The sequence below is a fragment of the Telopea speciosissima genome, chromosome 1 (genome assembly GCF_018873765.1).
Source record: "Telopea speciosissima isolate NSW1024214 ecotype Mountain lineage chromosome 1, Tspe_v1, whole genome shotgun sequence".
Lineage (NCBI taxonomy): Eukaryota > Viridiplantae > Streptophyta > Magnoliopsida > Proteales > Proteaceae > Telopea > Telopea speciosissima.
Window position 1 is genome coordinate 38,943,152 of NC_057916.1, and position 72,089 is coordinate 39,015,240.

Consider the following 72,089-nt stretch of genomic DNA (forward strand, 5'->3'; position numbering starts at 1 on the left):
TTGTTTTTTTTTTTTCCTTAAAATCCACGAATCAATAAAAAACTTTGGGTGTTAAATAAATTCTTGAAAATTACCAAGGGATGCAACGATCATTTTACGCATCCTTGTTGAGGGCGGCTTACGCTAGGTGACCCGGTGCCATTGCCTTTCCCAAAACAAAATTTAAACATGCTACTTGTAATAAATTTTTGGGAAGCAGTTTTTTCTCTAGGAGTGTGGCCTACGCCAGCACTCTCATGTGTCTATCTCTCTCCTCCTTAAAACAAGGGTGCAAAGCTGTCTTTTCATATAAGGATGAGAGATAGACTCATCACTCATGAGAGTGCTGGGTAGGCCACACTCCCGGAAAGAGTTCTTTTTCCCTAAATTCTCTTATCTTATTTAAGGCTACGTTTGGTAAATGTCTGAACGGTGTTCAGAACCGTTTTCCGTTCTTTGAGAACAAAAAAACATGAATTCACGTTTGGCTTGACTGTTCGTTTTTCTGGTCTTTTGGAACGGACCGGAGGAATCTTTCAGGTAAAGAACAAGAACTAAGGCTACGTTTGGTAAATGTCTGAACAAAGAACGCCCGTTCTTAACTAGAAACGTTCTTTGGCGTTTCTGGTCTAGAACGGGGTTCTAAGACCAAAAATGACTGTTTGGTAACGGTCTCAAGAACGCCGTTTAGAATGAAAATGGTGTTTGGTATAATCTGTTCTTCCCTATTTGATATTAATTACAATAATACTATTTCTTTGTAAATTATACCAAAAAATACTTGTAAAATCATTTTCTCTTACCAACCTTAATATCTCATTACCATAACCAAAATAATTATAAAAATGTCAAATTTCAAAGATTCTATTAAAATTGGGTTCTTGTGTGGATTAGTGTCATAACTAACTATGCTATGAACAATTGAATAAAAAGGGCCTTGGTGGATTTGAACCACCATCCCTTAGAAACATGCTCATGTTCCAAGTGCTCTACCAATTTGAGCTAAAGACCTATCAATTTGATAATAATTAATGAAATCTCTCCCCCCACTTTCAATAAAGAACCCTAACCATCCACTTCCACCAAATATTTCAGTAACAAAATATAGAGGATTTTAAGGGCTTGATTTGGTGTTTGATGGTTCAGGTACTAGATAATTAGAACCATGTACTCCAGCATGGGTTGGAAAGGAATTCACCCACTGCCCATTAATTGAGTACATCCACACTAACACACTAAATGAGATACAACTCAAAATTCTTTCATTGGATGAGAAAAAAACCTTTCCTGCATGTCTTTAACACTTGGCCCTCCTGCTAATACATTGACCCATCCCTCGTAAAATTATGACTTAAACTGATTATATCTCATTAGAAATCAAATAAAAACCAAATTTTCTGGTTATCCAGCTTAAACAAATAAAAAAATCAAATTTTCACTCCTCATTTATTGCCCTGCTAATGCAAAGCTCCGATGCCCTACCCTTGGATAGAATTAGGAAATCTGAGTTTAGGACAGAAGTGAGAGTTCAAAATCTGGTACTACACTTTCCAAACTAAATTTTTTAACTGAACTTAAAAAATAAACTGTTGACACAGTATCCTGCTTATAGAAATAGGATTTCATAAGCAAGTCTAGGTCCAAAAATTGTTTCATTAATATTCAAGCAAGTCCACATTCTTACACATTGGACATACTTCATTCGCTTGCTTTGTCAAACATACAATCAAGAAGAAACAGCAAGGATTTCTTGCAAACTTGGACAAGAACTTAGATGTAAATGAACTGATGGGCATGATGCATCTCATTATTTGACCATTTCATGTGTAGGTGAGTATATAAACAAACTGAAGAGAGAGAAAGAAAGACTTAAATCCATGGAACCAGCGGAGTCATTTCTACTGGTTTCTTTGACATTGGAGTATCGAAGTAAATAGTACTGTTTGCAAGAAATAATAACCGCAAGCGTACGGATCAATCGTAGCTACGGGTCGAACTCAAGGAGATGTATGCCATTCTATTTTACTCACTTAAAAGCAATGCAAAGTGAACCAAATTAATTATAATGTTGAATTAAACTACCGATAATTAAACTAACGTATCCTAACTCACAAGCATCTAGCGAATCGAATCCTAACACACATCCATCTAACAAAATTACACATCTAACAAATTGAATTGGCATGAATTGAATTGACGTCCTAACACATATCCATCTAACCTATCAATACTAACACGGATTGAAGGATTGAATAACCACAGCCACACATCACAACCACACAAAAAAAACAAAGGAAAAATTAAGCTAAGAGATTAAAGAGGTAAAACCCGATGGTGCATGAACGCAGTCAGGGACTCCAGAGGAAACTCCACTGTCATCAATACAAAAAGACAAAAAGAGTTATCGTCATTTGAAGAATTACAGGGAAACAAAAAAAAAAAACATGGATCCCCGAAGTGCTCACCCCTCTCCAATTCGTTCATATCCAGGGCATCGATGGCATCCGCTTTAACACGTCTCCTATCAGCCATCATCTTCTCCAAAGTAGATTGGTCCTCAAGGTCAAGAGGAGGAATTTTGTTTCGAGCAGTGGTATCAGGGTAACCCCATACAGTGGGACACCGAGGCCCATCACAGGCAACCCAGAAATACCTCTGCTTCCAACCGTGAATGGCTGACGGGAGAGGACCCACAATGGGAACATCGCGTTGACGAAGGTAATACCACCCGGGGTAGCCACTATTTTGATTCAAGGTGAAACATCTAATGAACAGGGCAGGGGAGGGCACCTTCCCAACCGAGAACATCTGATCACAAAGGCCCCCACACACCTCCAACAGTTGGGAACTAGTTGACTAGGGGTAACCCGGTAGTGCCTGAGCAGAAAAGAAATGAAGATGGGAAGAGGGTAGCGAAGCCCCGCCTCGAAGGCATCTAGAATGAGGCCCACCTCGTTGGATTGTGGTTGGTTCAACCTCTCCTCGGGAGAGGGAACCCTGAGATTAACAGACTTCGGTATGCCATACACATTTTGAATCTCCCACAGATTGTACTCCGTGAGGATGAATGGGATCTCATCCACCCCTTTCCCGATGGTAGGATCCTGCTGGGGTTGGCGAACCCGATACCCCCTTCCAACTGCAGGTCTCTTGGAGCCGCGGCCAGAGCTACTGGCAGAGGCACCAGATGAACTTTGAGGGATTAGTATTGGGACCCTAGAAGCTGCGACATCCATGGAGGACAACCGAGGATGGGCCCCCCGGTTCCCTTCAGGGGCCACCCCATGAAACAGTCTCTCTCCCTCATCCAACAGGGATTCAACTTCCTTGCTAGTTTTTGGGATCAAACTTTTCTTAGATTCCCCCATTCCCCAAAGTGAGCGAGAAAAGCAAAGAGATTAAAAAAAAAAAAAAAAAAAAAGAGAGTAGAAAAACTTACTTGAGGCAAGGAAGATTACGGTCGAAGAAAGGAGGAGACATAGAGCGGAGGGACTGCAGAAGCCTGAAGATTACTTTCTAACAAGAAAACTCAAAAATGATGAAGAATGGAAGATCAAGGAAGTAAGAGCACTTTATACCTATGGGGGCAACGGAATAGGACATCCAGATCTAACCATTTATTCTACTTGGACAGCCCGGATGCCAAAAAGGAGAAGAAGAAAAGGCACCAAGATAGAGGACAGAGAAAGAAAACCACTGTTTACAAAGAAACACCAGGAAAGTAAGGGGGTTTTGAATTCAAAACTTTATGGCATCCCACCAAGCTTCCCTCGAAAGACGCGTAAATCGAAAGATATTTCGCTCCCACGTGCTAGCGTCGGCGAATGGTGGCGGGGTCATAAGAGACCTACGGAGGGTAATGTTGTCCAAGAAGGGACACTGACTCCAAAGAATAGAAGAGGTTGATCTATCCATGGCCGGCTCCATTCACACATAACCCGGGCAGCCCGCGAGCCAATGAAGGGTACCGAGGACATGTACTCCCTGTACCTCATCTCAGGTACAGGGAGTAGGAGGCAAATGATACACCACTTTTCGTGCTACCAATCCCCGAAGGACACCTGGCTTGCTCTGGGCCACAAGCGAACCGATCGCGAAGCATGGCTTCGAAGAACCGGGCCAGAGGCGGTTATGCCAGTTAAGACGGGCCTACTCCCAATGATGATATAACTTCCAATTATGGATATACCAATAACCATATTTCTAGCGCCGCAGAATAACAGAATCCCAAGATACGCGAAAAAGGAAAAGGACTTCGATGGTAGCTTCCCAATAAAACCCGCAAGAGAGGAACCGTGACCAAAGAGGAGACTAGTGAACCCTAAATTTGTATAAATAAGAGCTCTACACTCTGCTGTAGACCATTCTGAATTAAGCAATAAAGAGATCGAGTTATCTTCGCAGGATCATCCTCGTCGTTCCCAATTTTGCTAGTCCCAAACCTAGTCTGAGAGTTGTGCTTGAGTATTCCCTTCCGGGGAAGATTCTTAGTGCAACAGGTGGTATGATCATATAAAATAGAGTGCTTTGGATGCACCAATATAAGAGAACGATTTGATTCAAATTGAATGAACAAAAAGAATTAGGGATAGATCTAAAATGATCTTAAGAGAACTGGTGAGAAAATGCATGCATAGCTTAGGTTTCATATCAAGTATGACTTCGAAAAGAATTGATAGGAAAACAAAGATCCATGTAATCAACCCCATTTAACTCAGGTAAGGTAGACTTCTTGTTGTGGTGGGGTAATCTTTATCTTACAAAAAATTTACATGAATCACATAAAATTTTCCATTAAGGACCATACACAAAATTTTGTTGCTGATAAGTGCAAGTTCAACAAAGCTTTCTTTGCCGCAACATGGAAGTAGAAGCAATTAGAAGTCTTGGCCTTTGACAAATCATCATTCACTTGGACTGTGTGTATTAGACTCCATGGTTTTAGTGCACTATATTGGATCAGGTATCACTCACTTGCAAAACCGGTACAATATTGATACGGTATCGACACAAATCGGCCGTATCAAACAAATATGCCCTTGATTTCCCTTAAAAATGAATTTTTGACTATTTTACCCCTTATCAATACCATTTCACTAATACAGTATTGACATGGTATCGAGATCGGTGACTAGGAAAACTCACCCATATGTTGACAATGTATTAGTCGTGGTTGTCTTTTTCTTTTTTGCTTCTATTTTGTTTATTCGTACCCCTTGCTCCTCTCTAACTAGAAGGCCCATCTTCTTGTTGCTTGAGTCTCTAGGCTGAAGATATCGTGAGTCTAGTGGTTCTAGCCCTCTTTTTGCATATTTTTCATCCTTTTGTTGGGGTTTCCCCTGCATTGGTATTCTTTTTTTAGGCAAGAGATATCTACTTGGTGGCATGGTTTCTACACAAGCATCTGGGCTAATGGGTGAGCACACCTGGGTATCTACCAGGGGGTAGAGATGTCATATCACGATGCCCTGTGAGAGGGAGTAGGAAACACCACCAAATAGAGATCTTTTTCCTTTTTTTTTTTTTTAATAAATATTATTCTTAGACAAATAAAATGGTCATATTATCACACACACAAAAAATTATATTTGTTTTTAAAATTTATATTCATATATACATTATATATATTTCATTTTTTTTAAATTTTAATTATTATTAATCCAATTTACATTTTTGTGAATTGACTGAAAAATATTGACCAATACGGGGTGAACAGGTTTGACCTACCTTGTTGCCATCAGAGATTTCACTCTCAAGTCTCAATTCTCAAATATTGGACCTGATTAGGACATACGTGGCATTCAGATAAGGTTGTTACATAAAACTAGTGCCTAGTGCCTACGACCCTCTCCCGTATTGTGTTTATCCAATTATGTGCGTCTAAATCGAGAGCTGATGTGGGGTCCAAGGAATTTTTATCACCTGCGGTTTCCTGACCGGTACGGTTCCCTAGTGCCTCTAATAAAAAGGGGGGTGGACCCCATCTGGGTTGTGTGTTTGGTCAGGGGGTGGAATGGTCATTTCAGCCCCCCTATGAGAGGAACTGCACAATTGTACCAGTCAGCGAACCTCAGGGGATAAAGATCCGGGGTCCAAGCCATTAGGGTTGGGAACCTAATCGGATTTAGCTCGTCTCCAGGGAGCCCAGCACGCTCAGGATGCTGTCAGCCGTTGGGTTGTGTCGCATACATCCCTAGTCATGCGCTGAGATATGTGTGGCACAGCTCAACCCCTGGATGCCCCCTGGCAGCACCCTGGGCGCACGCCTACCTGGAGACGATCCTGATCCAATCGGTTCCCCTCTTTATATGGGGTGCAAACGTGCAGTGTAGCGCGGCTCATTCTCTCGGTGTGTAGACTTTGATCAAAAGCTTAAGCGTTGGGTTCGTAAGTTCAAGTAATTAGGATACTCACGCTATGTGTTTGTTTTTCCAACAAAGTAAAACCCTAACCCTAATTGTTTATAGTGTGGATCCCCATTCCCCAACCATATAACATAATTAGAGAGTAGAGCGGATTAGAATAAGTAGGATTCAATCAGATTGGTCTAAATGATGGTAATCATATCAAGGAAAAAGGTTAGGTATGCTAGCCCTATAACGTAGCCTAGCCACCTTATGTGTCTATCTTTCTCCTCTACCCTTTGAAGGGTAATGGACATAGGATGTGAGCATAGGGCATACTGCTAGCATACCCATCCCTCTCCCTAATGTTAAGGAAAAAAGATCTCTACTTGGTGGTGTTTCCTATGCCTCCTCACTGGGCATCGTGAGATATCTCTGCCCCCCTGGGTAGATACCCAAGCGTGCATGCTCAGTGCTCATCCAGTGGCCCAAACGATTGTATAGAGACCATGCGACCAAGTGGAGATCTCTTATCCTACTAATTTATATGAAAAATACATCGTTCTTTCTTCATTCAACTATATTAAGAATTATAATAGTTATAAAATCTAAAGTTGTTGATATATTTTCTCATCTTTAATTCCATAACCATTTTTATTTTTTTTGGTCGACCCACCTTTTAAAGACTTATCCATTCAACTACTATAGGGAATGCGTTTAACTTATAGGGAATGCGTTTACTGTCTAAGAGTGTGACTCCTATGCTAGTGCGGGGGCCAATGGGAGCGCAGGCAGAGGTATGAACAGGTGGTCAATATTCCGCCCCTTCTGAGTATTATCGCAGCACGCTTGCTCTAGAGTTCTTTTTCCCATTACTATAACTAGGTTTTGAAATCTCTATTGTCTTCTCATTATTCTTATAAACTAATCTGCATTTTCGGCATTATTTATCAAGGAAATATTTTTTTAAGGGAAAAATGAGTCTGTCCAGGTGTGCGGAAGCCCTCGCGAAATGACCACCCCACCCCCTATGAAAAGTAGAAATTCCACCATTGTTGATGCTTCCGCAAGCGTTTCCATTGACCCTTGTATTGGCACTAACTAAGCTCACAGACAGAAAACTCTCCATCTTTTTCTAAATATGTGAAGGAGGAAGTTTTAATTCCTTCACGGTGGGTGAAGGAAAATCAAGAAAATTTTCTTCTGCCTATAATCGTAGGCATCGAAATGGAATAATCCCTTTTCCTTGTTGATTTGCAAATACCCTTTTTTTTTTTTTTTGATTGTGGAAACTGGAAAGTGTAATGGTAGTAGCATGAATCAAAGCAAAATGGAAGTAATGGAAATTAAATTAAGGGAAATTTACACATACCACCCCTGAGGTTTGACGAAAGGATATTTTCACCCCCCAGTTTTGAAAAATTCTACGTACCCCCATGAGGTTTGCAAACGGTAACAAATAGGCCCATTCCATCAGTTCATAACTAACACTGTTAAAAATTAGACTTGAACTGACGGAATTGCCCTTACAAGAAATTAAAAAAAAAAAAACCTGCAACCCATCTTTCCCAATCGATTTTGGGGAAGATGAGTTGCAGGTTTCAAAACACTTTCAACCCTGAGTTGAATTGTCTCTAGAAGAAATCAGAGAGTTACAGAAAAAAAGAAACCTTACCGTCTGATGTTGTATTCTTTCACATTAGAACAAACTAAATGAGAAAGCAACTATGGCGTCGCTTCCTATCCTCGTTCCACCGTTAAAGTCAGGATTCACAGATTCAAGTCTAATGAGAGGAAGCTCTGCTGTTAGTAGAAAATTGAACAAGAAAAAAATTATGCCAAATTCAAAATCATTCTCAAAACGTATTTATACCTTATCTTGTTGCTGTTTCAGTTGTTGTGATTGGTCTTCTCCTGGTTTGCTAGATTTGTTGTTTTGAGAAGTCGTGGAAGGACGATCAAGATTATAATTGTTGTCTTCATGAGAATTAGCTGCAGTAATAAGATCAAAAACAGTAGCAGAGGCGGAATCACAGGAGACTACTGGATTATATTATCTTCGTTGGTTGTGAGAGGGATGGTTTTTCCAAAGAGCTTAATCGTAGGATCTCTAACTTCCAACCTTTCTGTTCTTTGGCCAAGAAGTAAAAAAGGGAAAAGTGAGGGAGTTGGAGATTTAAAGGAAAACCCTATGATTCAAATAGAAAATCCTAAGTTCAAACTACGCGTCGTCCCAACTTCGTCCCAAAACAACATAAATTTCAAAATCAAAACATAGAATCTGCAACTAGTAAGAACACCGATTTCACCAAATGAACAGGGAACTACAAGGATCAAATAATTACATTCTTCCAAGTCGAACTAATTTACCTAATTCCTATATAGCACCAAAGAATAGGAAAAAAAAAATTAAAATCCATCTCAAACTCCAATTCGGACCTCTTCTCATCTGCGTAAATGTTTTCAGAAACAGAAACTGGCGCCTCAACCTCCCTGCTGGTTCTCCATCAGTTCGTAAAATCCAAATCCCCATCAGTCTTCACTTCGTCATCATTTTTGTGCTCTGATTCAGATCCCTTCAACTGAAGTGTTTCAAGCTCTTTACCAGGCTCAAAGCGTAAACTTTAGCCTCCACCATCGTTTTCCTTGTTTTTAGAAGGAGGAGAACAGGTAGTGAAGGGGAGAAGTGGGTTTCAGATTTAGGGAAGATGAGGGCAATTTGGTCAACCCGACCGGTTCTTGATTGGTATCCAAGAGAGGGAAAGGCAGAATGACCAAGGAGTTAATCCATTTGAAACGTAATTGATCACAGGAAGATGTAAACACAGGGATTGCAGGTAGTACCCTAAATTCCTTAAGGGTTGAAAGGGTTTTGAAACCTGCAACTCATCTTCCCCAAAATCGATTGGGGAAGATGGGTTGTATGTGTTTTTTTTTTTTTTTTTTCTTTTAAGGGTAATTCCGTCAGTTCAAGTCTAATTTTTAACAATGTTAGTCATGAACTGACAGAATAGGCTTATTTGTTACCGTTTGCAAACCTCAAGGGGTGTATGTAGAATTTTTCAAAACTGGGAGGTGAAAATATCCTTTCGTCAAACCTCAAGAGTGGTACGTGTAAATTTCCCTTAAATTAATGGTTACAAGTTGACAACAAAGAGGGAGCAAATGTTAGTTATTGTTATTTTTGTTCGAAGTACACATCGAGCCATAATAGTTGATAAGGGGGGATTAACTCCAAAAACCTAAAGAAAAGTTGATTAATGACTCATTGGCGCTTAAGATTAATTTCCTATTAATAATACTTCTTAATGACTCATCTCTCACCTACTACTACTACTACTACTAATAACTGGTTAGTAAATCTAATCCCAAAATCGGTTTGTTTTTTCCTTTTCTCCGGCCACCTTTGTGCGTGCTCTTCTCTCCGGTCTCTTGCCGTGATTTTTCTTTGCTTTGTTACTGCAATTAACCATGGATGACCTCTCTGCTATGAGGAATTCAAACCCATTTACTGAGACATCTCCTGATCTAGACCCTCACCCTCCATGTCCTCTTGATCACCCATTACAGAATAATCTGAAGCCTTCGCCATCAGTCCCTCCTCCTACAGAACCTGTTCATCTTAACTCATCGGCGTCGTCGTCATCCTGCCAGAATAATACTACTACATCGGATGGTGAAACAGATGATCGAGGATGATGACCCTCTTCTTTTGGATGATACTTTGGATACTAACCTTAGACTAAGCCGTGAGTTTTGTGTTGTTGGCCAACTCATTCCTAGCAAACCCTATCGTCGTCAGGCTGTTTCAGAGGCATTACCAAATGCATGGAACTTACGTTATCTGGTTACAGTTGTTCCTTTGCATGGTAATCGTTTCTTGTTCCATTTCCAACATCCCATTGATGTTTGCAACGTGCTCTCGGAAGGACCTTGGTCTGTTGGGGGAAATTAACCTGATTATCCTTGAGAAGTGGAATCCCATGGAGGATTGGTCTTTGAAACAAGTGGATTTTTGGGTGCAGTTTCATGATGTGCCATTCGAACTTATGACTGGAGGTTGCGACTCAACTTGCTACTAAGGTTGGTGCTCCTAGACAGGTTATGATTTTTCAAGGTTCTCAGTTTGGTAGGAGGACTCAATATCTTAGATGTCGGATTAGTGTTGATATTACCAAACCACTCAGGAGTTCGGTGAAGATTAAGAGGAAGAAAGGAACTCAAGTGAAGGTCTCTCTTAAATATGAGAGGTTGCAGACCTATTGTTATCATTGTGGTTTGGTGGATCATGATGTTAAACACTGTGTGGTTTTGTTTGATGCTGAAATTTTACACTCTAAGATTCATGGTTGCGCCATAGCCTCAAAGTGCCCAGACTTTCCAGTTAGCCGGTATGGCCATGAAATGAGGGGGAGTGTTCCAGATCAACGTCAATTGGAGAGATTACAAGTTGTGCTGGTTCCGTTTAGTGACCATTCTGTTAGGGTTTAGGGTTTAAGCACAAAGTTGCTTAAAGCATTACACCCTGAGTATCTAGTTTGGAATACCCAGACTGCTGCCTCCAGCTAGTATATATAGGAAAACTAGGGTTTAGGTCAGATGGGCTAATTACTAGATTGCCCCTCACAGCCTGGGCATTAATACAAGTAGGATTATATTAGAACATATAAAGGGATATTACATAAATACCCTTACAATCTCCTCCTATGTTCTACATATATCCATTACACATGTATAGGAACCATTGTTCAATCAGTAATTGAATCAATATAAATTGAATATCAATAATCCAATAAATCAAATAAGAAATAAGTAAACTTCAAGAAATAAAACTAGGGTTTTAGATCAAAACTAAACCCAACAATAAATCCGAAGTTCCACATGCAAGTGGCTAAACCAAAAGAAATAATCAAAAGAAAAAGTCCTTGCAATCCATGTGACTTTACTCATCAAGTAAGTCATCCTCATCGAGATCCAGAATCAACCGTTCTCCTCCATCTTCGCCATTCTCTATAATTTGTCAAATATGAATTTCATAAGATATTATGAATTCAATCATTTGCACAATAGTATCTAGTTCAACAATAAGAACTTAGTACATTTCATATATGGCTGAAGGTAAATCAAAAAACAATAAGCATCATCATCAAGTTTCTTTACAAGAACTCGATCCTATATAGTCTCTATCATAAGGACCATACCATGTTTCCATTTGGAATACTGTATTCGTCATATCAGTCATAGATTTATGTTGTATCATCAAATTTGGAATGGTACACCATACTATGAAAGACATGTCATCAAATTTGGAATGACATAAAGACTAGCACAATATCATTGAAACATATCAGACATTTTCCATATTCCTTTGTGGAATAACAAAGTAAGGAGACTTCACATGAAAATTTGCTACCCCATCAAGTTTGGAATGGTTTCACAAACCCCCATACTTAGTAACCTAACTAAGTTATCTGAAACATGTAAACTGTCCCGAATGCTTACCAAGGCTAGATGAGATTCGAATAATTCAAAATAATATCGGGTTAGGTTAAGACCTGACTAAATGGTCTTTAACCCCATCTCCCCTGTAGTTTTGAATGTTCGATCTTTGTTCAATCCCTTTGTAAGGGCATCTGCCGTATTATCCTTCGATCTCACATCAATCAAAGTGATAATCCCTTGTTCTGTTCTATAATTCAGCATAGCCTGTTTCAGCCTGATGTGTCTCCTCTTACCATTAAAGAGTGAGTTATTCACAATCGTCTTGGTTGCTTGATTATCACAGAATATAGATATAGAGTTTAACTTAAAACTCCTCAATGGAATATCCATGATCAGATCCTTTATCCACTCTGCTTCATCTCCCGCAGAAGCTAGAGCATAAAGTTTCGATTCCATAGATGACAGAGCAATACTAGTCTGTCTTTTGGATTTCCATGCTACAGCTGCTCCTCCTAGTGTAAATACATAACCACTGGTGGATCTGCTGTCTCCCAAATCTGAGCACCAAGATGCATCAGAATATCCTTCCAAAGTTGGAGGATGTCCATTATAACATAAAGCATAACCTTGAGTACCCTTAAGGTATCTCATCAGCCTCGATAGGGCATCCCAATGCTCTTTTCCAGGATTACTAGTGAAACGACTCAGCATGCCTACCGTAAAGGCTATGTCTGGCCTAGTGCAACTCATTGCATACATGAGACTACCAATCAGTTTAGAATAATATAACTGATTCATGGTGTCACCTGTGTTAGGTTTCAACCGTTTGTTGTAGTCATAGGGTGTCTCAATCGGTTTACAATCACTGTATCCCCAACTAGAAAGTAGCTTCTCAATGTAATGAGTCTGATTAAGGGTGATCCCTTGCTCACTGAAGCTTACTCTCATTCCAAGAATGGTGTCTACCACACCAAGATCTTTCATGTTGAATTCTTTGGACAAGGTTTCTTTAATGTCACTCACTACAGAGAGATCAGAACCTAGAATCAACATGTCGTCTACATACAAGCAAATAATCGCAACCTTGTTTGACTCAGACAAAAAATAAAGGCACTTATCCGAGTTGCTGGTTTGAAAACCAAAGCTCTTTACTGTCTTGTCAAACTTCTCATGCCACAATTTAGGTGCTTGTTTAAGACCATAGAGAGATTTGTTTAATTTACAAACTCTTTTTTCAGAACCTTCCATGACAAACCCTTCAGGTTGGTTCATGTAGATTTCTTCTGTTAGGTCTCCATTAAGGAAAGCCGTTTTTACATCCATTTGATGCACAACATAGTGCTCAATAGATGCTATGGCAAGAAGAATCCTTATTGTTGCCAAATGGCAGACCGGAGAGTAGATGTCAAAATAATCTATCCCTCTCACCTGTTTATAGCCCTTAGCTACTAATCGTGCTTTATACCTGGCTATAGACCCATCCGGATTAAGTTTCTTCTTCAGTACCCACTTACACCCTATTGTCTTGGCCCCTCTAGGCAGATCAACAAGGTGTCAGGTCTCATTCTGCATTAAAGAGCTCATTTCCTCATCAATGGCTTCTTTCCATAACAGGGAGTCCCTAGATCTCATCGCTTCCTTATAGGTGGATGGATCAGCCTCTAAATGGTAGGTCACAAAATCCTCACCAAAATTCTTGGGTACTCGATCTCTAGTAGATACTCTTCTAGATTCTGATTCAAGGAGCATTGTGGGAGTAGTGTCAGAAACAATTGGTTCAGATTCCAAAGGTGATTCTGTAACCACTTCAGTCAAACCAGGCAAGGTCAGGCCTTTATCTCTAAGGAATTTATCCTCAAAGAATATAGCATCCCTAGATTCTATCACCACATTGGTTGATAGATCCAAAAACCGGTCTGCAGCACTGTCTTCTGCACAACCAAGATATACACAAGTGTTTGTTCTAGTTCCCACCTTAGGTCTCCTAGGGTCTTGTATCCTAACATAAGCTACACAGCCCCAAACCTTAAGAGTGTCATATCTACGAGGATGATTATGCCATAGTTCATAAGGTGTAGAAGTCAGTTTTGAATGTGGTAGTCTATTTAGAATGTGATTTGCAAATCAACACTTGCTTCTCCCCAATAGCAAGAGGGCATACATACGTCAATAACATGGAGTTTAACATCTCTCGTTAACGTCCCTGTTCTTTCTTTCGGCTATGCCATTTGATTGAGGTGAGTAAGGAGCGTAGTTTCAAGGATTATGTCTGCAGAGGCATGAATTCCTTGAACTCACAATTTGTATTCTCCTCCCCTATCACTTCTAAATCTTTTAATTTTCAAGTTCAACTGATTTTCTACCTTATTCTTGAAAATTTTAAATTTTTCAAAAGCTTCATCTTTAGATTTTAACAGGTATAAATGACAATATCTAGAAAAATCATCTATAAATGTTATCAAATACTTCCGACCTCCTCTAGTTGTGTAGCTTTTAAAGTCACAAATGTCAGAATGTATAAGTTCAAGAAGTTGAGTGCTCCTAGAAACCGGTCTGAACGGTTTTCTAGTTATTTTAGTTTGAGCACACACTTCACATCTGTTAAATCTAATTGAAGTGTCTAATGGTAAATTATGAGTTTTAGCTAGTTTGAGCATTTTCCTATAGTTCACATGTCCTAACCTACAATGTAGTATTTTGGGATCAAGTAAATTATGGTTAACCTGGTTTATTGTCTCATTAGCTAAACTCAACCTAAACATACCATTCAAATTATAAGCACATCCAAAATAAATGGAGTTAACAGACAATGTTACTCTACCACTACTAAAAGTAATAGACATGCCAAGATCAAGCAAAATTCCAATGGAAATTAAATTCTTTTCAAAACCAGGAAAGATTTTAACATTTTTCAAAGTTAATATTTTACCTGATGAGAGAACCAGGTTCGTTGTCCCTTGTTGAGCCACTTCCACGACGTCTCCATTTGCAACAGTGACAGTCTCTGCTACTTGAACAACATCAGTGAGCAGGTCCTTGCTATTGCAAACATGACAAGTCGCTCCAGAGTCTAACCACCAATCTGAAGATGTACTGGCCAACCCCTTACCCTTGCCAATCATGGCAACAAAGTTAGTAGGCTCAGTCTTGTCCACCAGCATGTGAACTTCCTTCTGTGGTGTGTCAGTGTTCCCTTTCTTAGGACCCCTACACTCAGATGCATAGTGACCCCACTTTCCACAGTTGCGACACTTGCCCCTCTTTTTAAAATTAGGCTTTTTGGCCTCCAACTGTTGGGGTTCTTTCTTAGGTGGCTTGGACTGCCTAGGATATTTCTTGGGTTGTGAAACCAAATTGGCAGATGCCTGTTGTTGTTTCACCATCTCCAAGTTATTCCTGGCTCTGTTCTCATCTTCGATTCTAATGAACCGTTTGAGATCATCCAGCCCCACTTGTGTTTTCTTTCTGTGCATCTCAGTTTTAAAGGAATGCCAGGTAGAGGGTAACTTAAAGATAATTGCACCCACTAAGAATGCATCAACAACGGGGATGTTTTCTTGGTTCAATTTTGTTCTCAAGTTCTCAAAGTCACATTATGTGGAAGTATCTCCTTATCTTCTTGAAACTTGAAGTCCATAAACTTGTCAACCAAGTGAGTTTTTGATAGGTCCTCCTCCTTTTTGAATTGGGCTTCTAGGTTTTCCCAAATCTCTTTTGCAGACTCATATTTACTATAGGTCTCTGCCAGCCTATCTGACAGGCAGTTCAATAGGTAGTCTTTGCAAAAGTCCTCATCACTTATCCATTGGGCTTCAGTTAGGTCCGTACAATCAGAAAAAGTATTTACTACAAAGTGTAGAAAATATTAAGGTACTTGATCCAAACCGAGTCTTCCTTTTCCAAGAACCGAACTCAGAGCCACTAAAACTTTCCAATTTGATCATCTCAATTGGAACAGCGTGTTTCTCCATATTAAGTGATTTGTTTATATGCCCAAACAAAAGATCAAATAAAAAAATAAAAAAAAAATGCTCAAGGAACAGTCACACCTGAGATGGAGAACCCTGAATTTAGATGATGGAGGAAGAAACGCAAAATTGCAGTGGTGTCGGCTCTGATGCGGTGTTGGCTGCTCACAAGTAGTGGCTGGACCCAAGAAAAAGGAAACTTTTCGCCAAAGTTTTTTTTTCCAAACAACCAAAAGTCCGTGGACGAGAGAAGTCACGCCAAAGAGGTAGGTAATCTTCCAAAAAAGCTTTTGATTTGTTATTTTTTTTCAATAATAATCAAATCGAATAGATTAATTGCTTCTCAAACAAAAAAAAAAGCACTCAATGCTTTGTGAGAATAATCGATGCTTTGAAGATTTTTTTTTTTTATTTTAATCAAAGCAATCAATTATATCAATGCTTTGGCAAAAGGCAAAAGTCTAACAAAACCTGCAGAACCGTTTCTCCCAGTAAGACTTAGAGAGCAAGAAGAGCGATTCCACGATAAAAATGAGAATTTGAAATCCAAATCGATCGCACGCTTTTCAAAGCTTCCTTTCAAATTAGAACCGTAACCCACGATTGCACAAAAATTCAAAAGCCGTGAGTCCGATCTTCACACCAGAATTCTCTAAGTGGGTAATGACCCACGTTTTAGGAGAAAAATTTCTGCGGCGACCACGCACGATCAACAAACTAGAATTGCGAATCCAAAAATCCAAAGTCGATCTTGATTGCGAGAGAAAAGAAAATAATAATGCTTTAAGATTGTTAGGGTTTAGGGTTTAAGCACAAAGTTGCTTAAAGCATTACACCCCGAGTATCTAGTTTGGAATACCCAGACTGCTGCCTCCAGCTAGTATATATAGGAAAACTAGGGTTTAGGTCAGATGGGCTAATTACTAGATTGCTCCTCACAGCCTGGGCATTAATACAAGTAGGATTATATTAGAACATATAAAGGGATATTACATAAATACCCTTACACATTCTACTGGGACCGCATCCAGTAATCAAGCTCAGCCTTCTCTGCCTCTGCAGTTGCCATCGATTTCAGCCGGTGTCGGCGGTGAAGGTGATCTCCGGCAGGGCAATAATTCTGCGATAGCAGTTACACCAACTACGTACTAATTCAGTTAGTACACCTGGCGTTGGGACAACACAAGGCTGTAACCAACACCCTTCCCTTTCAAATTTCCCCACTCATTATCCCCATCAATCAACTTCTCCTGGTAACTACCTCCCCATCTAACTACCCTACACCTTTTGCTGCTGCCACAGTCGTTTCTCCTCAAAATCCAAGTATGACTGACCTGTTACAGAACCCAAGTGTGCAGAACCTGTTAGCCACATTGCTGCCACATCTTTCTGGTATAAATATTTCACCCAATCAATATTCTATCCCTTCCCTACCATATGACCAGAATCAGCAAATGCCCCTGCCTCACCTGTCATTTGTTTCTTCTGCCTTTGTTACTGAACCTATTCCATCACCATCATCTACTTTGCACTTACCACCACCTGTTTCCTCTGAGCGGTCCTGCGAGTGCCATCACCTACAAGAGGACCAAGAAGTCACCAGAGAGAACCGATGTGGTTCCGGCCTAGGGCTCTCCGATGCCAAAGTTAGATCTCCTGAGCAAATAGATAAATAGTGATTATTCAAGATGAGTTAAGATGTCCCCTGAGGGTGGTGTACCTTTTCTTTTATAGTAGAGTATGATGATATGGAGAGTCCCAGTTTGATGGCGAGTGTGCCATTGAGTGGATAGAGGCCTTGGGTAGCAGGGTTCTATCCTGATTGGCCATCTCCCAGCGGGAAGGAGTGTCCTGGTGGTATCAAGATCCTTGGCGGATAGATACTCGCATGTAGTGATAACGTCATTGGTGTTTGAATCCGTCTGGGTGACATGACTTCTAAGCGGTGGCCCAGAGTCCTGGTGGTGGCATAAGTCTGCAGTGACATGATTGGGTCATAGATGAGCGGCCTCGGTGTCCTTGTACATCACGTCTGCATCCACGATGCCGCGCTTGGGTGCAGGCCGTACCTGGGTGCAGGCCGCGCCTGGGTGAGAGGCCGCGCTTGGGTGAGGCCGCGCCTAAGTGTGAGACCACGCCTGGGTGAGGCCGAGCCTGGGTGAGGCCGCGCCTGGGTGGGACCCCCGGTTGGTTCTCCTTGGTTCTGGAGCGGGTCGCTTTGTGACACGTGGCAGCCGCTGACTAGTTCGGTGAATCTTGGATGTATCACCCTCCTACATAGACACTTCTGAAACCCATGTGTCCACATCTGTTGTTACTATCCCAAATATTTATCCAACCCATGATTTACCAACTCATAAGCAGAAACGACCAAGGCTGAACTCTATGGATGGGGATCACCCTGATGATTTGGAGAACTCACCTACACACTCGAGGTCTTTTTTGGATTCCAATCCCGTGGAAGCTGTTGGCAGGCAGCTCCACGGGGACAAATGAAAATCTTTAGTTGGAATTGTCGGGGTTTAGGGGGATCCCCGATAATTCAATCTTTGTATAATCTCTTTCGCTTGGTTCAGCCAGATATCATTTTCTTAATTGAAACTAAATGTGGGCATCGAAAGATGGAGCATATTCTGCGTAGATTGGGCATGAATTCTTGTTTTTCAGTGGACTCTCAGGGTGCTTCAGGTGGATTGGCTTTAATGTGGCAGCATTATATTAATTTGGAGATTCTTCACTCTAATAGGCATTATATGGATTCCCTGGTTCGGTTGGATAATGGAACTGAGTTCCACCTTACATCTGTTTATGGTGACCTTTTAAAGAGAAAAGAGAACAGCTTTGGAGTGAGATTACGCTATTGGGACAAGGTAGATATAAGAATTGGATTTGCCATGGAGATTTTAACTCTTTTCTTTCATGGAAGGAGAAGGAAGGAGGGAATCGTCCAACTGCAAGGGACGTCACCCACTTTAGAAATATGGTGGAATCCTGTGAACTTATTGATCTCCCCACTCATGGCCCTCAATTCACATGGAGTAATAAGCGGCATGGTTGTGCTAACATTCGCATTAAACTTGATAGAGCCCTTGCGAATCATGCGTGGAGAAGCACTTTTCCAAATACTGCTGTGACTATTCGAGCTACTCTAAATTCTGACCACTGCCCTTTAATCATTGTTACTGAAGGTGGTAAATTCCAGGGCCAGAGACCATTAAGATTTGAATCAATTTGGTTTCGACATCCTGAATACAAGGATACAGCATTGAAGGCATGGGCACCGGTGGCTGTGACTGATGATACTCCCATTCTTTTTAAGAAAATGCATAAGTGTAAGCCAATTTTCAGGCGCTGGAATAGAGAAGTATTCGGCCGTGTGCAGACTAAAATTCTGAATTTAAAAGGGGAACTTGAAGAACTTCAAGGTGGACCAGTATTTGATGGGTACCAAGTGAAGGAGCAGGAACTCTCTTTATTGCTGAATGAGGAATTGGAAAAAGAAGAGGAGCTTTGGAGGCAAAAGTCGAGGGTTTCATGGTTGCAGCAAGGTGATAGAAACACAAGTTTTTTTCATCAGTCCACCATTCAAAGAAGAAGTCAGAATCGGATTCTCAAACTTCGTAAGGATAATGGTGAGTGGACACAGTCTGTAGAACAAGTTTATGACCTTATGCAGGCCTACTATAATGATATTTTTTAGTCTGAAGGCATTGATCAAGAGGCTCTCCATCTTGTCTTAGAGTCCATCCAACCACAGGTAACTCAAGAAATGAACTTGGCACTGTGTGCTATTCCTACACTGCAGGAGGTACAGGCGGCTTTGGATAATATGGCACCACTTAAAGCACCTGGACCGGATGGATTACCACCGGCTTTTTTTCAGAAATTTTGGGATTTTACCCATTCTGATGTGTATGATTTTGTTCGCAATTTCTTCATTTCTGTTTCACTTCGTTGGGACTGTAATGAGACCTTTTTATGTCTTGTTCCTAAGTGCACTAATCCAGAGACTGCAGATCAATACAAGCCTATTAGTCTTTGTGCGGTGGCTGTTAAGATTATTTCTAGAATTATGGCGAATAGGTTGAAGGACGCTTTGGAGATCCTTATGTCACCTGTGCAATCTGCTTTCATTCCAGGTAGATCTATCTCAGATTATATTTTTGTGGCACATGAGGTCTTTAATTATATTAATAAAAAGAAGAAGGGTAAGCATAAGTACTTGGCTCTTAAACTGGATATGCGGAAGGCTTATGATCGTGTTGAGTGGGATTTTATTGAGCAGCTGCTTCTCCGCTTTGGCTTTGCTGACCATTGGGTGAACTTGGTGATGACTAATTTGCGGTCAGTTACTTATTGACTTGTTATCAATGGGGGAATTCGTGGTAGTGTCACACCTTCACGAGGAATTCGACAGGGTGATCCATTATCCCCAGCTCTCTTTATTCTTTGTTCTCAGGCACTGAGTGGTGTTGTTTCTTCTGCTGAGGTATCAGGTCTTGTTAGGGGTATTCGGGTTCATATGCGAACGGCCCCTATCTCACATCTCCTTTTCGCGGATGACTGCTTCCTTTTTTCACAGGTGAAAGTGGATGAGGTCTTTCAATTAAAGAGTGCCTGGAGATTTATTGTAGGGCTAGTGGGCAGGCTATAAATTTGAAGAAGTCCTCACTATTCTTCAGCCCAAATGTGCATACACGGTTTATACGATGGTTCTCACGTATTCTCAAAATTCCTTATGGGAAGGGTTCATGTAAGTATCTGGGTTTACCTACCATTTTTGGAACCTCTACACCCGATTTTTTTCATGATATAACTGATTAGGCTGGAAGGCATTTCAATGGATGGAAGAATAGGCTTTTATCTCATGCAGGGAAGGAGACATTGTTGAAGTCAGTGGGTTTCTCTCTTGCGAATTATGCGGCATCCCATTTCAAACTTCCTGCTACGCATCATAATCAGATTAGGAAAGAGGCAGCCAAGTTCTTTTGGGGAGATGGGTCTGATAAGAGTAAGATCCAATGGATTTCATGGCTATGCCTATGCCAATCCAAGGAACGGGGTGGGTTGGGATTCTGTGATCCATCTTTACATAATAAAGCATTGCTAGCTAAGGTTGCTTGGAAGATGTGGAAAGATCTAGGATCTTACTGGGCCAAATTTTTAAAGGCCATTTATTTTCCAAATTGTGAGTTCATGGAGGCGAGGTTGGGGGCAAACCCATCATGGGCATGGAGGAGTATTATGGAGGGACAGCAGGTTCTACAGGCTGGTTTGTTATGGAGAGTTGGTTCAGGAGAAATGGTTGATATCTGGAATGATAATTGGTTACCAACCCATGTCAATTTCAAACTGCTGCACCCACTATTGGAAGACTGTCCTTACAATCGTGTTTCTCAGTTAATTGATTTTGATAATAGGAAATGGAATGAATCTATCATTGATCGGTATGTCCACCCAGAAGATAGAAAGGACATTTATCAACTTCAACTTAGTCTTTTTGCCACAGAGGATAGACAAGTTTGGGGTCCATCGAAGGTTGGGACCTTCAGTGTCAAGAGTGCCTATCATTTCCTTTGTAATCAATGGACGACTGAGGAATTGGGGAGGGCATCATCATCAACCTCACACTGATGGTTGGAGGTCCCTTCATTGGTTTGGAAGTCTATTTGGGGCAGCAATACCCTCCCAAAGCTGAAGAGTTTCCTATGGAGGGCATATTCTAATGGCCTTGCTACGGCTTCTGCCCTAAATATGCGACAAATCAAGGTGGATTTACGCTGTGGTAGATGTAGAGTTGAACCAGAGAACATTGAGCATATTTTGTTCTTCTGCCCATTCGCGAAGGCTGTGTGGTTTGGATCTAATTTGGCATGTCTCATTCCAAGGGATGAGGGTGCTAGATTTTATCATTGGGTTCTGAATTGGGGATCTCTCTCTGCATTGGACAAACAAACCAAGAAGGACTTTATCACCCTTTGTACCTTCGTTGCGTGGTTTATTTGGTGTTCGAGAAATGATGATCTCTTTGGTTGTAAGGTCTCTTCTCCAATTGAGGTCCTGATTGGGGCTAAGAAGGCGTGTGATGAATTCCTCTCAGCAACGCAGCAGACTTCCCAGGTACCCTTGCATAACACAAATGGTGTTGCAATAGGCCTAGTAACTCCGACCGTGAACCAGGTTTGGTGTCCACCACCACATGGCTTCTTTAAGTTACATTGTGATGCGAGTTTTGTGCCTGGTAAGGAGTTTGGGGGAGTTGGATTTCTTCTGCGAAATCATCTGGGTCACCCTCGGTTTGCTGTTTCAAGTCAACACAGATTCAGTTGTGTCATTGAAGGTGAAGCAATTGCAGTGAGGGAAGGTCTTCTTGAGGCTATTTCGGAAGGAACTTATCAGATGTTGGTAGAGAGTGATAATCGGGAGCTCATCTCGTATCTTCAGGACTCTTCCAAGTGACCTCCCCTCTCCATCTATCCTATTATTGAGGATATTCGGCATCTTGTTACTTACCTTGATGTTTGTCTTTTTTCCTTTATTCCAAGGGTTGCTAATTGTGTAGCAGATACCTTGGCCAGGAGGGCACAATCTGTAACGGATAGGACTGTTTGGCCCAATTCCGATCCTTGTCTATCTATAGATGTTGTTACAGAAGACATGAGTTTATTCCGTTAATAAATCTATTTTTTCCTTTTACCAAAAAAAAAAAAAATCTAATCCCAATTAGCGATAGCAACAAGAGGACCAAGGTGTCGCATTCAACGTTCAAAAAGGGAGGGGCTAGCTGGAAACCAGTGTGGAACAGACCTGGCCGGCCGGACCCATAAATAAACATTAAAGGTCGACAAAAGAGACATCAGACAAGTCTTTAACTTCGTCAACTATTAGTTTAAGCCTTTAAAAAACAGGAAAAAAAAAAAGAGAAAAAGAGTAAAAACAAAAAAAAAAAATATTTCACTGTTGTGGTCCGAAATCTGGATATTTATTTATGGTAAAAAGTTTTCAAACATAAATAGAATTTGATAGATGACGTGTCATCATGTAGGACTTCCTCAAGTCCATAGTAAGCAAGGTTTTGAAAATTTTATCTAAAAAAGAAAAAAAAAAACAAGGATTTGAAATCCCAACATCTCAAGTCCATAGTAATCAATGTGGGACTATACCTCTATAAATCCCAACATCTCAACAAACTTGAACATTGGGGGATATCAAAGTCTGCGTTCTCTGGGATGTTTGTGGAGATGACAAAGAGGGTTTGGCTTCTACACTGCTTGGTTTTCTCATTTGACCCTGAAGCTTTGATATTCTAAGCGAGGAAGGGGTATAGGTTCTCTGAGGTGTGTGCATGGCCGAAGGAAGGGGGGGGGGGAGGGGGAAGATTAGCAGCGGTGTTGCGGTGGCAACAGTGATGGTGGTGGGGGTTGGGGTTGCTTGTATTAGAGATTTTTTCTTTTAACATTTTTATTTTTTTTACTATTTAGTTGGTTAATTCTTCATCCAATCTAATAAAGTGGATTGGTTTGGAGTAATCCGCCAATTCCAGCCCGATCCAACCGATTCAAATGTTTCCAGTTCAGATACATCTTCAATTCTCTAAGACAATGTCCTATTAAACATCTATCCATATTTTTAAGACTTCATTCTTTCTCAAAGTTATTATAAAAGTAATTTCATAACCTACTAGGCCTACTTTGATTAGAGTTAATTGGCATAAGAGGAAACCATTTGTGAGCTGATCCCACAAAGAGATTACAATTCAATTGTTTTGAGTAATATGCATCATACAAGAGATTAAAACATGTCTATCTCCAAACAATAAAAACAAATGACAGCACCCTACACTCCTAGTTGTTTGATGACCTACAATGCTTTCAGTACGTACTCCCTTTATTTCACCCTCCAGTGTCCCCAAATAGAAACCTACTCCGATACCTGCTATGGTTATTTCTTACCCCAATTGCATTCATTTACCTCTTTCATTGTATACCCCGCTAAAATCAATTATTTCTCTAATTTATGTATTTCAGATCACCAGATAAAGATGGGGTGGGAGAGGCTATTGGTTGTATTTGGTTGTTCTTTCAGTATATGGTTATTTTCTCCCTTTTTTTCTGTAGCGAGAAAATAGAGAAGAATCGGGTTTTAGAATGATGATGTGCTGGACTAACAAGTTCTCATGTCATACCAGTTTGTACAAATTGCAAAAAGCAAAACAAGTTCTGTGTTCTAGTTTTTGCGGTTGAAACACGTTACATTTGCCAACAACCTACTTATTTTCTTACCCATAAAAAAAAAAAAACTTATTTATAAGATGTCATTATTATTTTGAAACAGAACATTCCATGGACAGATAACAAAGCAAGTAAAGCAAAAAGACTGATTTGCACAGTTGAGAGAGTGAAATTGTTGATTGTAGTCTCTAATCACAAGTTGGGTAGAGGCCATTAACCGTCGATTCCAACATCAACAGAGATAACCTGGCCAGTGATGTATGAGGCAGCAGGTAGGTAGAGGAATGCCACTAGGGATGATACCTCATTTGGCTCTCCAGGGCGCCGAAGAGGAGTTCGAGAGACTAGCCTTTCAAAAAGCTCTTTGCTGACCAACTACAAGAAAATATGCAAAATGAAAAACATCATTAAGAACAAGTTACCCATGGTTACAAATGCACAAAAGCCAAAAATTCTAAAGCAAAGAGCACAAATCAAAGAATTCAATAAGTTGGCCAAATGACCAAGTTCATGGTGTCCTCAGTACATTTACTTGGTGACCTTAAAAGCAAGAAACTTCATAACCACAGCCATTAATTTTGAAGGATCACAAGCAATATTTAAACCTCGCCTCCAAGATTATCAGATTTGGCTGATTTCATGTATGCCAACTTGGTCGAATCCAAGCGATACTGGTTGAATTTGAAGGAATGAGGATTATCATACCCATTCTAGATTGGCCAATACGTGTGATCGAATTATGGTTGATCAACAAAGAAAGACAGGGATTATTAAAAGTTATCCTATTAATAGTCGTAGTTGCTACTTGCTACTGATTACATTCATTAAGAACATGACGAAAGTAAAAATATAAAATAGAAGCCATTATTTCAGAAGAAATAAGATTGCAAAGAATATGGTCGAATAAGAAAAAACTGATGGGGTAAACAAATTTACATTGGGTTCCAATTCTAATAGCTCTGAAAATTTTGCATACGAGATTTCCAGCTGATCTTTAATACAGATTGGTGATGGTCTTGTCCTTTAGGGCAGAGGAAGTGGCTTTTTTTCTTATTTATTTTATTTACGTTTTACTATGCTTTTCCTCCTCCCTTCCACCCTGGTTCTCCAAACCACCACACCCCCCCCCCCCCCCCGGCAATCAAAAAAAGAGGGGGGGGGGGAAGTTGAGGCAAAAAAAGTTTCAAATGGTTGAACGTTTTCATACATATAAGCGGCACCATGAAATAAAATTCAACTGGAGTACAAGAATAGGATCCCCCACTATCTAACAATTTGCATCATCTCCTCTAGTTCATATTTCCACAGTTGGAAAAGATTATTTATTTCTCTACTGTATGTTGAAATATGTAATTGGACAATCGGCCAGAACTTCAGATATCTCTCCTGTTGCCCCCAATTGATTACCAAATCGAAGACCAAAAGCCCAAGAGATTGATCAAACCATATCATCATAACAAGATGAACAATTTTGAGTTCTCTGTAGTTTGCATTTACATCAAACAGCATCTAGCAGACACTTTTTTGGACATGGGATGGACGTCGCATGTGCATCGCAAAAACATAATTTTGAGGGGAACAAAAGAGGAAAATAAAGAAAGGAACCAAGAAAAAAGGAAATGAATTAAGCAACATAATTTTCTGTGGTGCAATGGTTAAGTGTTCACTTATCGTAGAGTAGGTTACAGGTTCAATTCTTCAGTTAGGTGATTCACTGTTCATTTTTTATCTATGGAAACTACCGAACTGAAATGGGCGGTTCTCAGAAAAATGGATGGTTCATGAAAATAAACCGGTTTGATTTCGGTTTTCAACGATAAAAATTTGATACGATATGGCTCTGGTTTGACCACCGGTCCGATTTTCACACTAAGGTCTCAAACATCATAAGATAAAAATTGCACATTAGCAGAATGAGAATATTTTACATGATCCGGAAGTGATGGATTGATATGCCCAGGTGCAACAGAGTTGCTCCTAATATTGTCTTTTGCCCATTCACAGGCCAAGTTCTTCGTAAGTTGATGAATTGCTCCTGGAAAAAAACAAATAGATCATCTCACAATTTTCAAATCAAACACTATAATTTTCCAACTGTCAAATTCTCATAGATGATAATAGATAGCATTGGTTTAGGTGTATTACCCATGTTTACTGCATAAATACTGCCAATACCAACTTCCACAACACCAGAAACGGAGGAGATGAATACAATGCTTCCCACTCCTGATGATTTCAAAAGAGGATGTGCAAGTTGGCATAGATGGAAAGCAGAATCAAAGTTGGAAGCCATCAGGGCTGAATATTCTTCCGTAGTGTAGTCAATGGTTGGTTTTGCTATACTTATACCAGAATTGATTATCTAGAGAGAAGATAAACAAGCATTAGTACCTTTATTCATCAAAAGAAAGAGGCTAGAGAGAGAGAGAGAGAGAGAGAGAGAGAGAGAGTTCCAATGATTTGAACAGTAAACCATATCAATGGCCCTACAAAACAAAAATGTGAAAACATTCTGTTTGACAGACACTGAAATTTGAGTCTCACAAAAAATATAAACCTTAACCCAAAACTATGATAGAACTTCCGGACAAATAGAACACAAGCTACCATAAATAGTCAAGACTGTTTGGTCTAGTCAGTTGGACTGTTGAATCACTAACCATCAGATCAAGATGGTTCAGTCTCCATTTAATACCCCGACCCAAGAATTGTCTTTTAACATTGTTTATTTTTGAATTTATGGAATGATTGGACTGGATGGAAGGGAATCAATTTTCATGTTTGATATTGCCAATTTATGGTAAGTTTACATGTATTTATGATTTTTGCATGTTTTAAAATGAATTATGAGCTTGCGTATGATTGCTGGTCATGTATAGCCATGTAAGGGTATTTATGTAATTTTATAACCCTTAAACGATGTACATAGACTTTGTATTGATTTTTTACACTGTGATAAATTTTTATATACTATGGTTTATAATTATAGACTATGGTTTAAAGTGTATGAAATATATGTTTGGTTTACTATTTGATTCACGGTTTACTATTTGGTTCATGTTGGTTCTTGTGAGTTACTTTTTGGTTCAATGAAATAGGAAAACAAGGACATTATAGGAACTCACTAGAAAATTTTCAAATACTAATTCACTATAAGTTGTGAACAAAAAGAAAAAGAAGAGTTTAAGTGAAGGTTTAATGGAAAAATTACAAAAGAAAAAGAAGAGTTAAGTGAGGGCAAAAGGAAGATTTCAAGTAAGATATAAATTAATGAGGAGATATAATAGAAAAGAAGAAGATAATGGAAGGATATAAAGGAGACTTCAAGTAAGATGTAAATTAATGTGGAGGTAAAGTAGGAAAGAGGACGACAATGGAGGGGCATAAGTGAGATTTCAAGTGAGATAGAGTTAAGAAAGAGTCATTCTAAGAAAAGATTTCCTTAGCTTAAGGGAGAAGAGAAAGAAGAGAAAGAAGGGAAAAGAGGGGAAATAGTTTGGGAATGAAGATTTGAAGATCAATTTGATGAAATTAGAGGATTAAGGCTTGTTTTGAAGAGGGAAGTTCATGCTATGAATTTTGAGGTAAGGAACCTTGTGTTTTATTGATGAATCAATCAAATTGATGGGCTTAAACATCTAATTAGGATGTTTTATGGTTAGATTATTGAAGGATTTGAACGATTGCAAGGTTTGATTGAAGGTCCTAGTGAAGAACTCATGGAATTTGGTGGAGATTTTTCATTCAAGTGAAAGGAAAGTTACTTTTTGTCCTCAAATTGATCAAATTCATTGTTCAAAAAAGATTTTAAGAGGTTTTGAAGTCTTATTTTGATGGTATTTAATTTTGGAAACCTTGTATGAAAGCTTAGAACCAAGATCCCCAAGAAAAATTAGAGTGTTACTGATGTTCCCCAAATTTCGGATTTCTTGCTGTATTTTATTTTCGAACAGATTCACCTATGTATAGTAAATATGCTATATCTCACTCAGTTTAGATCAGAATTGAGTGATTCTTATTTCTGGTGAAAGAAGATTTCTGTAACTTCATGTTTTGTGAAATAGGATTTTTCCAAAATCTGCTCGGAAGGGAGTCAAAAATCCCCATGAAGTTATCCCATGTCTTGCTGTATTTTCCCCTGGACAGAATGGTCCCGAAAAATAAAATTTTGATTTTTGAAAAAAAATTTATATGGTATGGTTCTATAATTTGGTCAGTCCTTGGACACAAAAAAAAATGACATAAAATGGGTTGTTTTTATGACCCTTAGGGCCTCCCGAAGATCGGTTCAAAGTTAAAAATCCAGGAAACGATGAAAGGTGAGTAACGATACTCACTTATGTTAGTTCATGTAGCTGTTAAGCTATGCATGTTTGATGAATGATTTCAATGAATGGATGTCATGCTATATGCTAGTATCATGTACTATGTATACATAAAAGATGTAAGGAATGTATAATTTTAAGTAAGTATGTAAGCTCCATGTGAAAGAATGATATGCATTATGTTAGTTATAGACTACGTATACATGATTGATGTAAAGAATGCCTAATGGTATATGAATATGTATACTCAATACAATACAATGACATGATTATATGGTATTTTTTAAAGAGATTGAAATGGAAATGACTAGAAAGTATGTATGCAGGAATATGACTGAGAATGTAAATGCAAGGTTTTGACATGAAAATACCATGTTTATTCCCCTATGTTTACTATGATACAAATTGATGAAGGAGTGCATAATTACATAGAACTAAGAATAGACAAAAGAATAGAAAGAAGTTAATGCACCTATATTCTGCATATAAATATGATAGGTTCCTATGTATCATGTATATGCTTATGATATTAAGAATGGATTGGGTTAGATAATAAAAGATGCATGGTAGAATGTAAGTATGATGGCTCAATGTGATAGGAGATGCTAATTAAGCATCAAAGGTATGGTAAATGGCAAGAATGATAAGAATGTATAATAGATTGTTTTTAAGTGAAAAGCTTAAGGCAAAGTTATGATGATGATAATATAATGTTTATCACACACATATAATATGATGCGAATGATAGAATGGATACATGAGTACATAGGACTATGAATGAACTAAGAAAAAGAATGAATATATGTACTCTTATTGTACATGCAATTATGATATGCTCCCTATGTATCATGTACATGTTCATGGTAATGTTAAGGATAGTAATGGAATGGTACTTTTAGTACTCAATGAATGGTCAATGAAATGGAATGGAATGAAAGTTATGTACCTAAATTGTATATACAACTATGTTAGGTATCTTATGTATCATATATAAATCATGATATTATGAATGGTTTATGGATTGGTACTTTACTGTACCATGAATGTTCAAGGATAACGAAAGAAAGTTAAATGAAGCCCTAAGTCAATAAGAAATGGTGTCATAGAGTCATTGAGGCTAAGACCAAGACATAACTAAACGGAAAGGGAAAAAGAGACATTGAGGCTAAGGCCAATACATGACTCGACATAAAGACAATGAAAGGTGTCGAGACTACTACTGAGGCACGACTCGACACAAAAGAATAACATATCCAAATGTATGTTAAGGCTAACGTTAGAAAAAAAGGGAATTGGGTAACTTATGAATGATTAAAGAAATGATAGAAATGGTATAAGATGCATGTTGCCTTAGGAATGGTTATGCATTATATATATGTATAGTTATGTATGATTGTTTATCTTGCTCACTGGGCTTTCAAGCTCGTTCTATTATTGTTGAATAGTTTTTATAGAGCAATGAGCTAAAGTTGAAAGGAAAGGGTATAGTGGTTGAGCAAGACCACTCTGACTGATGAAGACCTTTATATTCATAAAGTTTATTTAAGGTCAATATTCTAAATGTTTAAACTGTTATCTTGATGAATGTTTTTTAAAAGAATGATTTAAAGGGTGACTGTATTTAACAAGGATAGATGCCAATAGTGTTACTACCTAATGGACTGGTATTGAAGTATGTAGGGTTATCGATTTTAATTTCAATGCCCTAAACTTGGAGGTTTCCGCTAAATCTCTGATGGATATTGTATCATGGATCTTTTGAATTGATAACTGTAATGATTTAGTCTCCAGAAAAGTTTATGATCTATGCACAGAATGTATTAAGTGTCGATGTTTAAGTTTAAATTGTTCCATCCCCAGTTAAATCCAGTGTCATGGACCCCACTAGGTCTAGTCGTTCTGGGGGTGTGACACTCCAGACCAATTTTTAAACATTAGGATTTAAGAATATGGTTATAAACCTTTAATAAGAATCATCCCTTTGGTTCTTAGATGATCACTTGCGAGTATTCAATCGGTACTAGGCAGAAGTCCAGAGAAAAGCTTATTATGGATTCTTGTTCTTAAGAAATAACAAAACAAATAAATAGCAACTTTATTTCCCCAAGTGGCTAAAGCTGGTGGGTTTCATAAAGTTTTGAGATTAACTTGGTGATGCATAAGAAGTTAGGGAACATCATGCCCTCATGTTAGCTCAATATGAATTGAGCGGAGGGTGCCACATAATTATCCAAACCAGTCTATAGGACTAATGCGAAAATGAACTCTTTCTTCTGGAACATATGAGACCTTTCAGCTGGTCGTTTCAATATGTGATCGAACTCTATTGTCAACTCACAAGTTGATTTTTCAGGTGCATGGTTCCTTCTCATAAAGTTTTCTGGGACTTTGCATCATTTTTTGTTACATTCACACTTTTTGATTGGGCTATCTCAATTTTAATAAAATTCTTTAACTTGTTCAAAAGTGAAAAGGAAGGAAAAACAGAAACATCACCATGCTTGAACAAACATCATCAAAGTCATGGATCATGTTTACCAAGTATCCAATATCTACAAAAAGGCAGGTTGTTTGTGTTTCTTAAATACTGCCACATGGTAAAAAAATCCTTCACCACAAGAACCATAGGTCACAAAGTAGATTGTTCTTTCTTTAAGAATGAAACAAAATCATATCATCACTGGATGTAACACTTGTGTAAGACTTAGTTGGGTTTGAGTTGAGTTGAGATCATTTAGACAGTATTAAACACATACTGGTTAAAATCTTGAAAACTTAAAGATACAATTATTTGCTTACTGCGGAGAACATCAACCAACACTGACCAACACTAAAATCTTGAAATCTTAAAGATACAATTATTTGCTTATAGCGGAGAACATCAACCAACACTGACCAACCCTAAAATCTTGAAAACATAAAGATGAAATTATTTGCTTATTGCGGAGAACATCAATCAACACTAACCAACATCCCCCCACCTCAAAATCCAAAAAGAAAAAATCTATTTAAAAATTAGTCAAATTTGAATCAAGTCTATGCAGAAGTCCAAAAAACAGGGCAATTGGAGAGAATGTTTCTTAATGTATAAGGCTATAAGCATTGACAAGTGCTTTATGCGGACAATCTCTTTCCAATTGAAGGCCCGAAGTACCCAAAGAAGAAAGAAAACGGAGAGAAAACAAAACTTACAAGGAAATTGAGCTTGCCATTGAAAACAAAGGAGACAGTCTTCATGAGTTTCTCTCGTTGAGGACTAGACGAAGTATCGATAATCGACCCAGTAACATGGAAACCCTTTCTTTCCCAGACACGCAAGAAGTCGTTGAGTTTAACCTCGTTTCGAGAACAAGTATGCACGACCGCCCCTAGTTGAGCTAATTCCTCAATAATGGCACACCTGCGACACACAGACAGATATCACGAAACATTTTTCCTTAGTTACATTTTTAAGTCTCATAGGCATTTTCCATTCAAAACCTAAAAACAATAGAAATTTTCTTTTTCTTTTTCTTTTGGTTGGGTTCTTTCTTTATCTGTAAAAGAAGAGAAAAAGATAATGAAAAAGGAGAAAGAATACGAACCCGATCCTATTATTGGCTCCTTCAGTAACAAGAGCAGTCATTCCATTGAGTGACCACCGATCGTCCATAAACCTTCTTCTACCTTCAGTAACAGTAGCAGTCATTCTCTCGAGTGATGAACACCGATCGTCCACATTGACATTTTTCTCTCCTTCAGTACTCGCTTCTTCCGCCATTTTCACTCTGCAACTATTCTAGTACTCACTCACTATTATGTTTGTTATTTCAAGATTTGCTACGTCAGGCATGACAGTTTTATATGTTCCCACTAAAAAACGAAAAAGAAAGAAAAATGTTCTTTGTCCGGTACACAGGGGCTTTCAAAATGACCATTGCACCGTTCTTGATTTGATGCCTACTTACACACTCTCATTGGCTAGTACGTTTTTGTTGATTTGATGCTTGCATACACACTCTCATTGGCTGGGGCATTGATGCAAGAACCACGTGCCCACTTGATAACCTTACCAGAAACAGTTTCTGGTGTTTTTCCATTCTGAGAAACGAAAAAACACCCAAAAACCGCTTGATAACGAAGTGTTTTTTGTGACTTTTTGAAACATAAATCAAAATTTATGCTCCCTAGAAGACTTTTGACAGAACATGTTTGTCGTTTCTCAGCACAAATTTGCAAACTTGTTCTCGATAAAATAGAAATCTATACCTAACCATTCTTCCAACTCTCTCACAAGGCCGTCCTCTTCAAAGGGTTTGAGAAGAAAACCTAACGACGGAAAGCTTTGGTAGATCCGTAAGGTTATCAGGTACCTTCTATCTCTCCTGACTTTGTCTATCTTTCTCTCTCGGTCTCTTGCTCTCTTGCTCTCTCTGTCTTTCTCTCTCGCTATCTCTATGTTCCTCTCTCGTAAGCTTATCAGGACCCACTTTTCTTTGGGTTAAAAAACTTAACCCAATCTTAAAATTTTAAATACTTTTGTTCAATAGATAGTTAGCTCTTTTTTTTTTTTTTTGTTAAACCATAGATAATTAGATACTAAATAAAAATTACAAAATGTAACCAATAAATTATAAAGCATAACCTAACACAGAGCCGGGTCGGGCTAGGCTTAGCCCAAGACCTCAACCCTGGCCCAACCCGATCCTGACCCCATGCCAAAAAATTTCAACCCTAATCTGCCCTCAAGGTTGAAAAAACCAGCCCAGACCCTAGTCAGGCTCAGGGCAGACTCGGGCCGATTGGGCCAAACTTACACCCCTAATGTTAAGTATTTTAGAAAAAATTAATTTGTTTTTTTTTTTCCTTAAAATCCACGAATCAATAAAAAACTTTGGGTGTTAAATAAAATCTTGAAAATTACCAAGGGATGCAACGATCATTTTACGCATCCCTGTTGAGGGTGGCTTATGCTACGTGGCCGGGTGCCATTGCCTTTCCCAAAACAAAATTTAAACATGCTACTTGTAGTAAATTTTTGGGAAGTAGTTTTGTCACGCCCCCATCCCAATAAGGAATAAAATACAATACAAGGGGTGACTAAGATGACGCGTGTCATCCTACTAAGCTGCCAGGATCACTGACACAGTGTCCCAATGCACAGTCATAATCAATATTAAAATAATATAATATTAAAGTGCGAAAATGAGAATATTACATTCCAAAAGATCAATAGTTTTGCGGAAGCGTATAAAATCAAATAGTTACAAGATGATCAAAGCCTAGATGATAAATACTGTAATTAATCCATTATCCATTACCATCTAATAACTATCAACAAGGGTATAACAGTAAATGTTTATACATGGGCCTACGCCCTAAAATAAACAAAAGGGGAACAAGTCCCTAGAATTCTCACGGCCTGTAGGCACAATCGTCACAAGGACACCCGTCTCTATGTTCCTCAAGCACAGCTTTCGGCTCCTCCGTACCTGCATCATAATCTAAAAAAAAATATGTACACGAGGGGGTTAGCTCCACTGAGCCAGTGAGGGGATCAGGATGCACAAACACACAATTCACATAGTCCAATGATGCATGCACATGTTAATTCTATTTTTTCACCTATCACACAACTAAGTCAGAGGTATATGCTACTGTAACAACTCAGGAGACACTATGGGTCACTTAACTTATCGCCACAATGAAACCTCAATTGTCACCTGGGACCTACGTCGATCGAAGCCTCCAAGACCACTCAGTGGCAGACCCCTGATAACCAATACTACTATGACTGACCTCTCCCACCTCCACAGAATCCGGTGTACTGATTACCCAACACCTAAACCCCTGTTGGTAAGGGTCGTAGCATAAGGGTGTAAGTCCTAGCCATAGATATACTACATGCAATTCCTATCGTCCCAAGAGGTAATCCGGGTGCATCAACTTTTCATCTGGTTTAGTGCCCGGTTACCAGCATGGCACGGTGCATACAGTTCAACATGACATTCAATATAATTACTTCATAAATGTATATAGTATCCGGGGTTTCGGCACTGACACCCACTGGCACCGAGACCCATCAAAGTAAAGCTTCTCTAATCAACATCATAACAATCATATATAAAAGTATGCAATATGCGCAAGCATGCTTAATAATTTATAATGATGACATAATATACAATGTAATAATAATATCAAGCCCAAACAACCAAACCCACTCACTTATAAGTTATATTCCGATGTTATGGGTTGTCGCCGAAATCAAGTAACACGTCACAAGATGAAAACTTTAAACCTAAATAAATAGTGAAAACAGGGTTAATTAAGTAAAGGGACGGATCCCCAAAAGGTCTCCCATAATCACTTTAAGTACAAGGTTTCAGAAGTAGAGTGGTTGCAGAAGTGGTCTCATGCCCAATTTCTGAAACCACTGGTAAATCCTAGAAAATCAAGGGCTCAGGAATGTCTCTGCCAGGTGCGGTTGCACAAGTGGTTTCTCATAGGTCTTAAAACTGCATGTAAAATCACATACCTGCAGAATCAAAAATTGAAAGGTTTCTCACCAGGGGTTCCTTTCCCAAGGGGTTTAAAGGTAAGGAGGCTTCAAGAAAGCTTCCTTCTAGGTCCAATAGGGTTCTAAGACCTCATTAGGTCCATGTAATCCCAAGGATTTAAGAGGGAAAGCAAAGAGAACCTAATTTAGGACATAATAGGATAGAAACCCTAAATTTCTCAAATGGAAAGAGATTGCTTAGGCTCAGAGCTTGTAATGGAGTGAAATAACTCCACCATAGTCTAGGTTTAGAGGTTCCATCGATTTCTTGGGTTCCAAGAGAACCCTAGGTCAAGTCTCTCCCATTTTTCCAAACCTTAAAACCTAAAAATAGAAGAAGTGAAGTAGGATTTAATGACTTACCTACCCCAAGGAAGTGGTGCTCCATGTTGAGGGTTTCAAGAAGTGAGATCTTCAAACCTCCAACCAAGACTCTCCACCCTTCTTCCTCCTTTTCTCCTTCCTTCTTTCTTCTTTCTCCTTCCTCTCCTCTTTCTCTCTTCCACGATTTAGGTTAGATGGGAGAAGTAATGAGAATGAATGCTTCTCCCCGCTTTTTGTCTTATTTATAGAAAATGGGCCTTGGGTCCTTTAAGTTAAATGGGTCAAGAGCTAAATGGGTCGACCCATTAGTTTTAATTAGAAAAGAATCCAATAAGGATGGGTCCAATTGGTTGTGCAAGAAATAGAACAAAACCCATTTTTTATCCCACAAGTCAAATGGGTCAAATAGGTTGAATGGGTCGATCCAAGTTAAATGGGTCACCCAAGTTAAATGGGTACTTTAAGTTAAATGGGTCAAGAAGCCTTAATGGGTTGACCCATTAGTTCTATTTGGGTAAGAGAAATGAATACCCATTCTTGGGTCAAATAGAGTTAGATGGACCCTTAGGTTAAATTGTTATTTAAGTCTAATGGGCCTCTTAAGCTAATGGGCCTGCCCACAGCTAGTTATAATTAGGAAAGAACCTAATTAAAAGATAAGCTCACATAATCTGGGTATAATTGCTTTTTACATGTTTCCCCAAGACAAGTGGGACCCATTAATAAAATTTTCTCAACTCAATTAAAATAGCCCAGGTGGTCCAAACCTTGACCCGCACTTCGAGGGCATCGAGGAAAAGGATAAATAAATAAAATTAAGGGTTAGAACTTACTATTTTCTTACCATGGTTTGTCCCATATAACCCTGAATAGTTTTCTCCACAGGCAAATCCGTACTGTGGTCAATAATTTTGTAGCTGGGTTTGACCACCAGTGAGAACAGCTCACCAGCATACGTGGCAGTGATAACTACATGTCGTAGGAAAGAAATAATAATTAATTATGATCCCGGGTGCGAGTGTAACATCCTCCCCACCTTACAAGAAATTTCAGCCCCGAAATTTGAGGTAGCTAGGGTCTCAAGTGATAAGGGTTGTTGGATAACAACATCCCAAGTCACTCACATCTTGAACTAAGTCAAAGGTCGGGTCAAGATGAGGCAGTGTATACATGTCACAACAAGTCAGGTTCCACAATTCTCTTTTCCTTACAGGGTCATATTACCACAGGGGTGTGGTTCACAATAACCCTAGGAAAGCAGGGTTCCAATTATTAAGTTAAGTCTCAAGGAACAAAGGTTCCCTAAATCTTCCAGATCAGGTGATACTACTCTAGCCTTCACTACTCTAGTCATTCTTGGGTTACAGGATTTAACCTGTCCAGTCTCCAACATAGGGTTCACATGCTGAATGCTTTCACTTCAGGTTATCTCATTACCTAACCCAACTCTAGAATGATTTAGAATATTGTTGGAATCTCCTATTATTCACTCCTAATACGGAGGGAACGCATTTGGTGATCCATTACCCCATTCATATCTGTCGTTGGAGAAGGTCTTGTTACATCCTTCAGTTTTCGCTTTCATAACCTTTAAACCTACTATATAGTTATCCCACAGAGAAGAGTCCACATCAGTCATCCTTCGAGAACCAACAACCTTTATTAGTTTTGGTCCAAGTCAACTTTTCAAGCAGGTCTCAATAATTTAACCTACCCTGATCATTAAATTCATTATTCATTATCCTAAGGTTTGGTCAACCAAGGTCAGGGCACCAACTAGTTACACAGCAAGGTCGAGGTAAGGTCATACTTGTAGTACCAGAGAATCACTGTAGTCACACAAGTCCAAGGTTCTAAGGGATATCTATATATATTTATCACACCAATATGTAGGCATAGATTCAATAATTACATTCATATCCCTATGGACATATCTGTCATCTAGATCAATCCACAAGAACAAGAAGTTCTCAGGTACGGTTCGCTAAGTCCTTTTTTGAAAAGTCAAATCACGGTGTAAGACTTTCTCTTTGAGTCTAAACAAGGTTTGGATAAACCAAGTAAAGTTCAAATAGAATCGTCACTAGTTTGAGGTGTTATGAATGACTTCCAAATACACGTGATCTTCATGGCTTACCCAAATAAACAGCCCAAACCAGCCTATTACTTTTCTTTCCTAATACCTACCCATAGGTTTCGATTCTACGCACCCCATTAAGGGTCTCTACCCGCATAAGTTTAGGTTTCCCTATCCATAAGGTTCGGGTCTTTAAATTCACAAGATCTAAGGTCTTCATCCTCAAGGGTAACTCTTCTCCTTTTATGTAAGAGGGGAGTCACAATGGTCACCAATGCCTACCATTCTAATTAGCTGGCCTGATCGGGTATAAGTCCTAATCCCTTTCAATTTCAAGGTATTAACCAGACTCAAGTGGTCCACACAAATGAGTCACACAATAGGGGTGTCCGATCTAAGGTATAGGCACATAATCATTACATATAAGTGTGGTCAAAGGTCTCCAAAACAAGCTCAAAATCTTAAAAGAAATCGGGCGGACTCACGAGCGGCGTCAGCACTCTGGGTCCGTTCGTGGCTCCTCCCCGAAAATAGGGAGAGCGGACTAACGGGCGGATGTGGAATGCAAATCTGTTCGTTCATCCGATCTCAAAAGTCTCAATGGTCGAGAGGGTTTAAGTCAAACGAATCTACGGACGGACGCATGAGTGTGGATCCGTTCATTGATCCGCACAGTTTTAAAATGATAATTTTAAGTTTTATGCGGAGCGGATTCACGAGCGGAGTCACGATAAGTGGATTCGCTCGTTCGTCTGTTCGTAGAATTTTAACAAAACAGAGCCACAAGTTTTAAAACTCACTTTTGGTTCCAAAGAAAGGGACATAATCGTAGAGAGAAAAAGCTCTACAGGGACTTCCTTTCAAGCTTCCCTTGGGTGATTTTTCTTGTAATCTCAAGCCTCAAGGTTCAACTCTCAGTTATTCAAGATATGGCTTTCTTCCCATTTCTACTTCCTCTTTTCTTGGATTTGGGATGAATCATTTCAAGGTATGATCATGTCTTGATTTTGCTTGTAATCCCATAGCCATGTACACCAAATCCATACCAAATCGATTGGAACTAGGGTTTTTGGGTATAAATCAAGCCCTATTTGATCGATAGCACTAAGTTGTTGGATCCTTGTTTGATTATTGCATCTTTTATAAATTTTCAAGTCTTTGCAAGTATTTTAGAGATTGTTGCTATGTTTGTCATGCCTAGTTGAATTTTACTTGGATTATGTCTAGGTTTTGGTTGTGGTAAAATCCTCAATTCATAATATTTTGGGGAAACTCTTCAAGTTTAAGTTTAATTCCTTTGCATGCCATAAAATCTCGTAGAACATTATCCCATTGTCTTATCTTCAAGCATATTCTCTTGTATACATAATTATTGATAAAATCCTTGAATCTTTCCTTTTTTCCTCAGATAAATTATTCTTGTCTCTTGTTGGGGTATTTTCATCCAATAACTTGCTTGTTTAGTATTGGTTGGGATGTAAAGTAGTCAAAAGCACATGTTGTCATATTGATCTCATTATTCACATCCATACATTAGGGATCTCACATGGATTGTACATGTGTATTAATCTTATTCATTTCTCTTCACTCCAAACATCTTCCTATGGTTATCATGTCTCATTTCCCTTATATGCTCTTGTCACAATACAATTTCCACATCTTGTAGACATTTCACTTCTATACTTTTATTTGTCAAGCATAAAGCTTAAATTATCGAGGTAAGATAGGTCACAAGGGGGGCGAGGGAAACAACAGACGAAGGAAATAAAAGCCTAACATAGGTTGGTTCATCAAGACAGGGCAAGAAAACCCTTTCTGGCTTGGGCGATTTTATGCCTGATTTTACTCAAATATGAAACCGCATGTAAATCCGCCTGAGACTGAAACCATAATAATAGCCTAGGTTAAGCGTGGATTTTGAGGTGATTTGTACCCAGGCTGAAACCGTATGTAAAATCGTAGGGCCTTTTTCTGTAAATTTAAAGCTTGCGATTTAAAGGCTCATTTTCCTCTTTTCAAAACACAACTCTAAAGCTCTGGAGAAACCCCAACTACGATCGTACTTGCTCTCTCCTCACTCCTTGGTGGATTTTAGTGCTCCAAATTACTCCTCAACAACATCCAATCGCATGTAGGTAAGACCTCTCTCTCCCATCGATTTATTTCTCTTGGAGAAACCCCAAAACACGATTCAGGTTTTGGAAACTTGGGGTTTTTGCTTCCTTTTTGCCTAATAGGTTGTTTGTAACCTAATCTTAATCATTTTCTCACCATAAGCAACCTATATATGGGCTTGCACACAACTATGGCATCTAATCCAAGGATTTGGGTTGGATTTTGGAAAAACCAAAACCTAATCAAATTTTCCTCTTCTCTTTTGCCATATTTGATTCGGTCTTACTAGATAGGGCTTAGCTTATATTCCCTGAGTTGTCATAAACTATATTTACTTATTTCTTATGATTCAATCTCCCAACTACAAAATTTAAAAATTTTCTTTAAAGTTTATAGCATGTTTCAAGATCAAATAAGTCCATATTTTGTTTGAACTCACTGTTTTGCATAAATCATTACTTTCTAGGCATATTATGACTATGAATCTTCATTATTTGTCATTGCATTCACATAATGGCCATGTTTTTCATTTTTTCCCCAACTTCTTAGATCACAATTGGATAAAATCAGAATTTTCTAGCCTAAGAATCCTACTGTAACTTAATTACCTTGGGAAAAGAATCAAAGGCTAGGTTTTAAACCTCATAGATTTACATTGATCATCCTACTTAGGCTTTAACATTCAATGTACTAATTTGCTATCTATTTGACTCTTGGCTGCAGGTTAAAACAATCAATGGCCCCAAGAACACGACGTGCATGCGTTGAACAAATTTCACCAACTGTCTTAAATCCACTATGGTTTCAAAAGATAGAGGACCAAGAGCTTTACCAAGACTACTTCCGCTTCAAAAATATAGTGGAAGGGGCGGAATGTAGTGTTGGATGATCTCAAAGCATACAAGGTAGAACAGAGATTCGAGGCATTGGGTGGACCAACATTCTCAACCTCCCTGAACCATATTACCCAAAACTCATCCGATATTTCTGTGCAAATCTGGACACCAAGAACCCGGGCACACAAAATTATCGGGTTGTTTCATATGTCAAGGGGTCCCTATAGCCTTCACAATAGCCCAGTTAGCAGAGATTCTTAATGTGTCTATTGGAGAAGCGAAGACCTATTGCTCACCGGGAAAGAATCCCTACTCCTTCATTAAGCGAGAGGTAGTGACATTCTGACGACCATAAGGCGGCTGAATCTACGAGTGGTGGATGGCTTCGATGAGGTCACAAAGTAACTCTCAGACCAGACTCGATGCCTAGAGGGTATCAAGAGTGGGGTAGATGACATCAACACCTTTCTTAGTCGCGGTGGTGGCAGTGGTGCAAATGACTATTCCAACTTTCTCTCAACAAATTGAAGTTATCCCGGATCAGTTCTTCTAGTTCTTGTCTTAGGATGAACAACTGGAAACTCTTAGAAATGGTGGACTTGTATATTTAATCTAAGATTAACAGAATCAAATGTTTGAGTTGGAACAAATGAGATCTTGCATTCTGAGTTGGGAAAGGCACAATTATGTCCAAACAGAGAATCTAGAACAATTATGGTGTTTAGATTGGTATCTTTTGATTGAGCAAGATGGAGTCATATGTTTTTGTTGGAATAGATGAAATCATGAATGTTGAAATAGAAAGGATATGATTGCCTCCCAAGAAGATTTGGAACAATTGGATATTTGTAATTAATCTTATATGTATCTCTATGTATTTGTTTAATTCTCTCTTGTTTAAATCATTGTTGATGTTTATGCTCGGTTATGATTGATTCATTATTGTTTATGAATTCTAACATATAATTGCCCATTTATGACTTACTCAAGACTGCACCAAGCAATTACATAGTTGTAGCTTAACAGCCTATGGTTCAAGTCCTAAGTTTCATGTTGCCTATTATCTTCTAAGTTCTTGTTTCACCACAATCAGTCTTCTCCTATCTCTGCACACAATCATTTATATTCTTGAAGATTTTTAGTTTAGAACCTAATTGTGAAGAGTAAATCAAGAGTCCGCGAGACTGTGGTTGGTGCAGAGCATCATTGCTCTGATACCACTCTATCACGCCCCCATCCCAACAAGGAATAAAATACAATACAAGGGGTGACTAGGACGACATATGTCATCCTACTAAGCTGCCAGGATCACTGACATAGTGTCCCAACGCACAGTCATAACCAATATTAAAATAATATAATATCAGAGTGCGAAAATGGAAATATTACATTCCAAAATATCAATAGTTTTGCGGAAGCGTATAAAATCAAATAGTTACAAGATGATCAAAGCTTAGATGATAAATATTATAATTAATCCATTATCCATTACCATCTAATAACTATCAACAAGGGTATAATAGTAAATGTTTATACATGGACCTACGCCCTAAAATAAACAAAAGGGGAACAAGTCCCTAGAATTCTCACGGCCCGTAGGCACAATCGTCACAAGGACACCCGTCGCCATATTCCTCAAACACAGCTTCTGGCTCCTCTGTACCTGCATTATAATCTAAAAAAAAATGTGTACACGAGGGGGTTAGCTCCACTGAGCCAGTGAGGGGATGGGGATGCACAAACACACAATTCACATAGTCCAATGATGCATGCACATGTTAATTCCATTTTTCCACTTATCACACAACTAAGTCAGAGGTATATGCTACTGTGACAACTCGGGAGACATTGTGGGTCACTTAACTTATCGCCACAATGAAACCTCAATTGTCACCTGGGACCTACGTCGATCGAAGCCTCTAAGACCACTCAGTGGCAGACCCCTGATAACCAATACTACCATGACTGGCCTCTCCCACCTCCACAGAATCCGGTGTACTGATTACCCAACACCTAAACCCCTGTTGGTAAGGGTCGTAGCATAAGGGTGCAAGTCCTAGCCATAGATATACTACATGCAATTCCTATCGTCCCGAGAGGTAATTCGGGCGCATCAACTTTTCATCCGATTTAGTGTCTGGTTACCAGCACGGCACGGCGCATATAGTTCAACATGACATTCAACATAATTACTTCATAAATGTATATAGTATCCGGGGTTCCGACACCGGCACCCACTGGCACCGAGACCCATCAAAGTAAAGCATCTCTAATCAACATCAAAACAATCATATATAAAAGTATGCAATATGCGCAAGCATGCTTAATAATTTATAATGATGATATAATATACAATGCAATAATAATATCAAGTCCAAACAACCAAACCCACTCACTTATAAGTTATGTTCCGATATTATGAGTTGTCGTCGAAATCAAGTAACACGTCATAAGATGAAAACTTTAAACCTAAATAAAGAGTGAAAACAGGGTTAATTAAGTAAAGGGACGGATCCCCAAAAGGTCTCCCATAATCACTTTAAGTACAAGGTTTCAGAAGTAGAGTGGTTGCAGGAGTGGTCTCATGCCCAATTTCTAAAACCACAGGTAAATCCTAGAAAACCAGGGGCTCAGGAATGTCTCTGCCAGGTGCGGTTGCACAAGTGATTTCTCGTAGGTCTTGAAACCGCATGTAAAATCACATACCTACAGAATCAAAAATTGAAAGGTTTCTCACCAGGGGTTCCTTTCCCAAGGGGTTTAAAGGTAAGGAGGCCTCAAGAAAGCTTCCTTCTAGGTCCAATAGGGTTCTAAGACCTCATTAGGTACATGTAATCCCAAGGATTTAAGAGGAAAAGCAAAGAAAACCTAATTTTGGACATAATAGGGTAGAAATCATAAATTTCTCAAATAGAAAGAGATTGCTTAGGCTTAGAGCTTGTAATAGAGTGAAATAACTTCACCATAGTCTAGGTTTAGAGGTTTCATCGATTCATTGGGTTCCAAGAGAACCCTAGGTCAAGTCTCTCCCATTTTTTCAAACCTTAAAACCCAAAAATAGAAGAAGTGAAGTGGGATTTAATGGCTTACCTACCCCAAGAAAGTGGTACTCTACGATGAGGGCTTCAAGAAGTGAGATCTTCAAGCCTCCAACCAAGATTCTCCACCCTTCTTCCTCTTTTTCTCCTTCCTTCTTTCTTCTTTCTCCTTCCTCTCCTCTTTCTCTCTTCCACGATTTAGGTTAGATGGGAGAAGTAATGAGAATGAATGCTTCTCCCCGCCTTTTGTCTTATTTATAGAAAATGGGTCTTGGGTCCTTTAAGTTAAATGGGTCAAGAGCTAAATGGGTTGACCCATTGATTTTAATTAGAAAAGAACCCAATAAGGATGGGTCCAATTGGTTGGGCAAGAAATAGAACAAAATCTATTTTTGATCCCACAAATCAAATGCGTCAAATAGGTTGAATGGGTCGATCCAAGTTAAATGGGTACTTTAAGTTAAATGGATCAAGAGGGCTTAATGGGTTGATCCATTAGTTCTATTTGGATAAGAGAAAGGAATACCCAACCTTGGGTCAAATAGAGTTAGATGGACCCTTAGGTTAAATTGCCACTTAAGCCCAATGGGCCTCTTAAGCTAATGGGTCTGCCCACAGCTAGTTATAATTAGGAAAGAACTTAATTAAAAGATGAGCTCATATAATCTGGGTATAATTGCTCTTTACATGTTTCCCCAAGGCAAGTGGGATCCACAAATAAAATTTTTCCAACTCAATTAAAATAGCCCAGGCAGTCCAAACCTTGACTCGTACTTCGAGGGCATCGAGGAAAAGGGTAAATAAATAAAATTAAGGGCTAGAACTTACTATTTTCTTGCCATGGTTTGTCCCCCATGACCCTAAATAGTTTCCTTCACAGACAAATCCGTACTGTGATCAATAATTTTGCAGCTGGGTTTGACCACCAGTGAGAACAGCTCACCAACATATATAACAGTGATAACTACACGTCGTAGGCAAGAAACAATAATTAATTATGATCTCGGTTGTGGGTGTAACAAGTTTTTTGTCGGGGAGTGTGGCCTACGCCAGCACTCTCATGTGTCTATCTCTCTCCTCCTTAAAACAAGGGTGCAGAACTGTCTTTTCATATAAGGAGGAGAGATAGACTCATCACTCATGAGAGTGCTGGGTAGGCCATGCCCCCGGACAATTCTTTTTCCCTAAATTCTCTTATCTAATTTAAGTGTATCTCTGCAATTCCCCCCTCCAAAAAACAAAAAAAAAAGCTTCATTGATTCTGAGGGCCCCATGTCTTCTAGATTACAGGCGAAGTGTTTGGTTTAGAATTTTGAACCGGAAAATTAGTTAAAAGTTTTAAAGATAAGACTACAGAATGAGTGAGTGAGTAACAAGGACAGGAATTACGGGAAGATGTAAGGAAAGGGAACTCATCAACCAATTAGAGTGAACAAACCTGAATTTTCCCTCTTCTGAATACGATTCGATTCAGTTGAGCCACAAAACCCGGAAGAGGGAAGAAGAAATGAAGCTAAGGTACGCCATGGTATGTTCTTCAAACCAGAATCGAAGCATGGAAGCTCACTCGCTCCTCAAAAGGCAGGGTTTCGACGTCTCCTCTTACGGTACTGGAGCTCACGTTAAGCTTCCAGGTCCTTCATTGAGGGAGCCCAACGTTTACGACTTTGGTACTCCGTACAAGCAGATGTTCAACGATCTTAGAAGAAAAGACCCTGAACTGTATCCTCTTCTTATCTTGTTAATGGTTCTACCTTTCTTCTTAGGTTTTACGGTTTTTCTCAACTCTGTTTTCTTTACTTAATTTCCCTCAGTTTTACGTGAATTTTATCTATCTCGAGTTGAATATCTTCATAAGTCAGAAATCGGTTTTGGTTCTCCCAAAAAAATTCAATCTTTTTTTGTAAACTTATCTGAAATTTGGGGTTTATTTGCAGATTGTTTACCATTCTAATTATTTTTCAGTTTTGCAGACTTCTGATTTCTTTTGCATCCTTCAAATTTTTATTTTTTTTTATGAAGTTGAGTTTTAAAGCAGAGTATCTCCTTAAAAATTGAATAGGTACAAACGAAATGGCATTTTGCCTATGCTTAAGAGGAATTTGAGCGTCAAACCTGCCCCTCAACGTTGGCAGGAAAATGCTGCAGATGGTTCCTTTGATGTGGTATTTACATTTGAAGAAAAAGTTTTCGATATGGTAATTGAAGGTCAATATGCGTTCACTGTAACTTTGTTCCTTATTAGGAAATTATCCATTAAGTGATTTAACTGTTTGGTTCTATCTTTACTTTATGAATTGGTCCAACTGTTGCAGTATATAAATATGTTGGATGGAATTATTTCTCCTTTTGCTTTGATTTTTGTGAGTGGAGAACATTTTGTTACCAGTTTAACGGAAATTGAATGTGCTTGTGCAAGATACCCCAAAACACCGAGGCATGATATCTTCTGTTTTCTCTCTGTTTCATTTGCCTTCTTACCCTGGTGTTTGGAAAAATGTTATTAATCTTTGCCAATTGTCTTGTGATCTACTCTTGGTACCTGAATGCCATTTATTGACATGTGTTCTGTGAACATTTATCCTTTTCATTGGCATACATCTACACAAGTATAGGTTGTGAGCACTAGAATTAATCATAGACTATGTTTTCAAGGGCAAGTTTAAGATTCCCTTGCTTGGTGTTCTATTAAATACATTTTTACTGAGTTGTCCAATCTTATGCCAAGAACAACTTATAATCCACTATCAACCTCACGCCTGCATGCAAAATCATATTTTTGGATTTGGTAGGTCCTTTATTTTCTCTAGGATATTCTTCCTAAATTGCAGAAAGTAAAGACACACTTGCTGTAGATTTGAGCATAAACATCTTCTTGGAGCAACATATGAAGAGGTTAACTGTCATAGGAGCATATAATCTTTAGTTGTATCTAGATATAGTCATCCTTCTCAAAATGCTGGTAGGCTTGAGCATAAATATCTTAGTTGGAGCTTCTAGATTTGGTTAAACAAAATTGTTCTTGGTTCTTCATCTGCTCAAGTCAATTCAACTCAACTGAGCCTTTTCCCAACTAAATGGGCTGTGGGATCAGCAGTAAAAATGGCAGTGACCGAGTTGTATTTGGTTCTTCATGTATATGAAAATGTTATTTTATGAAGCAAGCTCAAATGGAAAATGAGAGGTAAAGAATATTGCTCATACTTTTTCGGATATCAGAACTTGTGTGCCAGGAAAGTTTTCAGGATTGTGGTGCAAACTTAAATTGGTAGCCGTCTCATTGCTTAATGCTATTTCTCAAATCCGACCAGCTTTTGACTTTTTATGTGGTGGGATGGGTGAGAACCCGGCAGTGCAGAACTTCCTTGATGTAAACAATCGGGAAAAATATTCATGCCTCTTTCCTTAATTGAAACCCTTATAATATGTTTATTTCAGAGAGTTACTTGCTGACTGCAATAGAAACATCTGTACATCACTGTGTTGTGTCCTTTTGTGTACACAGATAACTGACTTCTTTTCTGATTGGTTTATGGTTGCCTTACTTGATGGAGTACATTAATGTTGCAGTCAATGTACCAATTCAAAGATCAATGTGTCTCAGAGATTCAGCTAAAACCAACTGTCCCATGTTTACTAGCAACATCTTTTGGAAAAACCGTGTGAGAGATAGTCTTGGAGGAAAGTCAAATGCAGGCTAGTTCTCTTATTTCAGAGAGCAGTGGAGCTACGGTTCATGTCTTAAAAATCACTTAAGCATTCTAATTAGTAATATTCTGATTGTATATATTATTGTTTCATCCAATATGAAGAGAAATCAGATTCTGGCTGGGCCCCTTTTCTTGAGCTGAATGGAGGAATGGTTTAGCCATTTCAGAGTTCATTATTATCTGAACAACATTTTTTTTTTTTTGGACAAGATCTGTCCAACTAACATGTGGCCATCTTGGCTCACCATATGTATGGTATACTTAGTCAACATCAAACCATAACCTATCATATTTTTTGATATTTTCTTCTAAAATCAATTGGAAATTCTTTTTTTGCTTGTTGAACTATTTGGCTGAAACTTGTCACATGAAGAGATATCCTAAAAAATGTTGATACACGGAGCTGATGTAACTGTTTCTATAAAAATTGAGCAGATCTCAACAATAGGGAGCATCTTCTGATGAAACCTGTACTGGTGATCAGCTTAGATGTAAAAGACAACCATGAGGAGGCAGCAGTTGGAGCTAGGCTCACTCTTGATTTGTGCCAAGAGGTGTGTCTTTCTGCTAACCCTGGTGCTTCTGCTGAGTGCAAAGACATGCATGTGTTTTTGTAAATATTTTTTTTTTTTTTGCGAGTATTGTGACTTTGATTATGATGGCACAGCTTGAAGCAACTGAGTCGTGGGAGGATGCAATTGACGACATTATCACCTCATTTGAAAGACAGCACAGGAGGAAGGTTTTATATGGCATCTCCTTCTACTAGAGATGTCATGGTTGGCCCTTCTGGTAATGCAAGTGATCAACATCTTAACACACCTAAGGCACAGGCGGATTGAGGGGTGGGGGAGATCATGTACTGCAGTCCTTTGTATTAAAGATGTCATAATTATCCGGAGATGACTCCAAAGTTTTCTGATATCAATGCTCTGGATTATCCATTGTATAGTTGTAATATTCCTGTTCGTGTTATGTTAATAACTATGTCTCAACTATAGTCAATATTTAGTCTCCTAATCAGATCAGAGAAGTGATTGTTGGCTTTAATCACTTCGGTATTGTATATTAACAAAACGTGTAGCGGGGTGAAGCTGCAAAGCAAGGTTGAAATTTTGTTACACTTTGATAAATTTCGTGTAGAAATTTTGATAATCATTTTGTTTCAATCCTTTGAAATTGAAATATTTTGTCTGTAAATTGTGCTTTTTTTCATGGATGCAGAACCTGCTATTTAGTCCTGGATTGTACTAGAGTGATATACCAACCCGCAGGAATAATAGAGGTCGTTTTTGGGTCTGAAGTTCCAAACTAAGGATTTACCAATCCAAACAAAAGAGTTAAGAAAATATTAAGGATATGTAATTGTGCCGTGAAAGTTAGAGTCCATTTCTTTAAGCCTCCTGGTGAGCATGGGCATGAAGTGCACCACAGCACACCAACTGCGCTAGCGCAGTTGTTGTTGAAGTAGTGGAAATTGGGATTGACATAAACCATTTATGAATGAGATGAGACTTCCAAGATGAAGATTAGTGATCTATTAAATCAGCCAGAGGTCAGAGCATCTCTCAATAAGATAGCAAAAGGGGCAGTTGAAGGGGGATGATTTGGATTCTATGGACCAGTCCACTGATTAATACCATGCCCGATACACCGAAAGAAACAAGTAGCATGAAAAAAAAATGTGTGTGGGAAGTATTTTGCTTTCATGATATGTCCCCGAAGTGATTTCTGAGGCTGAGTGAGTTCCCAAGCCTTTTTGCTAAGAGAACGGAGTTCATATGACTAGAGGATTTCAGATTTAGACCACCTGATTTTTTTGAACTACAAATAGTAGTCCAGCTTACAGTATTAACAACTAACAAGAAAACGACTAATCCGGTCAAGTTCATGGTGAATAGAAGACGGTAGTTGGAAACATAACACATCATAGAGAGGCATCGCCGAGAGTGTGGATCGGACAAGAGTATGTTTGCCTGTAGTACTAGGGAATTCGGATTTCCAACCTCAAAGTTTGGAATTGATATGGTCAATCAGATTTTGACATAAATGACGATTCAGCCTTTTCCCCACAAAAGGTATATTCATATATTGGTCAAGATGAAGGTCTGAGCTGATGTGGAATCTTTGAAAAAGCAATCTCTTGGTGTCAGATGCGACATTTGGACTGAATTGGGCTCTAGTTTTATTAATGTTAATCGCTTCACTTGAGGGTCTTCAATATGCGACCAATATATTTTGAAATTCACGAGATTCTTGAAGGCAAGCTCTACAAATAAAATAAGATCATCGACGACGACCATATGAGATATAGACTTGGATTCCATGAATCTTTTTTTGACTTAGAGCAATGGCAAGATGAGAAGACAACAGCTCTATACGAAAGACAAATAAATAAGTAAGAGGACAAAGGGACTCCCCTTACATTCACTCATGTCATGAATCTGCATGTTTTCATGTGTCTAGCATTCTCCATGTATCTTTTGGATTTGTTTTTATGTGGATGTCATCATGTTTAACGATTAAGGCCTAAGTATCCTTGGTGTATTTGCCATCTTTTATTTTATCATGTATGTTTCATGTTTCTCCACGTTTAGTTCCATTTTACCATCGTCATTACCAGTATATCTCACATAGTATGGACTTTATTTTACTTTCTTGTATACTAACCCTTATTTTATCGTCGAACCTCCAGGTTTTGTATTCTCGTTATTTTTGTATTTTACACTACTACCCAAGAGTATGTTATAACCCTACTATGCCAAGTAATAGAAACATCGGCAAGTCTGGGCAGATTGGGATGCCTAATACCTTGACCCGTACTCAGACCAACGGATCATTTGTCCCCAGAAGGGCGTATTCATGTGAGTCATTACATTACGATCTTGGATCCTATCCTCTAGGTGGCAACTCTCTGCATACATTTTTACCTCTCTCTTTTTCCCCCCAAAGAGAGATGAGGTGGAGGACATGTGGCGATCCCACACCATGGTCGTTTGTCCTCACGAGGGTGAAAAAATTCAGGGTCTACACAGATGAAATTGCATAGGCTGATAATCATTAACAGAGGTTGGATTTTGGACTTTTGGGATCAAGGATATATAAGTCTGATTAATAGCATGAGAGAAATCCATGAAGGAGTACTTCCCTTTTTCCATTTAGCTCATCCCTTGCCTCTATCGAAAAACCTAGTCTCAGCAGTTACTTGGACACCACTTTGGAGTAACCTGGCCATATGGCCGGGCTACTCCTCCTCCTCTCCCTCCCTCTCTCTGTCACACCCTGACTCCCAAACCACCAGAATCTGTGATCGGATCGTACAACTATGCTCTCGCACCTCCGTCAGGATCACAGATGCAGTAGTTAAGCTAACTCATCCAAATCACATATGATAAATCAAAGATAAAGATGAGATATATATATATATAACCAAAATCAGAGTAGCAGAATCTATGTTATAACTTAATATATAACTGTGGCAGTTTATCCAAGTTTAACATTTCAACTCATCCAAACATCGGCTGATAGCGACCATTCCCATCAGGACTTATGTATTACATAATAGTTAGATAATACATCGCTCATGGCGGGAAATCAAAATAATAATAGCATGATCAATATAGCAAAATATAATGTATCAAAAAGGGGTCACCAACCCAAATAACCAAATAACGCTACTCTCCCAAGTAGCACGACTCGCAGTAGCAGTCAGATCCATGCTCCCCTACCTCAGGGGCTCACCAATCCTCGCCACTGTCACCCTGAGGGACAACGCACTCAGAGCCAATCAGCTCCTCCACACCTGCATCACAATCTAAAAAAAAGGTTTCCATGAGGAATGAGCTCCCTTGAGCCCAATGAGCAAATCGAATCATGAAATTGGTTACTACATACATGGATGACAATATACATGATGAAATAAACAATAACAATGTTCACCTAAATCTAATTCTAAGCCAGGTATAGTGCTACTGCAACACCCTACGTAGCATCCCCGGCCCTCCATCACTCTCACCCGGATGGCCTATTCGTCAATGTCAAACCCGAGTTGCGCGGGGAGCCTGCCGGTCCCGGTCCTCTATCGGACTCGCCGGTCCCAGTACCTCAACCGGAATCGCTAGTTTACCCAGTAAACCCCCAAGGTTAACCCCACTGCCACGGTTCTGGTCCTCCATCGGAATCGCCGATCCCAGTCCTTAATCAGAATCGCTGGTTTTCCCATGGGGGATCATCCAACACGTAAACCCCTGTTGGCAAGGGTCGTAGCACTGGGTACGCAATGCCTAGCCACAACCCCTATTGTCTAGTGGTGTACGTACGCTATAACATATGGATTCCATCATTGTCAAATCGCATAACATTTTCATTCACAATATACATCACCATATTCTCAGTCAAATATCACATTATAACAGTAATAGAAAGTAAAGTGCAACCTAGTGTCTACACTCAACATGAAAGAGTTTCCATCACTAAACAATAGATTTTTCGATAAGTAAACATACATGTACGTGTATGACAATCATATAATGAAATGCAAGTAGGTTCGGGTATCCGATTTCCTCACCTTGAGATCCTGGCCGAATATGCGTTAAGAGGGGTCTGGCATGCTAGAACGTGGTACGGCCTTCGAGCTTGGGTGCCCTAAGATTACACTCAAATGCATGAATTGCCCGCACATAGATGTTCAAAAGAGGAGGGGGTCGATAAGGTTTCAAGAACCCCAAACAAGACATAGGAAGATGGACTTCCTCAGACCGGAAGGTGGACTTCCTGCACCCATCTTCATGTGTCATCTTCCAGTATTTTCCCGAGAGGAATCGACAGATGGAGGCCTCCAGACCGAAAGATGGTCACCTGGGCTCCATCTTCTGATGTGCCCGATGGCATCTTTCGGTGTCTACCTGAGTCTCAAATGCTATCTTAGTTTTGTGATTTTTGTCTCTTAATCCAAAATGGTTTATACCAATGGCTCTTTATGATCTATTGGTCAAGAGGGACACCATAAGTTAGGGTTTCATAGGTTCCAATCACATGGATCTACAACCCAAGGGTTTGATGGATCATCATACACAAAGAGGGGTTTTTGGTACATGGAGCTGCACAAGAGGGGTAGATATGCTAAATCAAACCTCCATGAGTTGTTTGACACACAGCCATGTAGGTATAGCTCAAGGTCCCAAAGGAAAACCGTAAATCACAAGTTCTTAGGTTAGGGTTTACCTAAATGGTCTTAGGTTAACATTGATGGAAGCAAAGAGGCCATTATAGTTCATTTAGTATAAGAATGGAAGCATTAATGTCCTCTATTGATGACACTCCCCATTGGTAGGTAAAACTCCATTAATGGAAGGACATTACTCTTCCATGATCCCTTCCAAGGACAACAAAGAGAGGGAGAAATTGAGATGGAGGAGAGTGTACCTTCAATGGTGAGGTGAGGTGAAAGGGAGCTCCTCCCACCTTCTTCTTCTCCTTCTTGCTCTTCTTCTCCTCTTTCTTCTTCTTCTCTCCTTCTCTTCCTCTCAAATTCGTTTTAGGTTTCCTCTTGGTGAAGTGAATAGTGAATCCTTGGATTCCTATTTACTTTACCCATTTGTGCCTTAGGGTGTGTTTGGGGTAGGTCTAAGTACTTAGGTCTATTTACCTAGGGCTTGTTTGGATAGGTCTTACCCTTAGGCCCCCTTTGGGTTATTGGCTTTAGAGTTTACTTAGGCCCATGGACCAGACTTTATTCCTAGGTAGGGTGATCTTGCAGTCCTAAGCCCACTTGATGTTTGTATAATAATAAAACATGTGGGTAATGACTTACCCCCAGTCGTCGGAAAGTGGTACAGGGAACCGATACGGGCCTTGCGGGTCTGCTTGCGGAGGGAATGCCCAGAATGCTCCATTTTTGATAAATTTCCCCATGTCTCTGCCGATGAACCTATCCTCGACGGCTTCACCTATCATTCGGTCGATGACCTTGTGAGATGGCTTGAGCATCATAGCCCACAACTCCTTATAGTACTCTGCCGACGACTCTACACAAGTTTCAATCGGACCAGTCAGACCAGGCTTTAAATATGGTTTTGGGCACAGATTTAACACCCTCCCTCCCTCCCTTCTCCTTCTCTCTTCCTCTCTTCCTCTCTCCCTCTCTCCCTCTCTCCCTCTCTCTCCATTTCTCGCTCGTCTTCTTCTTCCTCCTCCTCCCCCTTTCTCCACTTTTTCTTCCTATATTCAATATTAATTACGCAATATGAAGCCTCTCGGACTGTAGTCTCTAGTCGCTCGCTTTGTTGAGTCACCTCTTCTGCTAGGTATGTCATTCCCTTGGTTGTCGACCCCTCTCGGCCAACATCCCATCGGATTCTAGGTTTGATTTGGCAACACCTGCTCGGTAGCCGCTTCACTTGGCAAACTTCTCCGTCAAGTGCTCATTCGGCTCAGCTTCTCTTTCGTTTGTCAACACCTTTGTCATCGTCATCTTCATCGTCAATGCTCACAACCTACCACCCACTCGGTTGCTTGCCTGTTTGGCCTGCTGCCTTGCATCCGCCAACCTCGCTTGGCCTCCCTTCTGTCGGTTCCACTTGGCTCGCTTGACCTTCGGCCATTTCTTAGCCAGCAGCAAGGCCGTAGTCCGCAAGGCTGCCTTCTTTGCTCATTGCCCTCCGTAAGGCGGCGCCCGTCCATCATGGCGATCTCCTTCACTAGGCCAGCTACCCACACCCCTCCTCCTTGGTTGCCTTCTTGCCGGAGGTTCTCTGATTACGTCTTGGCGGCTTGGGAGTTGTGTTGAGATTTGTTGTCTAAGGTTTTGGGGGGACCCTACTTGGAATTTTCTTTATTGCCCTTATTCTTTGTTATGGGATTCATTGCTCTTGTTTTAAACACATATGAGCTTTTTTGTTGCAGTGGACATGCCTGAGACATTATTAGATTTGGAAATGAGGCAAAGATAGGTTGAATTTACTGACCAAGGTATAAGGGAATTGGTAAAGAACCACCGCACTACAACAATAAAGTCTTAGCCAATGATATCCCAAGTGTGTTTCTAGAAGAAGGGGTTAAAACCGTCAGGACCAAAAGCTTTACTATCTTTGAAAGCAAACACTATAGCTTTGATATCCTCATCAGTGAACTCAACAACCAAGCAATTCCTATGGGAATCCTCAAGAAAGGATGATACATCAAAGGATTTAGGAAGAGCCACCCCCACACCTGGAGATGCATCAAACAAATAAGAAAAGTAATGGACAGCTTCGACCTTGAGCTGAATCGGATCCTCTGTAACAATGGCATCATTTTTCAAAATCTCCAGAATATGGTTAAACCTACAATTACAATTAACAACTTAATGGGCTCAGGAATTATTTCTATTACTGAGATTTAACCAGTTAATTCTAGACTTTTGCTTGAGAAAAGATTCCTCATCCCTTAGAGCTGCTCCCAAGTCACCTTTCACCTCTTTTTCCTCCAATGCTAGGTTCTCATTCAAAGGGTCTGGAGAGAGAAGCCTTTGAAGATTAACTAAAGAATATTCAGCATTCCTCGCCCTATCAAAGATATTACCATAGTCATGCTGATTCCCAGTCCTCAAAATCTTCTTAGCGTTCTCCAAATGAACTATAAAACAAGATAGGAGATCTAATCTAGATGGAACCTCTTCCTTAAAATCAACTCGTGACATCCATGAGTTAAAGAACTTAAATGGTTTGGGACCAAGTTCTTGTTACCCTAGAGAAATAGACGAATAAGGTAGTGATCAGAGATTCCAAGCCAAGGAAATTTAGCCTTAGAATTCTTCAAGGGGTCAACCCAATGTTAATTGACGAGAAGTCTATCAAGCTTACACATGATTCTTCTAGCCCCTATCTGCCCATTACACCAATGGACGTTTCCCCATTACCTTTGATATCAAGCAAACTAGAGTTAAAAATGAGTTGGTCAACCCAACTTAATGTTTTGATTTGTCATGAACTCTTATACAAAATCAAACAAAAGAGGAAAGGAAGATATGGCTTATATCAACCAAGTTAGATATGAGGAAATCTTTTACCAAAAAAAAAATAGAGAAGAAGATATGAGTAAAGACTATGACATGCTTGAATGAGCTTTTCTTTATCAGGCTCTATTGAGTTATGGCTTCCACCCAAGATGGGTTGACTCAATTATGTCTTCCGTTGAGACCGCACAATTTGTGGTACTCCTCAATGGATCCTCTCTTCCATTCTTTTAGTTGTCTAGGGGTATCCAACAAGGGGATCCACTATTCTCATATCTATTTGTACTTTGTGTAGAAGTAATTTTCTTCCATCTAACCTTAGCTCTTCACCAAAAGAAGATTCATGGAGTCAAACTTACCAAAAATAGCGAGGCCATCTCACAAATAGCATTCACAGATGAACTGTTTTATTTGGTCATGCTATTAATACTGAGGTTCGGGCACTTTTAGCTATCCTAGACTCTTACTGCAAAATTTTTGAGCAATGTATCAACTCTCTCTAAAACTAGGGCCTAATGCAGTCCATTAGTTGATTCCCATACCAAAAATTTGGGGGGTGATTTTCATGTTGGGTAGAGGAGCAATATTTGGAGACGCACAAAGCAGAAAACTGCAGTTGATTCTACCACTAAGGCTGAGTACATTATAGCTAGTGAAGCATCCAAAGAAAGTGTTTGGTTGAAGAAATTTTTGAGTGACCTCAGTGTTGTCCTGGTCTTGTTATAGACTCTATACCTTTATATTATTATACAAGGGCGCTATTGCAAAAGCAAAGGAACTTAGGGCCCATTAGAGAAACAAACACGTGCAGTGGAAGTACCATCTAATTAGAGAGATTATCCAATATGGTGATGTCGTTGTCATAAAGGTAGAATCAGCAAACAACATGTCATATCTCATGACAAAGGGTTTGTCACCTATTGTGTTTAAGAAACATGTATAGAGTATGAGTCTTTGATGTAAAAGTGGGAGATTGTTGCAGCATGTCCATCAAACCCGAATTTGATTTGAATAAATAATTTAATTTTGATTTTACATGAATTTATTTGATGGGCTTATAATTTTATTTAATGGGTTTTCACCCAAAATCGTTTTCGACTAAGGATAGGATCGGACACGCTATTCATAAGGTTGTTACATTGTATGTTACTTAAATGTTGATTTCAAGACATAAATGTAACTACACATCATGTATGTGTATAGAATAGAATCTGGTACAAATCTCACATGTATTACTGCACGTACTCGTCACTAGTTGACCCTTTGACATGAGAGATCCTTAGCGTTATGATGTTATGCTATGGGTTTTGGTATACCAATGGTTGATGTCTCACATATTACATATCGGTGTGTTGGATTCGTGATTGTGCATCGTGAATGAAAAGGATGCTCAACATGGAATTCATTACTCTTGATTGAAAAATATCAAGAAGAGAAAAAGTTTGTGATCAATCGGATTGAAATCTGGATCTAGTGGTATTTTTGTAAATTCTATACAAAATTATTTTCTTATTATCGAATATATTATTATATTACTTTAATGATGTTTGATCGCATTTTTTACGTCCGATTGTGATCATAGAATCTCTGGTAAAGACATGTACAATAAATTGAGGTTTGACAATATTTAATTAATGACATGCCCTATAGTTCATCATGAGATATTATTTAGTAGAGAGTCCTTTGTGCAAATTAAAGAGTTTAATTATGCATTGGAAAATAAAAGAGGTCAATTATCTATTTAATTGTGGTAATTGTATTTGATGAAATTATCAACCATAAATAAAAGAGGGGAAAAATCTATACTTGGTGGTGTTTCCTACGCCCTCTCATAGGGCACCTTGAGATGACGTCTCTGTCCCTTGGGTAGATACCTAGGCATGCGTACGCATTGGCCCAAACGCTTGTGTAGAGACCATGCAACCAAGTAGAGATCTCTTACCCAAAAAAAGAGATATCAAATCTCTTTTAGATTCTACCTCTTTCCACTTGAGAAATAAGACAGATTGTATAAACTCTAAACATCACCACCAGTGTCTCATTCAATTTAGGAAACTAAAAATTGGGATTGGGATTCTTTTCAACTCTAGTGAGTTGGAACTATTTATAGAGGAAAAAAATGTAAGGGTATTTATATAATATCCCTTTATATGTTCTAATATAATCCTACTTGTATTAATACTCAGGCTGTGAGGGGCAATCTAGTAATTAGCTCATCTGACCTAAACCCTAGTTTTCCTATAAATACTAGCTGGAGGCAGCAGTCTGGGTATTCCAAACTAGATACTCAGGGTGTAATGCTTTAAGCAGGATGAATGGTTTGATAGAATGCTTTTCACAAAGCATTAATTGCTATTGATTGTTTGTTTTAACAAAAAAAAAAAAAAAAGAAGAAACAGATCAAAAGCAGTTTTGGAGGATTACCTTTTGGCAGGAGCTTTTGTCCGTACCAACATTTTGGTGTTTTTCTTTGACCTTCGGTTATACATAAGTGATCGATACCATTAGAGTTAGCACCAGGGCCGACACCATTGCAACTCTGCGATTCTTCCTCCGTCGTCTAAATCCAGGGTTCTTCATCTTAGGTGTGATTGTTCTTTGGAGCATTTATTTTAATTTGAGTTTTTTCTTGGGCATATAAACAAATCACATAATAATGGAGAAACATGCTGTTCCAATTGAGATGATCAAATTGGAAAGCTTTAGTGGCTCTGAGTTCAGTTCTTGGAAAAGGAGGACTCAGTTTAGATTGAAGTACCTCAATATTTTCTACACTGTGGTAAATACTTATCTGATTGCACGGACCTAACTAAAGCCCAATGGATAAGTGATGAGGACTTTTGCAAAGACTACCTATTGAACTGCCTGTCAGATAGGCTGGCAGAGACCTATAGTAAATATGAGACTGTAAAAGAGATTTGAAAAAACCTAGAAGTCCAATTCAAAAAGGAGGCAGACCTATCAAATACTCACTTGGTTGATAAGTTCATGGATTTCAAGTTTCAAGAAGACAAGGAAATACTTCCTCAAGTAACAAACTTTGAAAACTTGAGAACAAAACTGAACCAAGAAAATATCCCTGTTGTTGATGCATTCTCAATGGGTGCAATTATTTTTAAGTTACCCTCTACCTGACATTCCTTTAAAACTGAGATGTATAGAAAGAAAATACAAGTGGGGCTGGATGATCTCAAACAGTTCATTAGAATCGAAGATGAGAACAGAACCAGGAATAACTTGAAGATAGTGAAACAACAACATGCATTTGTTAATTTAGTTTCACAATCCAAGAAAAATCCTAGGAAGTCCAAGCCACCTAAGAAAGAACCCCAATAGTTGGAGGCTAAAAAGATTAATTTTAAAAAGAAGGGTGTTTGAGTTAAAATAATACCGCAAGCGTACGGGTCTATCGTAGCTACGGGTCGAACACGAGGAGATATACGCCACTCTATTTAATTAACTTAAAAGTAATGCAAAGTGAACCAAATTAAAGTGTTAAATTAAATTAATTAAACTAATGAAAATTAATGCATCCTAACTCATAAGCATCTAACAAAATTAAGGGATTAAATTGGCGTCTTAACACATGAGCATCTAACCTATCAAACTAAAGCGAATTGAAAGGAATAAAAATGCAGCCACACATAATAACCACATAAAAAGAAATAAGGGAATAAAAGTGCATCCACAAACCACGACCATATAAAAAAAAATAAAAGAAATAGAGGGAGAAGAAGAAGCTAGAGAGAGATAGAGGAGAGGGAGAATGAGATTAAGGGTTTAGAGAATGAGATACCTTGATGTGCTTGAATACTTGAATAAACTCACCATGGCTTCCTCTTCTAAATCTCCATGTCTTGTCATCAACGTAGGAACTTAGACTAGGAAGCTTTAAACTAAAACTATTACAACTATTAAACTAGACTTATGAAATCAAAACTAAGAACTTGAAAGAAACTAATCTTATGAAATCAAAATTAAAAACTAGAAAGCCAAAAATCACAATTTAGAAGGAAAAGAAGAGAAGAAATTTCACTAATTAATGAGCTAAAAACTGAATTAAAACTAAACTAAAACTAATTTAAAAACTGAACTAGAACTAACTTCTTACAACCCAAAGGGCAAGGGGTATTTATAAGGGGAGGAGAGGAGAAGAGAGAAGAGGGAAGTGTAGGAGAAATATTCTCTTCTCCTTCCTCCTTTAAATTGCCTTGAATCCCAAGAAAAAAGAAAATAAATAGAAAGAGGGAAATAAAAGAATCCTAGATACATAAACCTTCTATTTATTAAAAAGTAACTTTCTAATTCTAACTTGTGCTTCCTTTTCTTTGTAGATATCTTTCTCCAAGCAATGAGATCAAGGCATCTTTGCCTTTTCAACCTTCCATAGGTGAGAGAATATCTTTCAAAAGAAATCTATCCCAAGTAGAATTCCAAAAGTGCCCTTGGAAAGTTGGAGGACAGAGAGAGAGTGATGACTAAGATAGTGATGACTAGGATTCCACTCAACCAAATAATAAAATCCCAAATGTGTCATCTAAAAATCGTGGGGCATTAAATGCAGCCCAATAAAAATGACCCTGTACTTGCAGTGGATCTCCACCATTGGGCCTTCAAAACTGTGAAATCTAGTGGCAGTGTGGGTCCCTCCATGTGGGTAGCAGTCCTTCTCTCTCTTCAAGAATGCAAAATTATCAAAACGACCCTGTACTTGCAGTGGATCTCCACCATTGCTTAGAAATATCTTCTATAATGTCAAAAATGTCCTTGGGTAGTGGTAGAATGATTATGGGCTTGCACTACAACTCATTTCTAACCTATTATCCTTTCTTGGGTTGAAAAGAATAATCAACTGCATGGAGACCTAAACGGATGCATACTTGCATTCCGTCACGTCTATTTTGCTCCAAATTTAGTCCCCTTTACAACCATGGAAAGAAAAATGATAACTTTACGTATAAATTGGGACAAGTAGCTCCCGATAGTCTAGAATAGCCCAAAACTTGAAAAGCACAAGAAAGCACCAAAGTAACTCTGTCCAATGTGGTAAAATATATGCTATATGCCCTAAGATTTCACATATAAATGTGCTCATCAAAGGGCAAGAACCACAACTGTGGAAAGTGGGGTCACTATGCATCTGAGTGTAGGGGTCTTAAGAAAGGGAACACTAACACACCACAGAAGGAAGTTCACATGATGGTGGACAAGACTGAGCCTACTAACTTTGTTGCCATGGTTGGCAAGGGTAAGGGGTTGGCCAGTACATCTTCAGATTGGTGGTTAGACTCTGAAGCGACTTGTCATGTTTGCAATAGCAAGAATCTGCTAACTGATGTTGTTTAAGTAGCAGAGACTGTCACTGTTACAAATGGAGACATCATGGAAGTGATTCAACAAGTGACAACGAACTTGGTTCTATCATCAGGTAAAATACTTATTTTGAAGAATGTTAAAGTCTTTCCTGGTTTTGAAAAGAATTTAATTTCAATTGAAATTTTGCTTGATGCTAGCATATCTATTATTTTTAATAGTGGTAGAGTAACACTATCTGTTAACTCTTTTTATTTTGAATGTGCCTACAATTTGAATGGTATGTTTAGGTTGAGTTTAGCTAATGAGACAATAAACCAAGTTAACCAAATTTCACTTGATCCCAAAATACTATACTGTAGGTTAGGACATGTGAACTATAGGAAAATGCTCAAACTAGCTAAAATTCATAATTCACCATTAGACACTTCAATTGGATTTAACAGATGTGAAGTGTGTGCTCAAACCAAAATAACTAGAAAACCATTCAGACTGGTTTCTAGGAGCACTCAACTTCTTGAACTTATACATTCTGACATTTGTGACTTTAAAAACTACACAACTAGAGAAGGTCGGAAGTATTTTATAACATTTATAGACGATTTTTTTAGATAATGTCATTTATACCTGTTAAAATTTAAAGATGAAACATTTGAAAATTTTAAAATTTTCAAGAGTAGGGTAGAAAATCAGTTGAACTTGAAAATTAAAAGATTTAGAAGTGATAGAGGAGGAGAATACAAATTGACAGAGTTCAAAGAATTTTGTGCCTTTGCGGGCGTAATCCTTGAAACTACTGCTCCTTACTCACCTCAATCAAATGGCATAGCTGAAAGAAAGACGTTAACAGAGATGTTAAACTCCATGTTATTTACAACTGACATGCCCTCTTACTATTGGGGAGAAGCAGTGTTGACTGCAAATCACATTCTAAATAGACTATCACATTTAAAACTGACTTCTACACCATATGAACTATGGCATAACCATCTATGTAGCTATGACACTCTTAAGGTTTGGGGCTGTATAGCTTATGTTAGGATACAAGACCTTGGGAGACCTAAGGTGGGAACTAGAACAAATACTTGTGTGTATCTAGGTTGTGCAGAAGACAGTGCTGCAGATCGATTTTTGGATCTATCAACCAATGTGGTGATAGAATCTAGGGATGCTATATTCTTTGAGGATAAATTCCTCAGAGATAAAGGCTTGACCTTGTCTGGTCTGACAGAAATGGTTACAAAATCACCTATGGATACTGAACCAATTGTTTCTGACACTCAACCCACAATGGTTACTGAATCAGAACCTAGAAGAGTATCTACTAGAGATAGAGTACCCAAGAATTTTGGTGAGGATTTTATGACCTACCATCTAGAGGCCGATCCATCCACTTATAAGGAAGCAATGAGATCTAGGGACTCACTGCTATAGAAAGAAGCCATTGATGATGAAATGCGTTCTTTAATACAGAATGAGACCTGACACCTTGTTGATCTGCCTAGAGGAGCCAAGATAATAGGGTGTAAGTGGGTACTGAAGAAGAAACTTAATCCGGATGGGTCTATAGCCAGGTATAAAGCACGGTTAGTAGCTAAGGGTTATACCCAGGTAAGAGGGATAGATTATTTTGACATCTACTCCCCGATCTATCATTTGGCAACGATAAGGATTCTTCTTGCCATAGCATCTATTGAGTACTATGTTGTGTATCAAATGACTGTAAAAATAGCTTTCCTAAATGGAGACCTAACAGAAGAAATCTACATGAACCAACCTAAAGGGTTTGTCATGGAAGGTTCTGAAAAAAAAGTTTATAAATTAAACAAATCTGTCTATGATCTTAAACAAGCATTTAAATTATGGCATGAGAAGTTTGACAAAACAGTAAAGAACCTTGATTTTCAAACCAGCAACTTGGATAAGTGCCTTTATTTTTTGTCTGAGTCAAACAAGGTCGCGATTATTTGCTTGTATGTAGACGACATGCTGATTCTAGGTTCTGATTTCTCTATAGTGAGTGACATCAAAGAAACATTATCCAAAGAATTCGACATGAAAGATCTTGGTGTGGTAGACACCATTCTTGGGATGAGAGTAAGCTTCAGTGAGCAAGGGATCACCCTTAGTCAGTCTCATTATATTGAGAAGCTACGTTTTAGTTGGGGATACAGTGATTGTAAATCGATCGAGACACCTTATGACTATAACAAACGGTTGAAACCTAACACAGGTGACACCGTGAATCAGTTAAAATATTTTAAATTGATTGGTAGTCTCATGTATGCAATGAGTTCTACTAGGCCATACATAGCCTTTATGGTAGTTATGTTGAGTTGTTTCACTAGTAATCCTGAAAAAGAGTATTGGGATGCCCTAACGAGGCTGATGAGATACCTTAAGGGTACTCTAGGTTATGCTCTATGTTATACTGGACATCCTTCAACTTTGGAAGGATATTCTGATGCATCTTGGTGCTCAGATTTGGGAGACAGCAGATCCACCAGTGGTTATGTATTTACACTAGGAAGAGCAGCTGTAGCATGGAAGTCCAAGAGACAGACTGGTATTGCTCTGTCATCTATGGAATTGAAACTTTATGCTCTAGCTTCTGCGGGAGATGAAGCAGAGTGGATAAAGGATCTGATCATGGATATTTCATTGAGGAGTTTTAAATTAAACTCCATATCTATATTCTGTGATAATCAAGCAACAAGGACGATTGTGAATAACTCACTCTTTTAATGGTAAGAGGAGACACATCAGACTGAAACAGACCATGCTGAATTATCGAACAGAACAAGGGATTATCACTTTGATTGATGTGAGATCACAGGATAATACGACAGATACCCTTATAAAGGAATTGAACAACGATTGAACATTCAAAACTACGGGGGAGATGGGGTTAAAAACCATTTAGTCAGATCTTAACCTAACCCAGTAGTATTTTGAATTATTCGAATCTCATCTAACCTTGGAAAGCATTCGGGACAGTTTAACATATTTCAGATAACTTAGTTAGGTTACTAAGTATGAGAGTTTGTGAAACCATTCCAAATTTAATGGTGTACCAAATTTTCATTTGAAGTTTCTTTACTTCGTTATTCCACAAAGGAATATGAAAAATGTTTAATATGTTTCAATGATATTGTGCTAGTCTTTATGTCATTCCAAATTTGATGACATGTTTTTCATAGGATGGTGTACAATTCTAGATTTGATGATACAACATAAATCTATGACTGATATGACGAACACAGTATTCCAAATGAAAACATGGTATGATCATTGTGATAGAGACTATAAAGGATCGAGTTCTTGTAAAAAAACCTGATGATGATGCTTATTATTTTTTATATACCTTCAGCCATATATGGAATGTACTAAGTTCTTATTGTTGAACTAGATACTATTATACAAATGATTGAATTCATATTATCTTATGAAATTCATATTTGATAAATTACAGAGAATGACGAAGATGGAGGAGAACGGTTAAATCTGGATTTCGATGAGGATGACTTACTTGATGAGTAAAGTCACATGGATTGCAATGATTTTTTCTTTTGACTATTTCTTTTGATTTAGCCACTTGCATGTGGAACTTCGGATTTATTGTTGGGTTTAGTTTTGACCTAAAACACTAATTTTATTTCTTGAAGCTTACTTATTACTTACTTGATTTATTAGATTATTGATATTCAATTTGTATCAATTCAATTACTGATTGAACAATGGTTTCTATACATGTGTGGTGGATATCTGTAGAACATAGGAGGAGATTGTAAATGTATTTATGTAATATCCCTTTATATGTTCTAATATAATCCTACTTGTATTAATACTCAGGCTGTGAGGGGCAATCTAGTAATTAGCCCATATGATTTAAACCCTAATTTTTCTATAAATGCTAGCTGGAGGCAATAGTCTGGGTATTCCAAACTAAATACTCAGGGTGTAATGCTTTAAGCAACTTATTGCTTAAACTCTAAACCCTCATAAAAAAATTCCTCTGCAGTGCACCGATCTAGCTCCTCCCACCCTCCTCTCTCTCTCATACACACACATACACACACGTTGAGTTGTGGTGGTGCTAGGGTTAGGATTGATCTGAAATTTGAATGCAAAAGTTCTATACCCAATCCAAATTTGTTGTGTAATTGAATAACCATTCTTTCTAACATATTTATAAGGAAGGGAATTTGCAATTTTTGTTCTTACTAAAAAATAAAACAAAAAGGAATTTGCAACTTTTGTAGTAGCATATTGTTCAGCTTTGGTAGGGAATAGGGATTGTTAACCAATGTTGAATGTCTTGTGAATTGTGAGTCTGAACCTCCATGGTTCATATCTTTGTCTTTGTTTTTGATGGGTGGGGTGGGTATTTCCTACCCGTGCGAAAAAAAGGATTCTGTTTTGTGCTACTTTTCAGCCCAAAAAAAACAAAAAAGTTTTGAGCCACTTAGGTGGGGTCTAAGCACTCAAAATGCACCGAGCCTTTTTTGGTAAAGCATAGTTGGTAGTTAATGATTAATACTTTAATAGAGTAGCCTTTAGTTTAGTGGTCCCTTTATCAAAGAGAGGTAGAGAGTAAAGACAAATAGAGCCAATTTATTCTATTCTCATTTCTGGAGAGTGTAGGCGGAGGCACAAGTCACTATCGCACAAGCACAAGTGGTTTGACCATTATCCAAGTCAAAAGCTCTAATCCCGGTGAAATTTTTCAATCAATCAATCAATCAATCAATCAATCAATCAATCAAGCTTTTCTATTATCCCCATTACGCCATTTACTGCTCCATTCATTGTCTTATGTACAATAGAGAGAAATACGTTTTTTTGGTGCGAAGAGAGAGAGATACGTGGGTTGGGCTCAATTAAGCCCCGCTTGAAACATAGAGAATAGGCCAAAATGGAGAGTCCAGTCATTGGAGAGGAGCTTACACTAGGCGAACTGAGTTGGGATTGGCTGGTTAGTTAAACCCGACCCGATTAGACCAAACTAGACACCAGATAGCAGAAAGTCTGAAAGAAAGGTGATAGAGATAAAACTGTCAATCAGTTAGGTTCTGGTTATTTGGCTCGGTTCTAATGCAGTTTACATTTTAACAAGGTGAAATAAAACTCGAATCACATAGGAATCAGTTAAAATCAGAATTATTTTGCATTTGATCGGATTTTATCAATTTCTATTTGGTTTTAGTAACCCGGTTCACAATCAATTTACATGAGGTTTATAATGCCGATCTTGAAAAACTGTAATTAAGACATTCTCAACTTTCAAACCCTATATATTCCAGTGTTTATCTATTTTCCCACTCATCCTGTTTCCCATCCTTGTCATTAAAAAAAATCATATCTTCACTCAACCTATTCCTTTTTTGTACCTTTTTTTTCAAAATTTTTTCCTTCTCCAATCTCACATGTAAACAAATCATTTCTTCCATTCTCATTTAAGGTTTTGTTAATACATTTTAACATAATCTATCATTTTCAATTTATACTTAAACATATATTATACAGTTAGTTTTAAGACATTTTATTTATTTTATGTTTAAAGTATGATGCAACAATTATTATTTATTAAATTAATTATTATTTTCTTAATTAACCCAATTGATGGGATTTGGCTCTTGTCCTGCAGTGGCGGGAGCTGTAACGTCCAGCCCATGGAAACCACCTAAAAATAGGAGGTGGGGTGGTCATTTCACAGGTGGGTCTCATCTGGGCCCCACCTGTGAAATGACCACCCCACCCTTGTTTTTGTTGTCGTTTAGCTGGGTTGGATGCTCCAGCTCTCGCCACTACAGGACATGAGCCAAATCCCAATTGATGTGTGTACTAATATTCGAGTGAGAGGTACTGGTTTCTATTTGATTTTTTTCAATTCCTATTTGATTTAGAACCATCGATTTTATAGTGCAAATCATAATAAAAAAAAAAAAAAAACCTATTAAATCAAAGTCAGATCATTTTTCAATTTGAAACGATCGGCTCCAATTTGACACCTTTGACACGTATAGGGGGCTGAGAAGGAAAATCTTCGTACCAGGTGGGTTGGTGGGTCTGGATGTCCAGAAGACTCCAAATCCAAGGTGAGGAAGGACTGGAGAAGGTGACACTTACTCTTCAGGAATAATGTGAAGACTGAGGGGTAAAATTGTCAAACAGAAACGGACAAAGTGAGTTCGACTTTGCAGAAACGCTCAAAACTCCCATTCAGCAGTCACTGGCTTCGCCGTGTCCGTTTCTGTCTCTCTCTCTCTCTCTCTCTCCTCTACTTTGAAGTTGAACTATTTTACATAACATAAATCTCAGGGATCATAATCGCATCTTCCAAGTGGTGTTTTTAAGGAGGAAAACCATAAAAACACATTGAAAAGGAAAGAAAATAGGTGAAACGCAGTCTTCTCGATTTCTTCAGTCAGACTGGTCCTTCTTTCTTCTCTTTTTATTGTTCGTTTCGTTTTTTAACTTCCAGATTATTTGCTCAGTTTTAATTTTCCTGTTTTTTAGGGTTTCCAAATATCGGTAACAATAGGGAGAACCTCTTAGTCAGCAGCTCGAATTCGAATGGCATTTGTCTGAACTCTGAACAAGGTATATAGCTCTGTTTTTTCTCTTTTTTTTTTTCCTCCTTTCCTGATAATGTGTGTTTTGTTTTCCTTTTTCATGACAGTTCGTTCTAAGTTCTCTTTGTTCTTTTCTTTTGTAATGTTTCAATTTTTAGCTTACTATTGGTTGTATGGATATTCTGAAGCATGATCATTAGGGTTTTTCAACTGTAAATTTTGTCTCGAAAATTTGTCTATCATTAGCCGTGATTCAGCTCATGCAGGATTTAGAGCAGGAGGACTTTATGAATGTATAGCTTGGATGGGATGGGGAGTTGTTGAAGTTCGTTAATTTTCCCTATGGTTAGCTGTGTTTCTCTCTGTTTGATTTACTGTGTTTCAGAGTCCTAAAATGGGTGATGGTATTTGGTCTAATGCGTTTTTAACCTCTCCTTTCTTTTTTTTTTTTCTTCCTTTAATTCCGTTGGCAACTCCTGCAATCTAATGTAATGGAAAAAAGCTTGATGCATAGGCATTCATGGTGTTTTGGCAAGTGGTGTTATTTAAGTATCCGTAAACTATGAAGAGTCAGTTATTACAGGCCAGGCCATAAGGTCAAAAGTGTCTGCCTTTCCCTCTCACGGGGAGAACATTTGGGGTTAGACATAGATATTAAGGGCATATTTCAGCTCTGTTTGGTTTTATAGTGACTTTTGATTTTTGTTTTTGATCAAGTCTGTTAGAATTTTCCGTAGGATCAATATAATCAATGAACACAATAACAATAATAAGAGAATCAAATGGAAACAACACCCGGATCCATAGCGTTTGATGAAGAACTCTCCACAACCGTTTATCTCCCTCTGTTGATCTTGTCTGTTTCCTTGTCCACACAATAGCTTGGGTTAGCAACTAATGGGCATTGCTAACATTATATAGACTAGAGTAGGGACCTACCCTGTCAAATAGAAAAATTGATGCTTCTCCTATAATGGGCTCAGTTTTTAATATGTGCACACAAAAGAAACAAGCTTTTCACATTAGAGGGTTAACTAGAAAGCCCATTACCCATTAAAGAGACCACCTCTTGTATTGTGCTCCATCCTGCCAAGCCCATCAGTCAACACCCATACAGTGACTGGATGGTAGCCAATGCATGATGAAAACAATACATTCTCCCACTTGGACAACAAGAAGTCATTGTTCCAACCTTGGATTAGAAAATTGAGCACATATGAGAAGTGTTGAAAGTTGCGTGCCCTAAACAATACACCAGGATCGAAGCAAGAATATAAACATGCAATCGTAGGCGTTATTACATCTTAAGTCGACATGGGATCCTACACAACAAAGTGTTTGCACCCTCACCCGCCATGAGTTACATTGGTGTAAAGGTTAAAAAAAACGAGGGTCTACGCAGTGCATGAGGCTCCTGCCACTGGAGGGTCATAATGTACGTAGCCTTACCCCTGTTTCATAGAGAGGTTGTTTCCAAAGACTCGAACTCGTGACCACTTGGTCATAATGGAGCAACCTAACCGTTGCACCAAGGTCCACCCTCCAGGGGTAAGGCTGCTTCGGTATCCTAATCACCACCCCATACTGTTCCCTCTCCTCATTTTCACCACCTTGGGCATTGAACATCGTGTCTCTTGTCCTCACACTCAGGAGCAATAGGGGACCGTTGAACGCTGCAATCGTCACATAGTTGAAACCGGTCTCACTTTGCTATCTCATGGTTTGGTTCCTCATGCGTACTGGGATCATGCCTTTGAAGGAAATGTATGGTAGGAAGGGGTGGGAGGGGAGGGAGCCATGGTAGGGAGCCATACCCATGGTTGGGGTGGAGATGGTGAAGTGGTGGTGGATGTGGTGGTGAATGGAAATATTGTTTCATCAAAGTGGACATGACGGGAGATGGAGATGCGATGGGAGGTGAAATCCATACATCTCTAACCAACATGGGATGGACAACTGAAGATCCCAACATCCGCATATTTCGCGCTCTACGCGATGAATATCAATCACTGATTCCGACCACGATGGCTCGATCTGATCCGATATCCTTCACCGAACTTCATGGACTCCTGGTAAGTCATAAGTATTTACTCCAATCACGCTGCGCTGTGATTGATCTGTCTGCAGATGCCTCTGCAAATTTGACACAATAAGCTAGCCGTGGTCGCCCGCCTCTTCTAGGTAATCGTGGTAATGGTCGTGCCCCTACTGTTAACCTATAGTTGGGGACACGGTTTGGTAGATCCAATGCATTTGCCCACAGCCCATGCACCTTTTGCGGTTGCACAAACCACCAAGCCGCCACCTGCTTCTACCGTTCTCAATCTCCATGCCCCCAACTCCTACCTACCCCATCCCACCCTTAAAATCGTACTCCCCTCAACCCCACGGACTACTATACCAACACCCCCCAACCCCATTCGGCTACACCTAACCCACCCTTACTGGCCTATCCTACCAACCCAAATCCGACTTACCCTAATCCCCAACCCCTAAACACTACATGGTTACCCGGCACTGGAGCCACTCACCATAGTTGACATGGCGTCTAGGCGGCACAAGGCGTTGGAAAGGGTCTAAAAGCAAGGCGACACCAACTAGGCGAGCAAGGCGTCCAAGGTGCCTAAGCGACGCCTTGACAACTATGCCACTCACCATGCCACTCCTGATCTCCATTCACTCTCCACGTTTGATCCCTATATAGGTAACAACCACCTCCATGTTGGTAATGATAATGGACTTCCTATTTCCCACACTGGTACTGCTTCTGTCTCTTCTTCTTCCAACTCTTTTCTTCTTTCTAATGTCTTGCATGTTCTTGCTCTTACTAATTCCTTGCTTTCTGTTTAAAAATTTTATCTTGACAATAATGTTTTCTTTGAATTTCACTCTTCTCATTTTGTTGTCAAGGATCAGGTTACCAAGCAAATTCTACTTTCGGGCCCGAGTAGGAATGAACTCTATTCCATCTCCTCCTCTTCTTCTGCTTCTACTCATCTTGCTACTACAGTCTCCTATGATTACTGGCATCACCGCTTAGGTCATCCTCATGATCGTGTTCTTCGCCTGATGGTTCTTGGACTCCGACTGCCAAAGTCTCCCTTGTTGTGCCTTCCTTGTCAAATGGGCAAAGTGATGAGCACATTTATGTGTGAAATCTTAGGGCATAAAGCATACATTTTACCACATTGGACAGAGTTACTTGGTGCTTTCTTGTGTTTTTTAGGTTTTAGGTGAATTCTTGTGAAAATGGAGGAGATGATGCTAAGGAAATGTTTTTAAGCTGTTTAAAGGTGTTAATGGCTTGGATGCGTAGCCCATCGAGTCAGCTTCGTAACGGTTCAAACGGCACTTGATTCCGAGTTGAAACGAAGAAGTTACGGCCGTTTCCGTAACGAAGCACGAAAATGGTCTATAGGGGTTTATTTATAATTATTGACAGTCGGCTGGGGACAAAGTGAAGCGAAAGTTCAGATTTCAGGGGCCTTAACGCAATTATTAGAAGTTATATTTCTTGTACCCGAAAGATTCCATTTGGAGGGCTCTGGATAGTCCAACTTCAACTTGAGATATCTTGGGCTCCCGAACTCCAAATTGGATGAAATTTGGGTCTATTTTGGGTGATTTTTCGCAAGGAACACAATGGTGAGGCCTATATAAGCACCCCATGCTCCACGTTTTCTGAAGGACAGAATGGGTATTTTATTTATTCTTGAAGGAATCCTAGTCATCACCCTTACTCTCTCTCTCCTCCAACTTCTCAAGGGCATTTCTGGAATTCTACTTGGGATAGATTTATTTTGAAAGATATTCTCTCACCTATGGAAAGTTGAAAAGTCAAAGATGCTTTGATTTTATTGCTTGGAGAAGATATCTACAAAGAAAAGGAAGCACTTGTTAGAATTGGAAGTTTACTTTTCTAGAAATAGAAGGTCTATGTAAACAATCTTCTCTTCTTCTTCTGTCTATTTTTTTTCTTTTTTCTTAGGATTCAAGGCATTGTAAAAGAGGAAGGAGAAGAGAATATTCTCTTTTCTTAGGGAATATTTCTCCTACACTTCCCTCTTCTCTCTTCTCCTCTCTTTCCCCTATAAATACCCCTTGCCCTTTAGGTTGTAACAAGTTAGTTTTTTGAGTTCAGTTTTTAGTTCAATTTTAATTCAGTTTTTTAGTGTAATTTTTACTTCATTCACTTAGTGAAATTTTCTCTTCTTTTTCTATTTTTGGCTTAAGTTCTTAGTTTTGATTTCATAAGTCTAGTTTAATGGTTGTAATAGTTTTAGTTTAAAGCTTCCTAGTCTAAGTTCTTATGTTGATGACAAGACATGGAGATTTAGAAGAGGAAGCCATGGTGAGTTTATTCAAGTATTCAAGCACATCAAAGTATCTCATTCTCCCTCTCCTCTATCTCTCTTTATCTTCTTCTTCTTCTTCTCCCTATATTTCTTTTATTTTTTTTTATATATGGTTGTGATTTGTGGATGCACTTTTATTCCCTTATTCCTTTTTATGTGGTTATTATGTGTGGCTGCATTTTTATTCCTTTCAATTTGCGTTAGTTTGATAGGTTAGATGCTCATGTGTTAGGACGCCAATTTAATCCCTTAATTTTGTTAGATGCTTATGAGTAGGTTGCATTAATTTTCATTAGTTTAATTTAACACTTTAATTTGGTTCACTTTGCATTACTTTGAAGTTAGTTAAATAAAGTGGCGTATATCTCCTCGTGTTCGACCCGTAGCTACGATTGACCCGTACGCTTGTGGTATTATTTTAACTCAAACACAAAGCTTGTCATCTTTCTCTTCGTAGTACTTATCCTTTGGATTTGGTTTGTAGTGATGTATGGGTTCCTTCCCCCACAGTCTCTTCTGAAGGCAGTTGTTATTTTGTTATTTTTGTCGATGACTTTAGTAAGTACATTTGGTTTTATCCTCTTAAATTGAAATATGATGTATTTTCTATTTTCAAATCCTTTCAGGCACTAGTTGAGCGTAAATTTTCCCGTACAATAAAATCAATTTAAACTGACTGGAAGGCGAATACTGTTCTGTTAGCAGCCCTTAGAACTGAATGCTTGAGTGACTTAATCGATCACCCAGCCCCTTTATTTATAATAATCCAAAATTACAACTTATTCCTACTCAAAGTAGGAATGACTCAAAGTAAGAATGCCCCCCATTCCTATTCCTATTAGGAATTCCCATTACAACTAGGAATCCCAAATAGAGATCGGTCAAGGGGAAAAAATACAGAAAAGGAAATAAAAATAAAAGATAAAAAA

At 38.9% G+C, this 72,089-nt stretch overlaps 3 protein-coding genes and 1 pseudogene across 3 annotated transcripts; 3 read left to right on the forward strand and 1 right to left on the reverse strand.

Annotated features, from left to right (window-relative positions):
• Window positions 1-18,354: 18,354 nt before the first annotated feature.
• On the forward strand, window positions 18,355-21,367 carry LOC122649220. The gene is made up of 5 exons (XM_043842590.1): window positions 18,355-18,603; window positions 18,660-19,281; window positions 19,441-20,060; window positions 20,193-20,330; window positions 20,558-21,367. The coding sequence occupies exons 1-5, from the start codon at window positions 18,355-18,357 to the stop codon at window positions 21,365-21,367; spliced, it is 2,439 nt and encodes an 812-aa protein (XP_043698525.1).
• Window positions 21,368-21,487: 120 nt separating this feature from the next.
• On the forward strand, window positions 21,488-22,192 carry LOC122649236. The gene has a single exon (XM_043842591.1). The coding sequence runs from the start codon at window positions 21,488-21,490 to the stop codon at window positions 22,190-22,192; it is 705 nt and encodes a 234-aa protein (XP_043698526.1).
• A 1,960-nt stretch (window positions 22,193-24,152) lies between these two features.
• Window positions 24,153-31,941, reverse strand: LOC122643709 (annotated as a pseudogene).
• Window positions 31,942-44,650: 12,709 nt separating this feature from the next.
• LOC122657088 (RNA polymerase II subunit A C-terminal domain phosphatase SSU72-like) lies at window positions 44,651-47,775 on the forward strand. The gene is made up of 4 exons (XM_043851856.1): window positions 44,651-44,936; window positions 45,277-45,422; window positions 47,360-47,478; window positions 47,592-47,775. Exons 1-4 carry the CDS (start codon window positions 44,722-44,724, stop codon window positions 47,691-47,693), a joined length of 582 nt encoding a protein of 193 aa, XP_043707791.1. The 5' UTR covers window positions 44,651-44,721; the 3' UTR covers window positions 47,694-47,775.
• The last annotated feature ends 24,314 nt before the right edge of the window (window positions 47,776-72,089 follow it).

What these genes read in the sequence shown, in the direction of transcription:
- LOC122649220 (XM_043842590.1), top strand. Translation starts at nt 18,355, where the DNA reads ATGGAGCATATTCTGCGTAGATTGGGCATGAATTCTTGTTTTTCAGTG. An exon ending in GATTACGCTATTGGGACAAG is followed by an intron (nt 18,604 to 18,659) that starts GTAGATATAAGA and finishes CTTTCATGGAAG; the next exon opens with GAGAAGGAAGGAGGGAATCG. An exon ending in CACAGGTGAAAGTGGATGAG is followed by an intron (nt 20,331 to 20,557) that starts GTCTTTCAATTA and finishes ATAACTGATTAG; the next exon opens with GCTGGAAGGCATTTCAATGG.
- LOC122657088 (XM_043851856.1), top strand. Translation starts at nt 44,722, where the DNA reads ATGAAGCTAAGGTACGCCATGGTATGTTCTTCAAACCAGAATCGAAGC. An exon ending in AGAAGAAAAGACCCTGAACT is followed by an intron (nt 44,937 to 45,276) that starts GTATCCTCTTCT and finishes AAAATTGAATAG; the next exon opens with GTACAAACGAAATGGCATTT. An exon ending in CTCTTGATTTGTGCCAAGAG is followed by an intron (nt 47,479 to 47,591) that starts GTGTGTCTTTCT and finishes ATGATGGCACAG; the next exon opens with CTTGAAGCAACTGAGTCGTG.
- LOC122649236 (XM_043842591.1), top strand. Translation starts at nt 21,488, where the DNA reads ATGCGACAAATCAAGGTGGATTTACGCTGTGGTAGATGTAGAGTTGAA.